This window comes from Cervus canadensis, chromosome 20, assembly GCF_019320065.1.
Source record: "Cervus canadensis isolate Bull #8, Minnesota chromosome 20, ASM1932006v1, whole genome shotgun sequence".
Taxonomy (NCBI): Eukaryota; Metazoa; Chordata; class Mammalia; order Artiodactyla; family Cervidae; genus Cervus; species Cervus canadensis.
This window is the reverse complement of record NC_057405.1, coordinates 13,631,167-13,703,255: the sequence shown is the minus strand read 5'-3', so window position 1 is coordinate 13,703,255 and position 72,089 is coordinate 13,631,167. Positions and strand designations below refer to the sequence as shown.

General features: G+C 38.6%; 1 protein-coding gene across 1 annotated transcript; it reads left to right on the top strand.

The window, feature by feature from the left end:
- Positions 1-37,518: 37,518 nt before the first annotated feature.
- On the top strand, positions 37,519-71,856 carry LOC122422743 (activating signal cointegrator 1 complex subunit 3-like). Its single transcript, XM_043439370.1, has 6 exons — positions 37,519-37,767; positions 59,211-59,362; positions 61,468-61,615; positions 65,094-65,303; positions 67,818-67,993; positions 68,324-71,856. The coding sequence occupies exons 1-6, from the start codon at positions 37,531-37,533 to the stop codon at positions 68,466-68,468; spliced, it is 1,068 nt and encodes a 355-aa protein (XP_043295305.1). The 5' UTR covers positions 37,519-37,530; the 3' UTR covers positions 68,469-71,856.
- Positions 71,857-72,089: the final 233 nt, after the last annotated feature.

Here is a 72,089-nt window from a genome sequence, read left to right as displayed (position 1 = left end):
GGATGTCTGAATCCCCTGTGGAGACCACAGACAACGACCTAATTCCCCTTCTCATCATGACCGGAGGCCTCACATCATTTGAAAACTTGAGCGGTATACGGAGATCAATGCTTCCAAAAGAGACGATACCTGACCCTCTTGAAAATTGATAGGAGTCCCAGTATCCCTGTGGCACCTGGAAAGGGATCCTGTGTCTCCCGCCTCACCTGGAAAGGCGTCCCATTTGCCCTGCCAAGCCTCGAGGAGAATCCCGAGGTGTCCATCGCAATTAGGCAGGAGTCCTGAAGTCGCTCAACAATCACGTGTGTGGAAGGGCCATCCCCGTCGTAACTCGAGAATATATCCAGGTTCCCGCTGCAACTCGAGAAAAATTATGAGACCTCCCCCTCGCCGCGAGATGAGGCCTGATTCCCCTGCATTGCGTGCAGAGTAATTCCTTGTTCCACATCAAACACGAAAGGAGCCTTGATTTCCTTGATGGCACTTCAGAGAAACCCAAAGAACACTGTCTCAAGGCTAGAGCGATCCTGAGGTTACTGCAGCAACACGAAAGAGCTTCATGTACCCGAAATCATCTTGAGATGAGAGCTGATTTCCTGGCTTCAAATCAAGAGGAATACCAACTTTCCACAAGCACCACAAGAAGAGGCTTCTCTCAGCTATACGTATGTGAGAGGGACCCTGAATTTGAGGCCTCAAATGGAATGGACACAGAGATGTCCTGCCTCAAAATAAGGCTGGAATTCCCTGCAGTGACTTGAATGCAAGCTGGTTTTCATCTCACTGTGAGCCTGTCATGGCTAATGCCATGGGAGGCAGCCTAGTTTAAGAGTAGGCCTGGTTTCCCAGGGTCACATAATTATCAGGCCTCCTGGGGCCAGCCAATCAACATATGCCTAGCCAGAAAAAAGGGAACCTATCAGGGGAAAGCTGAAATCCCCACGCTGGGACAACAAAAACTACCTTGCAACTGTGTAACCAACCCACTTACGCCAACTACCCACTGTGTAACCAATCCGCTTGCGCCAACGAACTGCTGCTTGTTTTGACCTAATAAATACCTGAGAGAACTGGGGCTCGGGGCCTTTTGTCCTCACATACCTGGTGAGGGCGGGAGGCCCTGGCTCGAGTCAGTAATAAATTCCGCTATTGCAAGTTGCATTGTTTCGAGGAGTCTTCTTTCCCGACCAGGGACTCAGACTATGGGCAGAACATTTGGGGGCTCGTCCGGGATCCCTTGACGGGGGAAGAACGCTCTTTGGAACAAAGGGGAGAAAAAGATAGGTAATAGCACCGGTGCTCAGGCAGGTTTAGAAAAGACCAGAGTAAAGCCGAAGCCCTGCTGTGAAGCGGGAAGGTTCTGGCATTAGGGAAAGCTTTCCATGAGGGAACAGACTGGCCGTTCCGGCTGGCGTGAGGCCGAGGCCAGTGAGCGTGCTGGGAGGCAGCCAGCTCTGCGGGAAGGAGACCTCCTCTCCTAAGCCCGAATCTGGGGAACGGTGGACTCCATATGGTAAGGTGACCCTTGTTCCAGAGGATCTGTGTCCTTGGCCGATGTATGTCTGTCTGTGTGTTTTTCTGTGTAACTGCCGGCATTGTCTCCTGTCTCGTTGTTCTCTGGTGTGTCATTGTCTACTTCTTCCTATAAGGCCTTGGAGCCTCATTTCTGTTTCTGGGAGTTTCAGTGAACGGGCAGTTGTCAGGGCAACTGACGAGTCCCAGCCAGGGCTACTCCCTGGCAGATTCTGAAGGCCTCCCAACAAGTCAGCCCCAGTAACGGGAGCCCGAGAGGGTGAAACTGCTTTCTTTTTTCTCGTATTCTAAACCGAGAATCTGGCCAAATAAAAACCCGTCTGTGTGGGCACGGGACAGGCACTTAAGAGCCGACAGGGCGCCTGCCACTGGAAGACTCCCGTGAAAGGATAAGGGGGTCATGGAACAGGCTAGAAACCCTTAGGGTGCCCGCCCCCAGCAAGAAAACTTCTGTGCAACGACTAAGGCACTCAAATAGTTCCACGAAGCATACCACAAGCCCAACCTCCTGGCTGCCACCACTCCCGATAGGATTTATTGGTGGAAATTCTCGGTGACTTTCTTCTGACTCTCGCTATGGGGCAAGGAAAATCCACCCCGCTCTCTCTCATGACTGATCATTTCTCAGATGTCAGGGCTAGAGCGTATGATCTGTCGCTGCTAGTTACAAAGAGTAAATTAATAACCTTTTGCTCTGCAGAGTGGCCCACCTTCCAAGTTGGATGGCCTCCAGAGGGAACTTTTCAACCTTCTATTATTTGAGCGGTGAAAGAAAAAGTTATGGCTCCTGATCCCTGGGGCCACCCGAGCCAAGCCCATATGTTATAGTCTGGCAAGATCTAGTAGAAGATCCGCCCAAATGGTTAAAAGCTTTTGTTCACAAACTCCCTGATTCTCCTAATGTACAGGCCCTGGTTATGGAAACTCCCACTCCCCCAGAGGAAGCCAAAAAGAATAAGGGCCCAAAACCGGTCTTGCAGGAATCCTCGGACCAGAACCTGATTGACTTGGAGACGAAAATTAGGCCCCCGCCATATGCCCCTCCTCCGTTGCAGGTGCCCCCGGGGGGAAGAGCCCCCCCCCCCCCGATAAATCAAAAGGGACAAGGGAATCCCAACCCCAGAGAAAAAATAAAAGAAATAGGGGTGAGCAAGATTGTGGGGACCCAGAGTTACCTTCATCTACTGTACAGGCACTCCCCGTCCGGGTGGGACCAGCTAACCTGGACGGAAAGCAAACCTATCAGTACTGGCCCTTTTCCCATTTTGTTCACTCATAACCCCACCTGGGATGATTGCCAGCAGCTGTTGCAGGTGCTCTTCAACACGGAAGAACGGGAGCGAATCCTGGCAGAGGCGTGGAAACGGGTCCCGGGGGTTGATGGGAGACCAACTGCCCAGCCTCATCTCGTGGACGAGGGGTTTCCTCTGTTGCAGCCTAACTGGGATTTTGAGCGAGTGGAAGGTAGGGAGCATCTCCGGGTGTACCGCCAGACTCTAATGGCTGGCCTGCGGGCCGCAGCTAAAAAGCCAACAAATTTGGCAAAGGTAAATTTAGTAAGGCAAGAGCCCACTGAGAGCCCATCAGCCTTCCTAGAGAGGCTAATGGAAGCCTTTAGGCAATATACACCCATGGACCCCCAGGCTGAGGAATCATGCGCTGCAGTTCTACTAGTGTTTGTGAATCAAGCAGCCCCAGATATTAGGAGGACATTACAAAAGATAGAGGGGTTAGGAGAACAGACAATATAAGACTTACTGAAAGCAGCTAAAAAGGTATTTAATAATAGGAAGACCCCCCAAAAAAGGGAGGAATGACTTCGTCGGGAGGAAAGAGAACTAGCTGAAAAGATCAAGAAAGAAGATAGGGAACATAGGGCGAAGAAAAACCAGAAGAACCAGAGAGAGCTAGCCAAGATTCTTTTTGTGGGGATGAAGGCCGGAACAGAATTGAGGGAGCCTCGAGGCCCCCAGATGGGAGAAACAGAGAGACCAAAAAGGCAGGCCCTAAAGAAAGATCAGTGCACTTACTGCAAAGAATGGGGGCACTGGAAAAATGAGTGCCCTAAGAGGGACCTGAAGAAAAGAACAACCCAGAGAGAGAATTTCCCCTGGAACTTGAGTTCTATACGCGGAGGAAGACAGTGACTAGGGGAGTCAAGACTAGACAACCCTCCCCGAGGCCTGGGTAACCATACATGTGGAGGGGAAACCCGCTGGCTTCATGGTGAACACTGGCGCCCAACACTCTGTTTTAAATAAAAAACTGGGACCAATGTCTAAAAAAACCAGCCTGGTGCAGGGAGCCACGGGGACAAAAAAAATATTGTTGGACCACAGAACAGAAAGTAAATCTGGGGACCCATCAGGTGTCCCATTCATTTTTGGTGATACCAGAATGTCTAGTCCCTCTACTTAGATGGGACTTGTTGACTAAATTTAATGCTCAGATCCATTTTGACCCTGGGGGAATGTCAGTCGCGGATGGACTTGGACAGCCGATACATGTCTTGTCTCTAGCTTTAAGAGATGAATACAGACTTTTTGTGCCTAAGCCCTCAGAGGTTATAGCATCAGATACACAACCGTGGGTCCACAAATACCCGTTGGCATGGGCAGAAACAGCAGGAATGGGACTGGCTAAACAGAGACATCCAGTCGTCATCGAACTAAAAGCCGAGGCGACTCCTGTGAGGGTAAAGCAATATCCTATGAGCCAGGAGGCTCGGCGGGGAATCACTCCCCACATTCGACGGCTCATAGATGCCGGAATTCTCAAGCGGTGCCAATCCCCTTGGGACACCCCCTTACTACCGGTGGAGAAGCCAGGTAGTATGGATTACAGACCTGTCCAAGGTCTACGAGAAGTCAACAAGCGGGTGAGTGACATACACCCTACTGTCCCCAACCCGTATACCCTCCTGAACAGTCTGCTGCCTGAGTACACTTGGTACACTGTGTTGGACTTGAAAGATGCTTTTTCAGCCTACCCCTGGCGGCCCAGAGCCAGGAAATATTTGCCTTTGAGTAGACTGAGGGGGAAGGCCAACCGGTAGTACAACTAACTTGGACCCGCCTCCCACAAGGGTTCAAAAACTCCCCTACCTTGTTTAACGAGGCTTTGAGTGAAGATCTCTATGAATATTGGACTCGCCACCCAGAGGTCATCCTGCTGCAATATGTGGATGACCTTATGTTGGCTGGAACCACAGAAGAGGCATGCAGCCGTGCCACCGGTGACCTCTTACAGACTCTAGGCACCTTGAGATATCGTGCTAGTGCAAAGAAGGTGCAAATATCCCGGCAAGAGGTCACCTATTTGGGGTATAAGATCAGGCAGGGGCAAAGGTGGCTAACTCAGGCCATGAAAAAAACAATATTGCAGATACCAGAGCCCAAGACCCCCGCCAGGTGAGAGAGTTTTTGCGGACTGTTGGATATTGTAGACTGTGGATCATGGGGTTTGCTGAGAAGGCCCGGCCCTTATATGAGGGAAGTAAAGAGACCCCAAACTGGACTTGGACTGAGCCAATGAAACAGGCTTTCCAGACACTCAGAAGGGCCCTACTAGAAGTGGCCAGCCGGGACTATGCCGCCCCTATATTAGCCTTGGGACTTCCACCTCCTGGTATGGGGACTCTGCCGCCAGTCCCCGACTATTCCCTCCCTGACCTCGTTTGGATCAAAGAGGATACCACCCTGCAGAAGGATGACAAAGATGGATGGTACCGAGATCAAAACAACAACCTGATATTGCCTGCCATCCTGGGTCGTCACCTATGTGAACACCTGCACACAACTACACACTTGAGAAAAAAAAAGACCTTGACAGCTACCGTACAACACAGGGACGTCTACTTGGTATTCCGTGGTAACCTATGTGAGAAAAGAATCTTAAAAAGACTGAATTATATGTGTATGTGTAACTGAATCATTTTGCTATACACCTGAAAGTAACACATTTTAAATTTTCAACAGATTGTTTTTAAAAAGACATATTCAGTTGTTAAGGTTCTAGTGACTACACTGAGACATGAGATTATATATCAAATATCCAATTTGAAAACTTGTGAGATTCTCATTTTTCCACGAAGCCTTGGATATTGACTAAAATTATGGGCTTCATGTGTTAATGTAAAAGTGAACCATTCCAAATTTAGGAAAGCTCCAAAGTGATAAAATTTTGATATATTAATAAATTTCCAGGTTCAACAGTTCTCTGCACTGCTTTCTTTAAAAACATACTGGTTCTTTCTTTGCCCATATAGAGAAGATTTTCAGTATTACAACATCTTTAATGCTTAAATTTTGTTCTCTTTGGGACACAACCACAGATCTTTTGGTTGAAAATTACAAATGTATCTTTCTTAAACATAGACTTGGAAAAATGAACAAGAGTTTTTTTCCTAAGGAAGAAGTTTTAAATGTGATAAATAAAAAGGACAAGCCGTATATGAACACCATTGGTAAGGAACCGCACATGTAAAATTAAAGAGTTCATTAAAGGAAAAATGAAAGGGAGGAAAGGTTAACTGAGTAACAGTGAACATCACCAACCTCATGGCCTTCCATTTCCAAATAACCTCCTGACAATCGCAGGATCCCATCTGCTACTCTTTATCATCCTAGTGGGGAAACCTAATGGGATGTCTTCCAGGGTTTGTGAGGAGAGCTTCCCTAACCCTCGGTCTGGGGAGCTGGTTGGCATCTTTGGGAGAGGCACAGATGGCAGATGTCTTTTAAAAAAAAAAAAGGTATCTTTCTTCTCTTGGTCTCTTTCCCTTGAGACAGTCCCTATTCTCTGTTATTTCCTCAGCTTCTTCCTAGCTTTCCACACTTACAAGGTTTTCTCAGCTCAGAAAAAACTGAAGTAAAGTTTTCCTGGTGCAAACTTTTCATTTCTGAGATAGACCTGTTGTGACATAATAGATTCCTCTTAACAATTTTAAGCTAATGATGTTCTGATGAGCCTGAAATGTATTTGTAATATTACCTGAAATTTGACCTGTTTTAAATTTTTGATACTTTTTTTTTTAAGTTACTCTTTGGCTTTCAGTTATTCTCTCCCACATAATAACAACTAACAATTACTGGAATTCCAAATGTTGGTGATTAAATAGGGTTGTTAACTAAGAAGTGAGTGTAGATACCAAAGTATGAATAGCTTTAATATTCGTCTCATTATCACCTAGTTTAACTTTCTCATGTTTTCAAAAATCAGAGACCCAGTTTTGCTCAAGATGACAGAAATCTGTATGGAAAAAAATAATACAAAAACTGCTCCCAAAGGGCAGAACTGAAATTAGAATTCTTATCCCCCAACAACCTTTTAAATGCCCTTCTCTTTTTTTCCCCTTTGCTGGGTTTTGTATTGAGCACTTTCTTTTTCATCTTCTTGAATCTTATTTTGCCCTTTTATTTAAATGTACAAAGCAAGGCATATTAAAAAAAAAAAAATTTAGTCACTCAGTCGTGTCCAACTCTTTGTGACCCCATGGACTGTAGCCCTCCAGCCTCCTCTCTCCATTGAATTCTCCAGGCAAGAATACCAGGGTGAGTAGCCATTCCCTTCTCCAGGGGATCTTCCCAACCCAGGGATCGAACCTGGGTCTTCTGCATTGCGGGCAAATTCTTTTACCTTCTGAGCCATGAGGAAAGCCCAAGGCATATAAAAAGGTGGGTGTATATATAAAATTACATGTATACTTATTATTATATATAATATTATAAATATTATAATTATGTATATATATGTAATTTTTTAAGGTATAAAAAAAGGATGTACCATTAACCTTCTCATCCTAAGCTGTCTATAAAAAATACTTCTGGCTTGTCAACAATAATAAAGATTTGCAAAGTGTTCTAGCCAATATTCAGCACTCTTGGGGGAATACCAAGGAAATAGAAGACAGAGCTATGTCTTTTAAGGATATTTGAAGTTGAGCCCAGAGAACCTAATAAAAACAAAGGAATAGGCTTGTGCCAAGTATGTCTGTCTCTGCTGCTGGGGCTGCCCCACATAGTTTTGTCTCTGCACAGAAAGTGTTCAGTCCTGCCTACGGCTTTCATGGCAGAAGAGTTGCTGACATTGTCCTCAAAAGTCCAGGTTACTAGCCTGGCCTAAGGACGAGATTGGATCACCGAGCTCCTGGGGGTCATGTTCAAAGCATTTGTAAAAGGAGATTCCACTTAGACATTTTTTAATTACAAATAAAATCTTGAGTGGTTTCATGTAAATTAAGTCATATTTATAAAACTTCAGGGTAGTCTGCTTTTCAGGGAACCCTATCATGAATCACTTGGCAAAGTAAATCATTGTTAAATTGGTTTTGAATATAGTTTTGTTTATCATTGGTAGTAACTCGCTGCTTAATTTAATGATATCATAACTAGAATTGTCAGTACACATGCAATGACATTGGGAAAATAAAAATATAATGAAAATGAGGTTCTTGTCTATCTGAGGATAAAATCTCTTCCCTAAATCCTAACCATTTGTCACTTCATTCTACTTTGAGTAAGTAGAGCATTGTTTAAACTATAAAAATAAGTGAAAAATAAATAGAAACTTTAATAGTGAATAAAACATTTTAAAATATAATTTCCATATGCTAGAAATTGGTTTCAGCTCAAAATGTTTCTAACTTCATCCCAGTAAAATGTAAGTACTCTGAAATTATGATTAGGGTTTCGTTGGTCCAGCAGGTGGAGCAGTTCAAAAACCCATGCTAGCTCCATCCTCAATTAATTTAGTGTTGATTAGGTTCATGGTTCCTGTCCTAAATATCTTCCCAATAGAAATAATGCTGAAGTATTGCCTTTTATTTTCACAAAGCAGCCAAGTAGGTAAATAAGTGTAATCATTCCCAATACTTAAAGCCAACTAAATATACTTTATTTAGTATTAGCATACTTATTATGTATACAATATATACAGTATCATTTTCTGCATAATAGAGCAAAAGAAAAATTAAACATCCTAAAGAAAAATTAAATATACTTCCCAACCCCCTATTAGTATAATTCAGAGTCCTTCAGTTTTACATTGTTTTGGAAACATGCAATTTTTTAAAAATGATCATAGAAATACTCCTTGGTGTAGAGAGAGATATACAGCTCATTATGTTAACTAACATGCCAGACTTTCTCTTTATGTAATGGTGTAGAGACACAATAGAAACACTATGTTCTTTAAAGAACAATTTTAAACTGTATTAACACAGTTTCAGATAAACTTTTTATAAACTCTCTATTTATAAAAATAGTGTGTTAAAGTGTATCCTAATGTGTGATATAAGTTAAGAGCAAGTTATTATAGTAGCCATCTTATTTTATTGAATCTTGTTTTATAGAAAATATTACTTTTGTAAGTTTGAGGGGATTTTTTTAAGGGGCTTCCCTGGTGGCTCAGATGGTAAAGCGTCTGCCTGCAATGCGGGAGACCCGGGTTCGATCCTTGGGTCGGGAAGATCCCCTGGAGAAGGAAATGGCAACCCACTCCAGTATTCTTGCCTGGAAAATCCCATGGATGGAGGAACCTGGGATCACAAAAAGAGTCGTACAGGACTTAGCAACAAAACAAGAGATTTATATATCCTGGTCACTTTCTCAAAAGACAGTTTCTCGTCCATTAATTCTTCTGAATTGTTCCTTTTATAGTCATTTTATTTTAAAGGAAAGAACCTGTATTTCAATTAAAGAGTGATTCCTTAACTGTGACTTTTGTGGTATCACCTCCATAAGTATCTCATGGAATTATTGGGGAGATTAAATTAGTTAATATAGGCAAAGAAAAGAACAGTGCTCATTTGCTCATCTGCAGTGTTTAGTGTTAGCTATTCTTGTATTTAGTCATATTTACTGAGTATACACTACGCTCCAGGCATGGAGTATACTGCAGCACACTAGCTGATGAAGTTCCAGTAGTTATGGAACTTCATGATGAAATTAGCAAACAAGTTAACCAATAAACATATAAATTCAAAAGTGTGTAAATGAGATTTAAAAAAAAATAAGGCAGGAGTCCGAAGATAAATAGAGCAGCCTGTTCTGCATAGAACAGTTGAGGAAAACTTTTCTGAGCACATGATATTTGAACAGCAAACTGATTGACGTGAAAGAAAAGTCATGAGAAAGCCTTGGGGAAAAAATTCTAGGCAGAGGGAATAGCAAATGGAAAGGTCGTGAGCTCCTTGTCAGGGAACAGCAGCAAAGCCTGATTGCTAAGAGTGGGCAGGGCAGGGCTGAGGTGTCTTTGGCCTGGCTGAGGAGTTTGGAGTTTATCTCAAGTGTTAAGAGAAGCCATTGGAGGAATTTTGATCAAAAGAGTGATATGACATTATTATCAGATTGGCCAAAAGGTTCATTTGTTTTTTTCTGTAACATGTTCCTTTTTTTTTTTTTTTCATTAAGGATCATATGGTAACTTCATTTGAAAGATCTTGGCATTCTTGATCACAGTGTCATTTTCTGAGTTTTTACTCCTAGATTGTTCTGCCCCTAGTCCCTTGTTCCCTCTGCCTTTCTCCCCAGGTTAATGTTTTACTTGAGGCCATGGCTCTAGGTTTTAGCGTACCGTGGGGGAATGACAAAGTCTATAAAAGTAATGATTCCCCACTGCCACATTATCCTACCTCCAAATAAAAAAGCACTGAGGTTCTTTAATGAGACATTACCCTGGCTTCCAGACCAATGTCTGTGCTCCCAAGAGCACTCATCTATTCATAGTTGTTAAAAACCACTTAGTAATTAGAAGAAATCATAAAGTAATTATGATTCGTAATAGTGATTATGGCTGGGTGATTACTCCTTCACTAAGATGCTTTGCAAATGGATTAGCACTTCTTTGAATTAGGAGCTTTGGCTTGAAGTCTATGAGGAGGCTATATTAGTAAGAAAAATGTCCTTTCTTTTGGGACGAAGCAGAAAGCTGAAAAACAGCCAGGAAGCCACTGGAATCTGGCTGACAGAAAAATCAAGCAAACCAAATTGGCCATTTTATTAAGCATATATTCATCTGAAAAAATTCTCTTCATTCACTTGCAGTTAAAGCTCTGGTCAATTTAATATATTAATAGTTCATTAGTAATGCCAGCTCTCAATTGGGCTATGATGTATAGTAGTTTCTCTTCCTGAATAATTAGGTAAATATTACATTGCTTAATATGAAGCTTGGGAAATGGGACCATATTAAAGTCTCAGTACATGCTAAATACAGCTTTTCAAAAATTAGCGTTTTTTATACATAGATAAAGCATTGTTTCATTTTAATTTTTGATGAGGAAATAAATGGCCATACCTTTTATTTTTCTGCACTTTTCTAATCTCTTTCTTCCTCTACTTCAGTTTCTTCTTTGCCTTCCTTACTAGTTATACTTTCTCTTGCTTGTCCTTCATTTTCTCTCATCTGGAAGCTTTTCTGTTCTATGCCTGTTACTATCCTACAGATATTCTTAAATACACATTTTCAACAGGCCAGCAAGTATTTATATAGCACCTACTGTGTTAGGTTCAAGAGAACAATGATAATGAAGATGCAGTCCCTGCTTTCAAGAAAGGAAGAGGCCTATGTCTAAGAAGTAATTCTAGTTTGATATTAACTCTTTTAAAAGTGTAAGCTGTACCAGCATGTCTAGAGGATGCTAAAAGTCTAGTTATTAAGAACGTGAGCTTTAGAGTCACACAGACCTGTCTCTGTCATTTTCTAGCTATGTGACCTTGGGTTAGTCACTTAATCTTTCCAAGTTCCATGCTCCTCTGTAAAATGAAGAAGAAGATTAAATAAAAGAATATGTGTAAAGCCTCAGTTAATACATTACATGCCATATGGTAATCATTCATATCTATTATTGCTAGTTTTCATTAATAATAATATTTTAATATTGATAAGTTCTAGTAATTGATTTATTATAATTTATATAAACCATAGCTATATAGAACAAATATCATTGTTCTCTCCTATTCAAAATCACCTTATAAGGGACTTCCCTGGTGGTCCGGTGGCTGAGGATTTGCCTGCCAACGCAGGGGACACATGTTCGCTCCCTGGTCCGGGAAGAATCCACACACCACAGGACAACTAAGCCCTTTTACTGCAACTGCTGAAGCCCATGCACTCTAGGATCCTCACACCTAGAGCCTGTGCTCCACAAGAGAAGCCCCCATGATGAGAAGCCCCGCTTACTGCAGCTAGAGAAAGCCCATGCACGGCAATGAAGACCCAACACAGCCAAAGTGAATGAATACATAAAATGAAACAAAAACCTTATAATAGTCATTCTGATTCCTTCCCACGCCGTGTGAGACTTCAGAGCCTAGCCCAGTACAGACTGGAGTGACAGTAGCCTCCGTCTTCAGCTGCGCCTCCCCTTCCTCCCTTTAGCCTCTCTGTGGAGCTCTTGCTGCTCCATATGCCTAGTATGCCTCCCTCCCCACCTCAGCCAGCATAGTGTTCACTCACACTGGTCAAGACCAACTCACTTAATCTGTGTGACGCACTAACCGAATACGAAGAAAGCACCATAAAATCATTGGTTAAGGGGCAGTTTATTCAACAGATATTGTTGGGTACATTGTATAACATTTTGGAAAAATAGTCATTCGATTCTGACTTCATTGCACATACCGGAATAAAATTGAGATTAAGGATTAAAGCCAAGAATAATGTTTAAATTTCAAAGAGGGAGAGGGGAAGAAGCAAAGGGCATAAAGGAATTGAGGAAATTATAGAAGAAAGTGAATGGGTTTGCCTACATAAACTACAAAATATTTGCATGTCTATATAAAATTTTTAAAGCATTAATATTTGTCATTATTTTTGATTATATTAAGAGTAATATATTTTAATTTTTCAAATAAAAAAAATTGAATAAAGCAACCACTATGACTCCAATTATAAAAATGAAAAGAAGACATTAAATAACAACTTGCAGAAAAATAACAATCTTAACAATTGTTTTTAAAACCCCTCAGACTTCTCAGTGATAAGAAAATATTAATTGAAACAAAAAACAGCAATCTTTTTAGCCTATTAAATTGTTGGAAATTCAAGAAGGATAATACCCTTTGACGGTGAGTGTGCTGAGTTGCAACATTCCCAGACACTGCCAAATAAAGTTTTTATTGACTTAAACTTTCTAGAAAGAAATTTGATAATATCCATCAAACTTAAAAAAAAAAAAAAGGACTCTTAAAAGTTTATTCTCCATGGCATTGTAATTCCATTTCTAGGAATCTATGAAACAAGGAAACAAGTCAAAATATATGTACACAGATGTTCATCACAGCATTACTTATAGTAGGAAAAAAAAACCTGCAGAAGTTTTTTTCAAAGATCAATATCTCTTTAAGAATAATTTATAATCGCTTATGCTGAGTTTTTTAAAGACAAGCAATAGAAAACATGGGTTTTGTTTTGATTTGTTTTCATATATCTCATAGGTGAATTCTTGTATGGAGATATTTATAAAGCTTGCGTTGTCAGACAATAGCGGATAACTTACCAATTAACTGAATAGCTTTGAAAAGCTCTTTCAAGAAAAATATCTAACTGGTGATTAATAATTCTTAGCAAACTATAGTTTTCCCACTGTGAGGACTAAAATGAATACTTTCATGCTGAACCATTATACATATGGCAGAAGCCTAGAGGAATTTCCTCTCCAGAGATACATTAAAAGCTGAATATCTTTTGATTTCTCAACCCAAAGAAATGGATGTGCCCCATTCTTATACGTACATGTATTCTAAAAAATCATTACTACCAAATAAAATGCATCGAGATGGTCTTTATTACAGTAGTAGTATTCATGCCATCTGCATTTTATTTTAACATCACATTCTCCTAGAAAAGAACTTCACTTATTTCACAATGTTTTCCAGCTGACAATCCAATGGCATTTAAGCAGGTCTCAGAGGTTTGATTATGTCAGAAAGTCAGAACTCACTTTGCTTTAAAAACAGAAAACGCAATACAAAAGAACCTGAAAGGCAAGAAAAATGTACAAATGTCAGTCTCCTCAGATACATAAATTCTGCATGTTCGTATGTTCTAGTCATTATTTTGTATGTAATTCAGAAGAATAATGCAGTTTGGCAGAAGCACTATAATCTGTTTTAAGGATTTTAAAGATTTCCATTGGCAACAGAGAATTGTTCGACATATACTTGCTTCAGCCTATTAAAACATAGGTCCTCCATCCAAACTCTGTGGGTATTTTCTGTTATTTATTAAACAGTGTCAGCAAATTTGTAAGACAAATGCCAAACAGGTGTCATCTCCTACTGACAGATGAACAAATAAACTGTCTTGCAGAACCAGTATCTGAGCTGGCAGTGTACTGCCCTGCTGGGCTGAGAGCACAGAACGGGTTAGAACCTTGAACTTCTTTGACTTATTTTTTGTCAGGGAAGGAGGAAGAGAAACGAGAGAGGAAAGAACCAGTGAGACATAGAAATAAACAGTGAATTCCAAGTAAAATCAGGGAAAAAGGAAAAAAAGAGTTAATTGCACTTGAAACCACACTAAAATTGTGTGGCTATAGCTTAAAAGCAGAATGGGCTTTTTTTTCTTTTTTTTCTTTTTATTATAGAATGGAAATATGCTGTGATGATTATTTAAAATATTTTTGTTAATAAAATTTCTAAATATATGTCTTATACAGATTTCAGAATTCAAAGAACTTTAATGCCATAGAATACTCTTAGAACTGTGCTGAAAAAATGTTTCTTTGATCATTCAGAAGACCTGTAAAGATCTTTCAGAGTCTTGAACCTATCTTTATAAACATCAGTCATCATTACATTATGGATGTGTTAAAATGCTAGAGGGCTCATTAAAAAAGTCCTGATAAACTGAATTTGCTATTTGTAGACCAAAAGCAATGGTTCTTTTGGTTTTAGAGCAGGCAGATGTCCACAGATAACCACTACATCAGAGTGTCAGTAAAATAAAGCCAAGTAAAATCAAAGGTTTCTCTGTGTAGCACTTTGTTAGAAACTGATTAAACAGTCTTACTTTTCTTATTGAAGCAAGTACTTGGCTGCTACATCTGAGAATCTGGAAATGTGTATATGCCTGATATACTATCATATTGCACTATAGAAGTTAAATTTCAAGTTAATGAGCCCCATATGCATACCAGACTTAAGAGCTATACTTTATAAACTCTAAGCACTTTGTTTTCCAGCATTTCAAGTGCCAAGGAAATGCAAACTAAGTTGAGGAATTGGGTTCATTTAGCTTACAACATGCGATCGCCTGTGATTGAATAGGTAGGTAGGTACGTAGGTAGGTCAGTATATACAGATATTCCTATAAGATGTTCTGGGGTTTGAATATGACTTTAGCCATAAGAATGCATGTTTGCTTTCTTTTGATTCACACAGAGCAGATGGATGCTTGACTGCCTGCTAATCCACAGCTGGAATGGTTTCAGCGGCTTCCACGTTGCTGGGTTAGAGTGGCTTTTCTAGTGGACTGAGAGGGCAGCAAAAGAGGGATATCATTATTCATCAGTATCCCAGTGGGCGCGCTGCCAGCAGAGATTAATTTTTTCTGTTATGCTTGTAAAACAAGCTCAGGTGGAGTCTCTAATCCTCAGGGCACGGGTGGCAGATCAAGGAAGATGCTACAAAGCTAGTTAATTTTCTGATTCTGGGGGAAACAGAAGCTCTGTTAGATGTATAAATACATGATTGCAAATTTAAGTAGCTCAAATTCAAATGGGATCTTCCCAGACATCTGGTACTGAAAATCTCTATTTTTCTTTGTTGTCTTTAAATATAACTTCTTAAAAATTTGTCCTGGAGCCAAAATACTGGTAACTCTACATATGAGGAAGTAATTAATTTTTTGAGTTAATGACAAAATGCTTAATTTTTACAAACATGAACAAAGGCTTTCTACCTAAAGCAGACTCGAACTTAGATGCCTAAAATACCCACTTAAGTATATTACCAGAAAGTTATGGCCCTAGCTATCTGATTGGCACAGTTGGTTTGGGTTTTTTGTTTTTTCTTAATGTATAGTCAGTCTAATTTTTAATGTTTTTATCTTTATTCTCTCAATATATGATTTCCATGTGATGCCTGTTCCCTATATCTTATTATAATCAGTATGTTCATAGATTTGAGCAATTAATGTAGGCTTCAAAATAAAGTTAGGTGACTTTTTTTAATAAACAGAACTTATCCAGTAGGTATTGTCTTCTTAAGATTATTTATCTTTAAAAGTCCTTTACTACACTTATTACAAAAATTTTTAACTTCTTCCAGGCCCTTGGCACTTTCTGTTGATTATGTTGGGTCCGAGTAGATATTCATTAATGGTTCTTTCTTGTCTGGACATTTGCTTTTGTTTTGAGAAAATGATAGGCAGTTATATGAAGCCTAGGTTCAGAAGACTAAAGTTGATTGATGAAGTCAGAGAATATAATTTGGGTTTGTGAAGTTGATTATGATTACAAGATAATGTGTAGTTCCTAAAGTCTTTCTGACTGAAGTTATAAATTATAAACATTTGAAAGACGTTTCAAAATGTTTTGAATGACAGCATCCTTATTGAAAGGAATTTATAACTTCTCAGAATGTCTATTTTGAATAGCATGACGTGCATGTGTTCTGGGATATTCATTTAAAATCAGTCCCTCCTCTGAATCTAGTCACACTTTGCACACCTTTCTTTTTGTTAACTTTTGGACTTTTGTTAGTAATGAGTCCAAATCTTGTTATTTACTAAGAGCATTTCATAGTCCAAGAGGAGATACACATTTTTAAAAGCACTCAGTGAAATGCAGAAACTACCACTTCATGAAAGAGGCTCCTACCAAAAACACAATGAGGGTCAGGAAGACTTTCTAGTTATGAAGAAATAGCCAGAGGAATATGAGAGTTAAGCAAGTCTCCAAGGGACTAGAGAACTAACTGAGGAGTTAGGATGAAGCCCAGAGTCATTTGTTAATAATTTTTGAAGTAGTAATGACTGCTAATAAATTTAAGTAATTGTTCCCTCAATCTGTGTCAAATAAACCAGTTCTTATTGTTAGTTGTCTATCCCACTTAGAAGAAAATATAGTTTAAATACTGTATGTAGCTTAAACTGTTCCCAACCAAACCTAAAACCCCACAAATCTGTAACTTCTTCATTGATCTTTTCAGATGGTTTAGTCACTAAGACGTGTCCGACTCTTGCAACCCCATGGACTATAGCCCACCAGGCTCCTCTGTCCATGGGATTTTCCAAGGAAGGATACTGGAGTGGGTTGCCATTTTCTTCTCTAGGGGATCTTCTCGACCCAGGGATCATGTGATTAATTCTGTAGCTGGCATTTGACTCTCCACAGTGTCACGGCAATCTGATCGCAGGTTGGGCAAGAATTTCCTGATGCAGAGTTGCAGAAAGGAGTGAGTTTAATAAAAACAAAGAGCAGAGGTAGTGTGGACCCTGCAAGTACAGCGGGCCAACTCCTGACAGGCCAGCGAGAGTGGACAGGATGCTCTTACAACAGTGGGTCAGCGAGTAGCCAGTTTTTATAGCCTCAAGGCAAAAAAATTTCAGCCAGAAGGTTGCCATTAGGTGAATGGTTAGGGCGCTATAGGGTGAGCAGTGGGGTGGACCTGTCTGCCTGATATGGGGTCAGGAAGCATGCTGGTGATGATCAGGGGACTTCCAGCAGTGGTTATAGAGAGGCTCAGTTAGCTTCAGAGGTGACCTTGGTTGTGGGCTCTGCTTCTCTCACCTTTCTGCAAGGCCTTACACCTGTGGCCTTGGGGCAGGACTCCATACATAAGGAACATTGTTTCAAGAAAGAATAGAAATTATTTGTTGAATCAGTCCTTTATTTCGGGGGGCTCCAAAATCACTGCAGATGGTGTTTGCTGCCATGAAATTAAAAGATGCTTACTCCTTGGAAGAAAAGTTATGACCAACCTAGACAGCATATTAAAAAACAGAGGCATTACTTTGCCAACAAAGGTCCATCTAGTCAAAGCTATGGTTTTTCCAGTGGTCATGTATGGATGCGAGAGTTGGACTATAAAGAAAGCTGAGCACAAAATAATTGATGCTTTTGAACTGTGGTTTTGGAGAAGACTCTTAAGAGTCTTGTGGACTGCAAGGAGATCCAGCCAGTTCACCCTAAAGGAAATCAGTCCTGAATATTCATTGGAAGGACTGATGCTGAAGCTGAAACTCCAATACTTTGGCCACCTGATGCGAAGAGCTGACTCATTTGAAAAGACCGTGATGCTGGGAAAGATTGAAGGTGGGAGGAGAAGCGGACGACAAAAGATGAGATGGTTGGCTGGCATCACCGACACAATGGACATGAGTTTGAGTAGGCTCCAGGAGTTGGTGATGGAGAGGGAGGCCTGGCATGCTGCAGTACATGGGGGGACAAAGAGTCGGACACGACTGAGTGACTGAACTGAACTGATCAGAATTTCTTGTAAATTTTAGGGATATCTACATTTTTCTTCCTAATCAGTGCAGATTTTGCTGCTTGATGGAGTAATTCATATGTGAAAGTCACTCAGTTGTGTCCAACTCTCTGCAACCCCATGGACTGTCCATGGAATTCCCCAGGCAAGAATACTGGAGTGGGTAGCCATTCCCTTCTCCAGGGGATCTTCCCAACCCAGAAATCAAACCCCAGTCTCCTGTATTGCAGGCAGATTCTTTACCAACTGAACCTCTAGGGAAGTCTCAATTCCTAAGAACACTAATGTATACAAGCTGCCATTTCAGTTTCCTCTGAGAACCTAGATTTTTGCATTTCAAATAAATCCAAAGTTCCCTTAGACTTTTTAAATAAGTTTTAGGAAAGGAACTTTCCACTTAGTGAATAAAAAGCAATAAAATGTAATACATTTGAAGTAATACCCTAAGCTGTTCTCCATTACTGGTAGGAGCCATTCAGGCAGTATCGCTGACTTTCACTTCAGGTGCTATGGCACAGGTCTTTCTTCTTCTGAACGCTCAACCCTAGTGATGGGTTTGTTGATTAGACATCTAAGAAGAGGTTGGGTGTTTTGTTTGTTTGCTTTTGAAACTTACAAGGGTGTATATGAGCACTGACTCTTTTCAAAAGTTTTACTACTATATTCTGTTAATGTGTTCATTGTAGGTTTTAGTTTCTTGATATTGGTAAACTATCCTGATGAAAAATCATTTATAAAAATTAAATTTTATGTTTGTATTAATAATGATGATACTGTCCAGATAGAATTCTGTGATGCACTTAATATGTTTACTGTATATTCAAATATACATATCTGTATACCCCATTGTAGCTTGAAATTCATGTTCTCCCTCTTGGAAAACTATATTAAGACTTATAGGCCATTGAAACAAAGATTTACCATAATGTTTTAATACAGATATATAGAATTACTCAATTGTGAATTGAGAACTTTGTCCATAATCATTATTATTAAGGCACAGAATTTATACAACATTTAAAATCTAGCTATTTGGAAGCCTTGTTGCACCATTACACTAAGTAAGATTGAAAGAATCAAAGAAGAGGCAGTACTAGAGAACTGAGGATACTAGTCTGTAGAAAAAGCCACTGAAATATATTCTGCTTAAAAGAGACTAATATTTTATAGTACGTGGGGAGAAGGAAAAACAATTTAATGAAGAAAAAATTTTATCTTAATAATGAAACTAAAAGCTGTGGAGAAAAGTTCATTTACTTTTATGTTCAACAGAATTTGAACTTACATCTCAATTTATTCTTATATCTTTGCTAACTCTTAAAAAGACTGAATCAAATTTATTTTGTTTGTGGTGATTTTTTGAAGCACACTGTCTTGACACAACTTTCAAAAGACAATTTTTCTAACATAATCATATGTTAAGATATAATACTTTTCACTTCGTGTTTAACTTTCAGCATACAATCTTAAAGAAAATAATTTCTTCCAAAAATACACTTATGACATCATCATTTTTCCCAATAATCTATTTAAGTACTTTGATTTTGAAATCATTTGCTTCTGAGTACTTATTGTATCATTATTCTTAGATATTTTTCTTCTTCAGATGTTAATCAGACTAACTCTTCCTCATTTTCATTGCCAGTGGATTTGTATGATATTCAGTTTCTCTAGCAAATCTTTCATTGATTTAATTAAAAAATGTATCTTTTCCAAGATGTTTAGTTTTACTTGGTGATCATTTTTCTTATTGTTTTGCATTGTTTTGTTGAATTGATTTTAGACAGTTCAATTCAGTTCAGTTTAGTTGCTCAGTCATGTCTAACTCTTTTCGACCCCACGGACTGCAGCACGCCAGGCCTCCCTGTCCATCACCAACTCCCGGAGTCTACCCAAACCCATGTCTGTTCAGTCGGTAATACCATCCACCCATCTCATCCTCTGTCGTCCCCTTTTCCACCTGCCCTCAATCTTTCCCGGCATCAGGGTCTTTTCAAATGAGTCAGCTCTTCGCATCAGGTGGCCAAAGTATTGGAGCTTCAGCTTCAGCATCAGTCCTTCCAATGGACACCCAGGACTGATCTCCTTTAGGATGGACTGGTTGGATCACCTTGCATTCCAAGGGACCCTGAAGAATCTTCTCCAACACCACAGTTCAAAAGCATCAATTCTTCTGCACTCAGCTTTCTTTTTAGTCCAACTCTCACATCCATACATGACTACTGGAAAAACTATAGCCTTGACTAGATGGAACTTGTTGGCAAAATAACATATCTGCTTTTTAACATACTGTCTAGGTTGGTCATAACTTTCCTTCCAAGGAGTAAGCATCTTTTAATTCATGGCTACAGTCACCATCTGCAGTGATTTTGGACCCCAAAAAAATAAAATCAGCGACTGTTTCCCCATCTATTTGCCATGAAGGGGTGGAACCAGATGCCATAATCTTAGTTTTCTGAATGTTGAGCTTTAAGCCAACTTTTTCACTCTCCTCTTTCACTTTCATCAAGGGCTCTTTAATTCTTCACTTTCTGCCATAAGGGTGGTGGCATCTGCATATCTGAGATTATTGATATTTCTCCCAGCAATCTTGATTCCAGTTTGCGCTTCCTCCAGCCCAGTGTTTCTCATGATGTACTCTGCATATGAGTTAAATAAGCAGGGTGACAATATACATAAGGAGCCTTGACATACTCCTTTTCCTATTTGGAACCAGTCTGTTGTTCCATGTCCAGTTCTAACTGTTGCTTCCTGACCTGCATACAGGTTTCTCATGAGGCTGGTCAGGTGGTCTGGTATTCCCATCTCTTTCAGAATATTCCACCGTTGATTGTGATTCACACAGTCAAAGGCTTTGGCATAGTCAGTAAAGCAGAAATAGACGTTTTTCTGGAACTCTCTTGCTTTTTCAATGATCCAGCGGGTGTTGGCAATTTGATCTCTGGTTCCTCTGCCTTTTCTAAAACCAGCTTGAACATCTGAAAGTTCACAGGTCACGTATTGCTGAAGCCTGGCTTGGAGAATTTTGAACATTACTTTGCTAGTGTATAAGATGAGTTCAATTGAGCATTCTTTGGCATTGCCTTTCTTTGGGATTGGAATAAAAACTGACCTTTTCCAGTCCCGTGGCCACTGCTGAGTTTTCCAAATTTGCTGGCATATTGAGTGCAGCACTTTCACAGCATCATCTTTTAGGATTTGAAATAGCTCAACTGGAATTCCATTACCTCCACTTGCTTTGTTTGTAGTGATGCTTCCTAAGGCCTACTTGACTTCGCATTCCAGGATGTCTGGCTCTACGTGAGTGATCACACCATCATGATTATCTAGGTCATGAAGATCTTTTTTGTATACTTCTTTTGTGTATTCTTGCCACCTCTTCTTAATATCTTCTGCTTCTGTTAGGTCCATACTATTTCTGTCCTTTATTGAGCCCATCTTTGCATGAAATGTTCCCTTGGTATCTCTAATTTTCTTGAAGAGATCTCTAGTCTTTCCTATTCTATTATTTTCCTCTATTTCTTTGCACTGATCATTGAGGAAGGTTTTCTTATCTCTCCTTGTTGTTCTTTGGAACTCTGCATTCAAATGGGTATATCTTTCCTTTTCTCCTTTGCTTTTCACTTCCCTTCTTTTCACAGCTATTTGTAAGGCCTCCTCAGACAGCCGTTTTGCTTTTTTGCATTTGTTTTTCTTGGGGATGGTCTTGCTCCCTGTCTCCTGTACAGTGTCACAAACCTCTGTCCATAGTTCATCAGGCACTCTGTCTATCAGATCTAGTCTCTTAATCTGTTTCTCACTTCCACTGTATAGTCATAAGGGACTTGATTTACGTCATGCCTGAATGGTCTAGTGGTTTTCCCCACTTCCTTCAATTAAAGTCGGAATTTGGCAATAAGGAGTTCATGATCTGAGCCACAGTCAGCTCCAGGCCTTATTTTTGCTGACTGTATAGAGCTTCTCCATCTTTAGACAGAGACTGACAGAATTGTTGACCGATGGCTAGAAATAAATGATAATCTTCAAGTAGGAAGAATGTTTGTGGACATTTTTAATTGGTTGAAACGTTTAAGAATAGTTGCATTATGACTCTTGCTTGTTTGTACAACTTTACAGCAGACTCACGTAACAAAAACCTCTGTGTAAATAAAGAACATAATTTTGGAAATTTATAATTGTTAATGCCTATGTTAAAAAGTACCTCAAATCAGTGACCTCACCTAATTTAAGAAGCTGGGAAAGGAGGAATAAACAGAAGATTAAAGATTTGCATTGAAAGAAATGAAAAAGAGTATATAAAATCAGTAGAGAAAGTTGATCAAACCAAAAGTTAATTCTTTAAAAAAATCAACAAAAATGACAAATCTTTACCCAAACTAATTAAAAGAAAACCAAACCAGAACATTCAAGTCACTTGTAACTGGTAACAAAACAGGGGTAACTTCACAAAAATAAAAAAGATTCTAAGGGTATACTATAAACAACTACATGCAAAAAAATTGTATAATTTAGATAAAATGGAAAAACTTCTAAAAATACAGAAACTACCAAAATTGACTCAAGAAAAATAGAACATCTAAATCTGAGCTTTAACAAGAAAGAGATTGAATTAGTAACTTTACAACTTCCTATGAAGAAAAGCCCAGGCTCGAATGACTTTATTGATGAATTCTACCAAACATTCTAACAGTTAATATCAATTCTATGTAAATATAAATTCTTTAAAAAATATGAGAGAACACCTCCCAACTCATTTTATGAGGCCAATAGTACCTTGACACCAAAGCCAACGAGGATATCATAGGTTAATAGCGTTTGTGAATATAGATGTAAAAATCATCAACAAAATACTAGCAAACTAAATCCAGCAGCAGAGTAGAAAGATTATACACCATGACCAATTGGGATCTATTCCAGGAATTCAAGGTTTATTTAACATCCAAAAGACAATTGATGTAATTCACATTTTAATAGAGTAAGTGGGAGGAAACCACATAATTATGTCGATAGAGGAAAAAACTTTTGTCAAAAATCAAACACCCTTTCAGGATGAAAACACTCAGCACAAAGGAATACAATTGAATTTCCTCAACCTGGCAAAGGACATCTACGAAAAACCTTCAGTTGACGACACGCTGAATGTTGAAAACCTGGATGTTTTCTTCCTAAGATCAGAAGCATGATGGGGATGTCAGTTCTCACCATTTTATTGAACATTGTAATGTAGACTCTAGCTAGAGCCACTAGGGAAGTAAAAGATATTAAAGGCATCCAAATTGGAAAAGAAGACGTGAAACTGTTTCCAATTCCAGAAAACATGATCTTGTATATAGAAAAGCCTTAAGGAATTCACCAAAATATTATTACAGTTAATAAAAATATTTAGCAAGATTTCCAGGATACAAAAACCATATACAAAAATCAATTATATTGCTGCACACTAGAAATGAAAAATGTGAAACAAAATCAAGAAAATGACTTAATTTAGAACAGCATCAAAAAGAGTTAAATATTTAGGAATAAATTTAACCAAGGCAGTGTAAGTCGTGTGCACTGAAAACTATAAAACACTGTTGAAAGTAATAAATGAAGATCTAAATAAATGAAGAGATATCCCATGCTCATGAACCAGAAGACTAATATTGTTAAGATGGCATTACTCTTTATATTCATCTACTGGTTCAACACAATTTCTATCAAAAATCCCGGCTGACTTTTTTTCAACAATTGAGAAGCTGATACTGTAATTCATGTGGAAATGCAAGGCAAACAGCCAAAGCAGTTTTAAAAAAGAACAAAGTTGGAAGACTCACACCTCTTGATTCAAAACTTACTACAAAGCTAGTCTAATCAAAATAATGTGGCAAAAGGAAGGCCTTATAGATCAATGAAATAGAATAGAGTGCAGAAATAAACTCTTATGTTATAATCAATTGATTTTATACCAGGGTGCCAAACCAATAAAATGGAGAAAGAATGGTCTTTCCAACAAATGCTACCGAAGTAATTGGATATATGCATACAAGAGTATAAAACTGGACCCCTCCCTCATACCATACACAAATATTAACTCTAAATTAACCAAGTACTAGCTAAAACTATACTACTCTTAGCAAAAAGAAAAAAGATGTAAGTTTTCCTCACCTTGGGTTGGGTAGTGCCTTTTTAGAGAAAACATCAAAAGTGCAAGTAACGAAAGAAAAAAGTAAGTAGGTAAATTGGATTTCATTAAAAAAAGTTCTTGTGCTGCAAGTGATACTGTCAAGAAAGTGTAAAAATAGCCCACCAAATGGAAGAAAGTATTTGCAAATCATGTAGGTGATAAAAGACTTGCATCCAGAATATATAAAGAATTTTTCATTTCAATAGTAAAAAAATAAATGGCTCAACTTTAAAGGATATGAATAGACATTTCTCCAAAGAAGATATACAAATGACTAATAAGCACATAAAAAGATGCTTAATATCAGTAATTATTAGAAAAATGCAAATTGAAACCACAATGAGATACCACTTCATACTCACTAGGATGATTGTAATCAAAAAGACAAAGTATTGGTGAGGATGTGAAGAAGCTAGAACTCCTCCTCCGTTGCTGGTGAGAATGTAAAATGGTGCCGCCACTTTAGGAAACTGACCGTTCCTCAAAATGTTGAGCAGAATTACCATGTGGTGTTCCAGTTCCACTTCTAAGTATATACCCAAAGAAATCAAAACATGTTCAAACAAAAACTTACAAATGTTTTTTCATAGCAGTTAAAAAGCAGAAACAATCCAAACTATGAATAGATAAAATGCAGTATATTCTTAAAAATAGATAACAATTGATTTTCACTAGCTGGCTCTGGTAGTCCACTGGTTCTCCTCCTCACAACTCTTTTCTTGTACAATTTTCTCAGTAGATCTCTTGATATTGTTTCTTATAAGCTTTAAAATACTTTAAAAACTTTAAAATAATAAAATTTAAATAATAATAAAATAAATAATATGTAATAAATATAAAATAACTTATATATCAGGATGGGGAACACATGTAACTCCATGGCTGATTCATGTCAATGTATGGCAAAAACCACTACAATATTGTAAAGTAATTAGCCTCCAACTAATAAAAATAAATGAAAAAATAATAATAATAAAATAATAAACTTTACAAACTTTTTTAACTTAAAAAAAAAAGGTACCTCTGAACATTTATAGGTCACCCTAAGTCTGAACAAGAAGAAACCTGTTTATTTGGTTTTAACATCCTCGAATTACCATCTTATTTTCTTTCTCCTATTCACTGCCAAAATAAAAAATGAAATCTCAATGTGTTTCCATCTCTTTTCCATCCATTTATTTGTAACTTCCTGCAATCTGGGTTGGTATTACTCAAATTTTTCACAGCTCCCTAGTGCCCTCAGAATCACCCAGTGCTATTGTCTTTTCTTAGTGCTCATTCTCTTTGATCTTTTATAGCATTTGACAGACACAGGTTACTTCTTGATACTCTCTTCATCTTTCAAAATGTTCTTTCACATCTTATCCCATTCTTTTTCTTATTGTTTGACATTGGTTTCTCTTCCTGTGTCTAAACTCTAGTTGTTGTCAATTTTTTTTTTCCTGCTTTCCTGTGTACTCTGCCAGGTCTCACCACAATTCGTTTTTGGTTTTTTTTCCCCACAATTACAGTTTAAAGTGTTGCCTTTAAAAAAAAAAATAATAAAGTGTTGCCTTTAAATGGGTGAACCTCATAGCACAGTCTACTCGTCTTGACCTCTCGTACAAACCATGGTTCCAACTTCTGCGTGCTGACTGGACATTCCCACTTCATTGTCCCTCTGTGACCCAGACTCACCATGTCTCAATCTTCCTTTTCACTATTCCCAAAATTCCTGTCCTCATTTTTGTCTGTTGGTTGTCTTTGCATCCTTGCATACCTCCGAGATGAATTCCTTCGAGTAATGCATGACTCCTACTTTTCTCCTCCCCAATTCCACACATTATACAAACTACCAGGACTATTTCTTCATAATTGTTTTCTCAAGTTTCTCAGACTTTTTAAAGATTGTTCACTCTTCGGCTCCTGTCAGAGTTTTCATCACCCTGTTTCAAAACAATTGTGCTCACCAGTCTCCTAAATGATCTTCCTACTTTAGTTTCTATCTCCTCTAATCTACCAACTCATTTATCTGTTTATTTGTTTTAGAACATCATTTGCATCTTTTCTCCCCTTAGAAATCTAAAATTATGTCAATTTTAAAGCATTATTTCCTTAACCTGGGTATCTACTTCACAGCCGTCCTTTTTAGTCTGAACCTTCTTACTCTCACCTATAAACAGGCTATATGGATGTCAGCTTCACACTTTTGTATAAGTGTGGACAATGTCTAACATTCATCCATAGCATCTTGGCTCAGCTCCCTCTAAAATATTTTCTTATTGAGATGCAGTGGTTGCTACTTTTTCTAAATTCATGACACCAGTGTTTGTTTCACTCATTCATCAATCACGCCTGTATTATCTTGTTATGTTTCTTGTATATTGGCGTGTTTTGATATGTCACTTTTAGATTTATTTTGCTTTTTGTATATATATATCTTAACTCCTGGGAGAAAGATATGCAGTAGCTGTTAAGTAAATTAGAAGTATTCTAATGTTTCCACATTGCATTTTATGTTTTAATTTTTTGCATTTTTTTATTGTCATTATAGTCTATAGAAATGCAAATTATAAATAAAAAAAGTTGCCCTAGTGAAAATGCGAAGTTTTAAAGACAGGATCAAGTTGTAAAAAAAAAAGTTTGTTTATAGCTTCTAAAGATGGACTGCAAAATGTGATATTTAACCATGCATAATTATTATATATTGCTGCTAATCTCAGTTATTCCCTTTTAGGATTCAAACCTGATACCCTCAAGATTTTTATTCTTAAGAGGAAAATATCTAAACATTGTTAAGCTATAAAGCATTTTTATTATATCTTTGAAAACTGAGGAATTTTTTTAAGTTTCATCAAAGAACAATTTTTTAAGGACTTAGCTGTAAATCCTGGGAAATAGAAGTTTTTGATGGAATTCTTACCACTGAAATTATTTTAACTACAACAGACCTACTGATATTCACTATTGTAAGATCCCTTAAAATCCAGCTGTCAACCAGGTGGTCATTCTTACAATGGAAAGAATAAGATATTATTTCTTCTTCATATTTATTTTTGGCAAATGATTCTGTGGTTGCCCTAATTGGTTGAAGGCCAAGCATATGTCCATAAGTTTAAGACATTGATATAAATCAGACACATATTCTCAACATAAGGCCTGACAGGAAACACACATAGATCTATGAGTAATTACAAGTATATCTGTCAGTGTTTACATGTTTGCCGTCTGCATATGATAAAATTATTTTGATACTTTATTCCAGTAAAGCAAATTGTATGCATGTTGGACAAATATTTTATTGCTTAACTAGATCTTAGTTTTACCATTTTCCAATAATGTTTTATAACCAAGGGGCTCTTTTGTTACTTTTTAAGTTCATTCCTGGTATATCTTTCACTGCACTTTGAGGTCATTATAAGTTCCATGTAAGTCTAGTTTTTAGCAGTCTTCTATTTTAGAGATGAACTTTATTATAGTGGTATATAATTTATTCACTTTGAACAGATAATTTGAATAAAAGTATAAGTCTTAAAGTTAAAAACAATATTGCTTAAATATATATTTGATTTAGAAAACAAGTTGTGTCAGTTTTTTCATAGATTAATGGTTGAATATAAGGTAATCTGAAGTAATAAAGATAAAAATAAGAGGCATTTTTTTAATCCCTTAATATATCTAGACCTGGATCAGTAAATGCCAGATTATTTTTCAAATATTATTATAAAATATATAATATACAAATTAATTTAATCCTTCAGAAAGGCACAGAAATTAAACAGGGTTCCTACCTGGGAAATTTACTGAAATGCTTTTTCTACAGCTTCAGTGGCCAACAAACAGCGTTGGAATGTGAGAAACTAATTTTGGTTTGTTTTAACGCCTCAGAATGTTACAGATTAATCGAGTGCTACTTAAAGTCTAGAATTCATTAACTTTGTATGTTTTGCTTTTCCCATGACAGAGACTGTTACAGCATAAAGCATCTTTCGTCGCTCCCCTGGTCAGGGTTACCATCCCCATTGTCCAGCTGCCCTCCTCCCTGCTCTGCACCTGTTCAATGCAGGCGGTGATGTGTCCAGCAGCGTAAAAGCACCAGTTTCCTGTTACGTCAGGCTTACACACAGCCAGGCAGCAACCTGTTCCGGCTGTTGTTACCTCGGTGGTTTGCTTAGGTGAAGCAGACTCTTCCAGTCACTGCAGCTGGAGTAAACACACTCACACATACACAAACAGAACTCATTTGTTTATGCACGTTCACTAAAGAGGAAAAGCAGTGTATATACTACTCCTTGTTAACAAATCCAAAAGGTAAGCTGCATGATCAGCAAATTAAGGACCACAATGACATGTAAGACTTACATATTGAATAAAGGTACCCGAGTCCTAACTAAACCCAAGTGCTCCTAATCTCTGAAAGACATACCTCATCAGTATAGACTGGCCAGATTGTTCTTCCAAGAACAAGCAAAATAAGTCAGTGATACAGCGCTGTGAACGTATCATTATGTAAGAGTGTATATTTTCACTAAACTGAAACCAGTGAGAGGCCTGCCGTGCTGCGGTTCATGGGGTCGCAAAGAGTCAGACATGACTGAGCAACTGAACTGAACTGAACTGAACTGAAAATCAGTGTAAATGTACAAGCAAAATGTAGTCGCATACATACGTATGTTTGTGGGTTGTTGTTTTTTCAGTTTTTTACTTTATGTGGAGTAGTTGAGTTTATGGCATTTGTCGAACAGATTGAGGTTTGTGGTGAAAAGGGAAACAAAATGAAAACTATTGAGTGAACAGCAGGGCCCATTTGATGTGATTATGAAAGATGTTTCTTTATGATTTCTCTTTTGCAATCGAAAAACGGTAGCAGGGGGTTGCAAGCAGAGTTCATCATAGATTGTCAATCACTGTCACTCAACATTTGCAGGGAAGATGTCTTTATTCAAGGACAGCTGGGCAAATCAGAGACATAGATTTGCAGTTAGTAGCCTGTCCAGCCAACAGTAAACAAGGACAGGGCAGACAAACCAGCCTCTCACATGAAAATATAATGGACTCCACTGACCTCACTGCCCTCCATTCAGCTTCAATCCCAGTTGCATAAAAGCTTCATTGCCCACTTTCAATTTCCTTTAATTACCTACATGATGTAGATAAGAAAATGAACCTCACTTACACTCAGTGATCACACACAGGAAATTAACTGGACAAGTTGTTTAGAATTAGAGGAGTAATTTGGAGATAAATAGAGTATCTTACTGTGGAAGAAGAGGCTAGAAAGGGGTTTTGTTTGCCCATTTGTTTTTAAGCAGGGATTTTACTATTTTACTAGCACTCTCTGCAGATCCTGGGTTTGCTGCTTTCCTAATCAATCTAAATTAAAAATCTCCTTTGTAAGTATCCTGAAACACACAGAATAAAATACTTGAAGGAAGTGAGAGCTAAGTAAAGTGGTGAAGCAAACACACCACATTCTAAAGAACTCAGAAAAATTGTGAACTGGAATGCCAGGAGTAAATGATCACGGTTTTCACAGAAAGGTCTGGGGGAACAATTGAGGGTTAAACAGCAGTGTCTTCCACAAGTCTTTATTTTAAGTGAACCATAATCAAACCATGAAAAATTAAATTCAAAATGCTGATACTGTTTTTATATATTCTAATTGATCTAAAAATCAGTATTTTTGTTTCATTATTGTGGGTCACAGCATTTAAGTTTTAATTAGAAAATACTGTAGGATTTCAGAGCGACTGTAACTATCCATAACACTTTTTCTTCAGAAAAGTTGCAGCAGGTGCATAATATAAATGGTTCTTTCTCTTCCCTGTCTCTTCATTGTATTTTGAGTTAGTTCACTGAAGAACACTGAAAAGAGCATCTTTCCTTAACACACACTGATATGCTTTTGTGAACATTTAATTAATGTAAATTTAAAAGAGACCTAGCTGGAGATTGGAGGCTAAAACCTGCAGTATCAAACCTGTAGTTCAAGAGGATATAATTTCTGAATATTTTATCTTTAATTTGACTGTGTCTTGTATTGACAATATTGTCTTTCAAAGAATATTTTCTGTAACACAGTTACATAAAAATTGTATGATTACTTAGATAAAATGAGTGTGCCCCTACTAGTAAAGCATCAGTTAAAAATAATAATAATAACCTATTTCTTTGAAAATTATTTAAGAATCATGATATTTTTAAAGTGAGTTAATTAAATGTCATTTTAGGTAGGGAAGTATTTTTACATAATTGTAAACAAAGGTTTATAACTGAAAACTGTAGAACAAAACTCAAATAATTGAATCTTAAGGCTCAGTTAACTTTCTTTATAGTATCAGATATGAGGATTATTATCATAGTAATAATGCCTGACGTTCATACAGAGTCTTACAGCTTTTAAGTGGTTTCATAAACACTATCGCATTGAATCTTCACACCAAGTCCCAACTTAAGGAATTTGGGACTTAGGGAGGTTCAGTTACTCTCAGAAGGTCACATAGCTTGTAAATGGCAGAGCTGAAAATCCACCTGTTATATCAATTCCCAGACCCAGTGTTCTCTCTACCACCTCACACCATGCATACCACCCTCATGATCTGTAACATTTCTTAGGGGATGAATTACTTGCTACATTCTTTGGATTCCCCTTCAATTCAAACACTGGAAACAGAAAAGGAGGGACCCTCAAAGGAAGTAATAGCTTTTGATGAGACTTCATTTAATTATGAATAATTTCTAATTACAGAAACTATTATCAATTTGATATTTTTAAACATAAATCAAATGTCACCTCTTTGAAGATCTCACAAACACTGCCTTTGTAAAATTTAATAATGAAAAAGACATTACTAGTCAAAGTGAAGTGAAGTGAAAGTCGCTCAGTCATGTCTGCCTCTTTGCGACCCCCTGTCGCCTGCGATGCTCCTCCATCCGTGGGATTCTCCAGGCCAGAATACTGGGGTGCGTAGCATGTTCCTTTCTCCAGGGGATCTTCCCAACCCAGGGATTGAATCCAGATCTCCCCCATTGCAAGCAGATTCTTTACTGTCTGAGCTATCAGGGAAGCCTAAAAATACTGGAGTGGGTAACCTATCCCTTCTCCAGCGGATCTTCCCGACCCAGGAATTGAACCAGCATCTCCTGCAATGCAGGTGGATTCATTACTAGCTGAGCAACCAGGGAAGCCCACAGCCACAATGTCCAACGTTTTTTGCAACCCCGTGGACTGTAGCCCAGCGGGCTTCTTGGACCATGGGATTTCCCAAGCAAGAATACTGGAGTGAGTTGCCGTTTCCTCCTCCAGGGGATCTTCCCGACTCAGGGAACCTGCGTCAAACCTGCATCTCCTGCATTAGCAGGCAGTTTCTTTACCACTGAGCCACTGGGAAGCCCTAGTAATCAAAAGAATAATATTAAATAATAAAATCCATGCAAGTATTCTTAAGTGTTTTCCTGTAGTAAGAGGCTGTGTCCCTCTTTTTGAACTCAAGTTTGAACCTTATCCTATCACTTTTCCCTTTTTTACCTTAAAAAAATTTTCTTTTTACTGTCTTTCAGCTCAGTCATAACCTTCTCAAAGATACCTTCCCTCTGACCCACTGTTATTTGTACCCCTCCCTTCCTTGTCCAGTTGTCATTTTACATTTATTCATGGTCAATTTTGATTAGGGTTTAGCTCCCCCATTTGACTATGAAGTTTAATGAGAGTAGGGGATGGATTGTGTCTTTTTTTTTTTCCACCGTTTGGTACCCAGCAATAATATATGCTAAATAAATAATTGGTAAACAAATGACCAAGACATTGTCCATTGTGTTTATTAAAGTATTTTTCATTTCTATTATTAAAGTGTATAGATTTTGCAAAGAAATTAAGGACCCCTTGGCTTAATTAACAAAGGAACTCTTTGATTGCTTTTATGCACCAAGAAAAGCCATCAGTGAATTAAATTTTTCAGTAAGATTACTGTCTGGGTAATCTACATTAAAGATTTGATTGCCCCCCTAATCAACCTAGAAAGATCTCTCCACTTTTTTTCCAACCTAAAATGTACTCAGCTGTTAGCAGACTCATCTGATATTGATACTGCTGGCAATGAGCAAATTCACAATCCTGGTGAAGCAGGGGATTAAAGCAATAAATCGGGGGTAATTCAAGCAGAATTGGCATGATTTGGAGAACAGTGGAGTCACATCTTACATACACTTTAGATTCTAAAGTAAGCAAATACATTAAGAAGCACTAATGATTAAAGTTACCTGAAAATAACCCTAAAAGTAGAATAAGCATAATTTTGAGTAGTCAGTCTTGTTCAGATATGCCAATTCTCAGTCATTTCAACACCACTGGTTTTCCCTCTAGTATTAGAGCAGATCGCTGTTTCTTTAGCACCAAATAAAGTAGTCGCTTGCATTTGGAAGTCATGCTTTTTGAAAAAATGTGCCTCTTTGGATGCTGGAATCATACATCACACTCTCAGTATTTGCGAACTAAGACTGGGAAATTCCTAGTTTATATTGCTGCCTGCTAATCAATCAATCGATATCTAATCTATCTGTTTCTCTCCCTCTATTTGTCTCTCTCACACACACACACAGAGTGTGGGAAAGAGGGGTGTGTAATGTATATAATAAAATGTGAACAGCATTGTGCAGAAGGAAGTGGATTACTTAGACAATACTATTAATTAGTGCTTTTAGCCAAATCCTTTCCATATAATTTGATTTTAATTTAACTTTCCATGTAATTTATAAGTCTAAACCTGTTTCCTACATATCTGAAACCTGGAGGACCATCCAGTTGTCAGTATTAAAGTAGCTATTCAATTTTCTTTTGGTAAAAGATCAGTTGTTGTTCAGCCGCTCAGTCCTGTCCGACTCTTTGTGACCCCAGCACGCCAGGCTTCCCTGTCCTTCACCATCTCCCAGAGCTTGCTTAAACTCATGTCCATTGAGTCTGTGATGCCAGTGGATCAGAGGTGGTTGTGTTTTTTGAACAGTATAAAGAAATCTAAATATAAATAAATTTTAAATTGTGAAACAGATTTAAAGCTGATTTCTTCTCCTTCCACCTCCACCCAGCTATCTGGATTGTAGTCCTTTCTTTAAGTGTATTTTGCACGCTTAACAGAAAGCTCCTGCTCACTGAGTGTTCCCAGCCTCTCTGTTATTAATAGCATCATCATTCTCCTCATCCCTGAGGCTCAAACCTTAGACCCCTCCTTATCTGTTTTTATGGATCTGCTCGTATTATTTTCTGTGCCTGGAATGCAAGGAATCTCTCTCCCTCTCTCCTCTTCTGCAAATTATTCTAAGCCTCGAACGAACACTCTCTCTTTTAGGAAACTTTCCAACACATCCAATTCACTTCAGTCCTCTTCTCTGAAAAGCAGTATTTTATTCTGCACTTAAAATAAGTATTTATGTAAGTTGTTTTCACTGATATCACTTTATTTTTTTTTAATAAAAGGTCATGTTTTAGATTTCTGAACCATCTTCTTCCTTATCTGCTATTGCATTTTCCTTAAGCTATTTGGCAAGGCTGAGATGGACAGGCATTGATGGGGATTTGAATGGAGCCCAGATACTAGGTTGAGATATGTCAGTCATCAAGTGACAATTTATCAGCCCTGAAATTCACCTGAAATCAAAAATAATAGCCCTGCCATGTATAACTGGTCCTTCTTTGGCAGATGACTTGAGAGAGAGCAGGAAAGAGTTGAAATGACATATAAAAAGAAATCCAAGATGACTCATAGAGGCAAAACATTATTAACTGCTAACATGTCAGTATACACTTCTCACATAAAGCAGCACAATCTGGTGAAGACAATGTTCAAAATAGTGTAAAACAGCTGTGATATTTTTGACTTACAAAACAAAGTAAGACAAGAGACATAATTCATGAGAAAATGTCATGATTGTTTTAATATTTCTATTAAATGTCCTGGTTCTAGGAACACTATTCACCGTGTCTGTTCATCTAGGTACCATCTGCTTATCTTCGGTATTAGCCTATCTGCCTTTTCCTTCAGGAAACCTTTATGACCGTCCTAACTTGGTCAGATTTCTTTGCTAAATTCTCATACCCTTTTACATATTTTTTTCTTCATGGAATTTATCATCATATCACAGTTGCATTTATGTGGCTGAATAATGTCTGTCCTCTTCATAAGGTGGATATTCAAAAAATATTTGTTACTGTTTTCTATTTATTGCCCTTGTTCTATGTTCCTGTTTTTGTCTTTCTCTGTCTTCTGTTGTCTTATTTGAGCATTTTATATGATTTCATTTTCTGCTCTCTTAGCATATCAGTTATATATATGTGTGTGTGTATATATATATATATATATATAGTGGGGGGTTTTTTTTGGCCTTTTTTAGTGGTTACCCTAGAGTTTACAATGTACGTTTACAAATAATTGAATTCCACTTTCAAGTAGCAGTATACACTAGAGGGTAATGTTAAGTATAATAACAATTATAATAACAATCATAATTCCTTCCATTTCTTGTTTCATTGCTGTTGTTCATGTCACTTATATACAAGTCATATACATAAGCATAAGACATATACATAAGCATACATGATTGAATGCATTGTTATTATTTTGAACTAAGTGTTGTCTGTTAGATCAATTAAAAAGAAAAATGAAAGTTTTTATTTTTGCCGTCACTTATTCCTTCTTCAGTGTTCTTCTTTTCTTTATACAGTGCCAAATTTCAGACCTATGTTATTTTCTTCCTCTGCAGAGAACTTATATTTCTTGCAAGGCCAGTCTACCAGTCTGTTACCAACAAATTAATTCAGTATTTATTTGTCTGAGAAAGTTGTATTTTTCTGTCCCTTTTGAGGGATAATTTCACAGGGTATAGAACTCTAGGTTGGTGGAATTTTTTTCTCAACACTTTAAATACTTCATACCACTCTCCTCTTGCTTGCATGGTTTCTGAGGTGAGTAATTCAGAAGTGACACTTACCTTTGTTTCTGTATAGGTAACATGATTTTTTTCCCTGTGGATTGGTGTCTGACATTAATGGGGAGGGGGCAGGATTTTCAATCATCATTGTTTCAGCTGTTTCTTCTCTTACTTTCTCTCTTCTCCTTCTGGTATTCCCATTATATATATATATATATATTACACCTTTTGCCATTGTTCCACAGTCCTTGGATATCATCTTGGGTGTCCTTCAGTCTTTGTTCTCTTTGCTTTTCAGTTTTCAGAGATGTGATTGTTATATCCTCTGGCTCAAAAATTCTTTCCTCGGCCATGTCCAGTCTACCAACAAATCCACCAAAAGCATTCTTCATTTCTGTTAGTGTTTCCGTCTTTAGCATTTCTTTTTGGCTCTTTTCTAGGATTTCCATCTCTCCACTTCTCTTGTTCGTCTATTCTTGTGTGCTTAGTCACATCCAACTCTTTGCAGCCCCATGGACTGTAGCCTGCCAGGCTCCTCTGTCCATGGGACTTCCCAGGCAAGAATACTGGAGTGGGTTTCCTTCTCCAGGGGATCTTCCTGACCCAGGGATCAAACCTACATGTCCTGCATTGCAGGCAGGTTCTTTACCACTGAGCCACCGGGGAAGCCCTCATCTGTTTTTACATGCTGTCTATCTTATCTGTCAGAGCTCTTAGCATATAAATCATTATAAATCATAGTTGTTTTAAATTCCTGCTCTGATAATTCTAACATCCCTGCCATGTCTGATTCTGATGATGACTCTATTTCTTCAAACTGTGTTTTTAGCCTTTTGGTATACCTTTTTTCTTGATAGCTGGACATGGCATATTGGGTATAAAGAGCTGCAGTAAATAGGCCTTTTGTAATGCAGTGAGGTGGGGCACAGAGGTGTAGGGGGACTATCCTCTGGTCCAGTGGTCAGGCCCCATGTCTATAGTGACTCTAAACTGTGAATTTCACACCTGTTTCTCAGTTTTTTCCTACCCTCCCACCTTTGGTGGGATAAGATGGCTAGCATGGGCTGGAGTGGGATATTTCCATTCTTCCGTGTGCAAAGCTAGAACTGGTTACAGTTGGGTGTTTCCCTTATCCAGGTCAGATAGGTTCTGATAATATCCCAGCGGGTTAGGCTCCAGTTAACTGGTTCTCCTGAGAGCTGGCGTTGCTAAAAGGACAGAGTGCTCTGGCATCTTTCAGAATGGTTCTTTTCCCCTCCCCTTGCCAGAAGTCCAAGGGGATTTTTCTCTGGTATTGACTGTTGGAATCTGATTGGGCTCCTGAAGGTAAATCTCACAGTATTGTGAGGCCCCTCCAACTTAGTCCCCATGGAGCTTTTAGCTCTTGGAGTTGCCCACACTGAATCTCCCACAATTCATCAGTTACAGTTCAGGTTTTCTTGCCTTCACTTATTCCTGTGACATTTTCTGCCTATGAGTCTCTGCTCCTCTTAGCCATGACTCGCTGCATTTTCCAGCCTTGGGGGAAGCAGTTTGTCCTGTGTCCTCCCTTCTCATGTGGATCCAAGACCATATGTTGTTGGTTTTTTCAACCTCTTCTGCTCTTTTTTTTTTAATTGATGTATAACTGATATACAATGTTGTGTTAGTTTCTGCAGTATAGCAAAATGTCAGCCTGTTCAGCTTTTTACTTGTTAGGATGGAGTGGTGGCTTCTATGCTCCTTGCATGTGGAACTGGAAACCCCCAAATGTGAACAATTTTATTTTAATCTAATTTATCATAGTAAGTCTTAAGTTAACGATCCTGGTCTTCACCATTTTCCTACCTCACCAATCCTATCCTCATCCACCTTTCTCCCAGCCCTGCCTACTTCTTCCGCTCATCCTAAGTCCCCAAACTGACTGTCCCTTTAAGACTCTCTACTTACCATATCAGAGCATTCATTTCCACTTGGTAGAACTTGTTTTTTCCTGATGAACTCCCAGTTGCCGATTTACTGCCGTGGGCCCACTGTCAAGCATGGTGTTTGATGCTCACTAGAATCTGTATTACTTTGGTTGACTGTATAAATAAGATCATACATGAGTTTCATATATATTATAAATTACTAGCTTTTGCTTAATAGTGTGTGTATGTTAGTCGCTCAGTCATGTCCAACTCTTTGTGACCCCATGGACTGTACAGCCCGCCGGGCTCCTCTGTCCATGGGATTTTCCAGGCAAGGATACTGGAGTGGGTTGCCATTTCCTTCTCCAGGAGATCTTCCCAACCCAGGGATTGAACCTAGGTCTCCTGCATTGCAGTCAGATGCTCTACTGTCTGAGCTACTAGGGAAGCCTGATATTATTAGTAGTATTGAACAAAGCAGAATTTTAAGGGATATGGTTATCTTAAAGTTTTTCTAAAGATTGTTTCAAATGTTAGTAGTTAAAGCTAAGTACAGTAACTATTATAGTCTTGATCCAGTACATTAATATATGTATCTATGTGAATTTGTATGTTTTTTCAGGATGCAGAAGAATATACTGATTTGCCAGTAAGACACAATGAAGATCATATGAATAGTGAACTGGCAAAATGTCTTCCCTTGGAATCGAATCCTCACTCATTTGACAGCCCTCACACCAAAGCACACCTCCTACTGCAGGCACATCTCAGCCGGACCATGCTGCCCTGCCCGGATTATGATACTGATACCAAGACAGTGTTGGACCAAGCTCTCCGAGTATGCCAGGTATGAAAGTCGTTTCTAATTACCTACATTTTCTCTTGATTCTTTCTGGATTTTTTCTTTTTTTTTTCCCCCTGTTGTAGAAGAAAATATACTTCTTGTAGAAGAAAATATATGTTGTTGAAGAAAATAAAAGTGTTTAAACACTTTTATTGTAGCATCATTGAGAAATACCTAGTGAATCAAACCAAGAATTTTTGAAGGAAAAGAAAATGTAAATGCAATAAGGTGATAGTTTCAGCCATCCAGTCAATCAAAATTTATTGAAGGTAAACTGAGTACCAGGTATTTTTCTAGGTTCTGAGCATACAGCAGTGAACGGGACAGAAGAGACCCTGCTGTGATGGGCTTTCACTGGAGATGTAAAAGACAATTAAAAATATAAGTCAAGTGGCAATCACTGCTGTGTTGAAATAGTAATAAAGTATAATAAAGGAAATTTGGAGAAAGATGGAGGGTGCCATTTTGCCTGTGAAGTCATTTAAGAAACAAAGGGAAGGGGGTGAGCCATGGGTTATCTGTTTAGAATAGATTCTAAACACTCAGAAGAGCTAGTGCCAGAATTCATGTAGGAACTTGCTAAGTACATTAAAGAAAAATGAAGGAGGCCATTGTAAAAAAGTTGAAAAGGAGTGGTTTGAAATGAGATCAGAGAGGATGGGAATGGAGACTATAGAGAAAATGGGGTCAGGTCATGTAGGGAGTTTGTAAACCATGGTAGGGATTTTGGTTTTACTCTGAATGAGAGAGAATCTGTAGAGTAGCTTCCATTAGTGGTTCATTAATGTTTATGGTGGTTATATTGATACCTATGAATATTTGCCATATTAATTAAAACATAAATTCTCAAATATTGCTTCATTTGAAAGTAACAGTTATAAACCCATTATATGTTAGAGATTTTTCATAGGAAATAACTATTTTCGAAAACAATTAATGAGAAGTGTAATAGTGTTTTACATTTTTGCAAATATCTTTCATATCTCACTTACTAGAAGTCAACTCATTTACCATCTTTTACAAGCAGTCTGTTACAATATGATATTTTAATTGAAGTATCTGGAGGAAATCCAGCCTCAGAGAGATACATAGTTTAAAGAAGAAAGAGTATTTGTATAGCCTTTTCAGAAAATTGTAGATATTCTGATACTGTACAAAACCTTGACATGTGATATTCCTTAGCTAGTTGCCATGTGGAATCTGAAATCGTTATCTATGAACTTTATAGCTTGAATAAAATTTATTCAAGCTTTATAGCTTGAACTTTATAGCTTGAATGCTATAAGGCTAGGGAAGAAATGATGGTGGTTGGACCAAGTTGGTCTGGGTAAGACTGGTGAAAAGTAGTTGGATCCTGTATATTTTTTAAGGAGAATCTGTTAATGAGTTGAACAAGGGTTTTTAGGCAAAGCGTGGAGCCAAAGATGATTCCAGAGCTTTTCCCCAGGGCCACTAGGAGACTGGAGTTGCCATTTCCTGAGAGAGAACTGTGAGAGGAGCAGGGCGGGAGAGGCACACTTGAAGGACTGAACTTACAAGAGACTGATTTTCTACTTTATGCCTTTGGGACATTTCTATAGCAAAAACAAATATGGTGTTTTTAGGGCTTCCCTGGTGGCTCAGATGGTAAAGAATCTGCCTGCCTGAAATGTAGAAAAATTGGGTTTGATCCCTGGGTTGGGAAGATCCCCTGCAGAAGGGAAAGGCAACCCACTACAGTATTCTTGGGGCTGTCCTAGCAATTCAGATGGTTAAGAATCTGCCTACAGTGGGGGAGAACTGGGTTCTATCCCTGAGTCTGGAAGATCCCCTGTAGAAGGGAATGGCTACCCACTCCAGTATTCTTGCCTGGAGAATTCCATGGACAGAGAAGCCTGGTGGGCTCCAGTCAGTCCACGAGATTGCAAAGAGTCGGATACAACTGAGCAAGAAACACTTTGACTTTCACATGGTGTTTTTAAAGGTAGAGTAAATGAGTCTGAAGATTTATGTATGAGTGAGTGAGTGAGTGAAGTCGCTCAGTTGTATCTGACTCTCTGCGACCCCATGGACTGTAGCCTACCACGCTCCTCCGTCCATGGAAGTTTCCAGGCAAGAATACTGGAGTGGGTTGCCATTTCCTTCTCCAGAGGATCTTCCCAACCCAGGGATCAAACCCGGGTTTCCCGCATTGTAGGCAGATGCTTTAGCATCTGAGCCATCAGGGAAGTCCTAGATTTATGTATAGTCATTTACAAAATTAAAGACTTAAGAGATAACCTAGGCATCTTTCAGGTTATAGAACACTGCAAAATATTACAGTTCCTCTTATTAATTCTGTATCTGTAGAGGATATCTACATAAATATGTGAATATATATTTCTAATGAGAGAAGATCCAGAATACATCTACCAAAAGATTAACAGTAGCCGTCGCTGTGTCACAGCATTTGGGGTAATTTTTAATTTATTTTCTATGCTCTTCTTAAATGTTTGAATGTTTTCAGATGAGCTTCTAACAATTTTATTATCAGGAGAAAAAAAGCTTAATTTTATTATTTAAAAGAATAGAGCTGTTTCATGTAATATTCACAAACTATCAGGAGTTAGAAGGGAAATAAGGCTATAATACACAAGTAAATGTTTTTAACCCTTTTTTGTAGCTAACATACGGTTTATCTCTCTAGGAAGATGATTTGCCACTCTTTATTAGTCATACTTTATCAATGAAGGTTAAAGTTCCCAAAGTTTTAGCTGTGGCCACAGATACTCATTTGTGTTTCCTGTAGCCATTTTTTCTCCTCCTTGAAGGCTGACCTATTAATGAACTCAGGGTCAGGGAGGGTTGGAGAGACATTACAGGGGAAATTAAATTTTTGTCCTTACAGGTATACTTACAGGTGTACGTATTTACATCATATATAAAAGTTATAATATATATCAACTCATTCATAGCTTCTTTTTCACCACTCAAGTCAATAATGATTCAAAAGCTATAAATAATAGAAATCAGTGACTTTACAAGAAGTCTATTTCTAAATTTACTCTTAGGAAAAGATTAAGTCAGGTACTTTTAGCCTCTACGTAAATATACTTATATACAGTTTCTTGGATATTTATATTTCTTAAAAATTTTTTGCTCCATCTAAACAACATATAAAGAGAAATAGTTCTTAATTATAAAAGTAATACATGTCACTATAGAAAATTTGGAAAAGCAATGTATTAAGCTTAAAGTCATTCATGGTAGTTATATCTTCACCTCTATGAATATAAGTCTCTTTTTTGTTGATGAATTAAAAAATTTTTAATTCAAAAAAATGTTTGTTAATTTTTTTTCATTTTGAAGTAACTTCAGACAAAAAGTTTGTAAAACATAGTACAATAAAATTTCCATGTGTCTTGCACTGGGCTTCCCCTAATGTTAGCATCTTGCCTCAGTGCTGATCCTGTTAACTAATCTACAGACCTCATTCCAGTTCTGTCCATTTGGATTTTATCCTACTAATGCCTTTCTCTGTTCCAGGATCCAGTCCAGGATCCCACAGAGCACTTAGTTGTCACGTCCCCTTCAGTCTCCTTGACGTTCGGGACATTGGCACGTGTGAGGGGCACTGGCCAGGTGTCTTACAGAGCTGTCCCTCAGTTTGGGTTTGCCTGATATTTCCTCATAATCACATTGAAGTTACATACTGCTGGTTAAGAATGCCTTAGAAGTGATGTTTTGTCCTCTCGGTGTATCATATCAGGAGGCTTGTGACATGGATGTGTTATTACCAGAGATGTTGACTTTGTTCACTTGAGGTAGCATCTACCAGGCTTCTCCACTGTGAAGTTACTTTTTTTTTTCCTTTTGTAACTAATATGTTGTGGTAAGAAACTTTGAGATTATGCAGTTATCCTGTTTCGCATCAAATTTTCCTACATTATTTTCATCATTCATTGGAGGCTTTCACCTGAAACAATTATTACTACTGTGATCTTTTTCTGTCATTCCCAGAATTTCCATTCTCCTCCATTTATTTATTTATATAAGTGTAGGCTCACAAGTATTTAGAGAGTGATTTTAGAGATGCTCATTGACTTCATTGCTACCTGGGTGTCATTACCTCTAAGCCCCCTCAGTGGGAAAAGCTAGGAAATATAAGTATGTATACATAGACATCTGTATCTGTTTGTTTATCTACTTGTGTGTGTGTGCGTGTTTGGATATGTAGAAAACATTTGTATTCATAAAACCATGAGTTCATTCCAATATCTCCAATTCTAGTTTAATACCAAGAGTTCATTTTAGTCTTCCCCTTTTTAAAAATTGCAATTCTTTTCTCTACCATGAGAAACTTGGCTCTCACTAATCAAAATTTGTTTACTTAATTCTTCTAGCCTACTCCTGATATAGCTTTAGAATGACTAACCCTACTCCTGCCAAAAAACAAGTTTACTAACTAGAGTAAATAGCTGTGTATAGTTCTTTTTTGTCTTTGGAGGCTCAGAGGCTCTTTTTCTTTGTGCATTTACTCTCTTTCTTCCTTTGCAAATTTTTATCATGTTATTTTCTAACCTTTTTAACTTAATAATTTACAATGTCAAGTATTCTTCTTAAGTATAATTTCTAATGGCCACATTATATTTTTTCATAAGAAGGTCACAGTTTGTTTAATTAATTCCTATCGTCGGGCATTGTGTATGCAATTTTCCATTAGTATAAATTACAAGCATTAGTTATGTTTATGGACTTTCCTTGTGGCTCAGCTGGTAAAGAATCCACCCACAATGTGGCAGACCTGGGTTCGACCCCTGGGTTGGGAAGATCCCCCGGAAAAGGGAAAGGCTATCCACTCCAGTATTCTGGCCTGGAGAATTCCAAGGATTGTATAGTCGATGGGGTCGCAAAGAGTCAGACATGACTCAGCTACTTTCACTTACACTTACTTATGTTTATAAATGTAGATTTGACTTTTTGGAAGCCACCTAAAAAGAAACTTAATTGTAAAGAAATGGCAACCAGCTTCATATCCTAAATCCTCTCATTCCTACAATTTTTTGGTAAGATTATGATAAAAAGTTAACAAGCCAGGAAGAGGAAATATTAGGGTTGCTAATGGAAAATTTGAGGGTAAGTCATGACTTGATAATTTCCCGTGACAGAGTGACAGTTTTCATTATTGTACATTATTGTTCTCATTTGATACATTGATAACCATTGGCCTGGAAAGCATTGGTTCAAGCAGTTTTCTAAACTGAAGCCCTGCTGGCTGATTGAAAATTATACTGCCCTCATGGGACATCGGCATGACCTTGTGTTCTGAGTATGGGACTTGGTACCACCATCTTAATATAAATTCAGCTCTGCTCCTGTTTTGGTATAAAGGCCTTAGGCAAGTCACTGAACCCCTGCTGTCTGAATAAAAAATAAAATCTTACAAGAGTGGGACATTAGTTAATATTTACAAAATGAACAATGATTTGAGGACTCGAGGAGCCAGGTCTGTCTTAGTCTCCTCATTCTTAGCAGTACTTTTACTTCCTTGCTTTTTCATAGTCATTTAACTCTAAATTTTATTATTCCCTTTAATTTATAGAAATATACCTTTTACATGAGCTATCATTTAGGTTATGAAAACTGTAGTCTTGACTACCCGTGTCCTGGGGAATCTTTTACAAAGAAAAACATAGTTGTTGTAGTCATGTTCACTCTGGCTTGAAGTCAGAATGCACAATACAGCCTGCCTTTGCTTCTTGTATGCATTTGAAATTATGTATCAAGGTCATTTGTGGGTTTAAGGTGTTTTTGTCATGGTTCCTTTGAATGTTTTACTGTTAAGAGCATTTCCATTTGCATCCCACCCAACAAAAATGAGTAAAACTTTATGTACATATCTCAATTTTTAAACCTGCTTAAAATATACTAGTTTATAAATTGAGCAATTGTAAAATTATTCTTGCCAGTAGTCTTTGAGATCCTCTCCTTGATTACATTAGCTCTAAAATATATTTATAAAACATAGTAAATGATGTGACATACTTTGTGTGCCACATATACCCGGAAAAACTTAATGTTAGCTTTTATAGGAAAATTAAATATCAAAAATTAAAGTGAGTTGCCTAAATTTTTCAGATTTGATGACCAAGTCAGAACTGTTGAAAAGTTTCAGGTGTCTTGATTAACACCACACTGGTTTTTTTTTTGTTTTTTCTTTTATCAAGGGAAAAAAGAAACTGGTTTTCAAAGAAGTTAAATAATTTAGCTGAAAGGTGATCTGTTGAGGCAGTCCATGCTGAAACCAAATAGAGATACCAGGACTTTAAATCCTGCTCTAATAGCTATGATCTTTTCTAAGAAGTGCCATAAGTCTTTATGTTGAAATCATCTTCATTTCAATGAAAAATAATTGAATACAATACTGAGCCAAATATTATCAGAGTACATGATTTATCTTAGCCACTCCCACTACCTCTTGTATGGTGTTTATAGCAAAACTTACCAGTAATTGGACACTTTCAGATGTTTCAGGGAAAAAGGGAAACGGTGGCTCACGGAGCTGACTAAGTGAGCTGAGGACCAAAGGGCTGTGTGTGATTCATCAGAGTGTAATTGCGCTGTCAGTTTGCTGGGTTCATGTGGAGAAGTTGCTTTCAGATAAAGAGAGGCCAAATTTACCCTTCAGCCAATGCTATCTACCCTGCAGCCTCATAGATCAAAATATCTGTGTGCATTTTAAGATTTATTTTAAAGAACTTTAGCAATAATGGGCTTCCCTGATAGCTCAGTTGGTCAAGAATCCACCTGCAATGCGGGAGACCCCGATTCGATTCCTGGGTCGGGATAGGCTACCCACTCCTGGGTCAGGAAGATCCGCTGGAGAAGGGATAGGCTACCCACTCCAGTATTCTTGGGCTTCCTTTGTGGCTCAGCTGGTAAAGAATCTGCCTGCAATGCAGGAGACCTGGGTTCAAACCCTGGGTTGGGAAGATCCCCTGGAGAAGGGAAAGGCTACCCACTCCAGTATTCTGGCCTGGAGAATTCCATGGACTGGATAGTCCATGGGGTCGCAAAGAGTTGGACATGACTGAGCGACTTTCACTCGCTTAGGCAATGATACTCTTAACCACTGCAAGATACATCTCATGAAAGGAGAACACACACACACACACAAGCAGAAATATGATGGTGTAGACTGGTTAGAAAGATCTCTGGAAACCTATACTTCCACATTGAAACTGGAATTAATGTGTTAAATACTAAATTCAACCAGAATATTTGGAGAACTGCATATCATCCCTGCACCCCCACACCAAAAACTTACTATTTAATGATAGTCCCTAAGGCAGGCTATCATTAATAGTGGTGCTGGTGAATGCTTATTGAGAATTTTCTTTGTAGCAGGCTCTGTTGTACTTTGATTGCATAGATTTATTTGCTGTAATAGTCCAATGAAATAATACAATTATTGTCTTCATTTTACAAATGAAGACTAATAACCTTCCCAAGATCATATTAGAAAAACAGTTTCCAGCATAGGTTATCTATATAGTAAAACTTTATCTTACTGGATTCCCTTTGTCCTGTAAAGATGTATCTAAGAATTGTACTCTTGGTCTAGTCTGGATTTATTTTAGATATGAGAACTTCACAAGAATTTCTACTATTTTTTTTTTAGACCAAGAATTCCCACTAGAACATGAATAATATTTTTTAATTAATCCCTTCTTTTCAGAGTATACTCAAATCTCCTCCCTTTAATTACTCTAGTTCCCTTCAACAGTCTGCCTATAATTACACTAACCAGTTTCTAAGAGGGACTTGTTAATATGACTGATATTTGTAATTGCTTTATTATATTATCTGCAATGTCCAATTGATATGCTGTTTGCCAGTTGATATGTTTTTTGTTTCAACAGCTTATGATCCTTCCCAACGTTTTTATTTTTGCTTGGTTGCTCAATAAATTAGCCATTTGCTTCCTCAGATTCTCCACCAAAAACTATAGTAATTGGAAGCAATGGGGGAAAAATCAGGTTGCTGATACAACCACAGGGAGAAAAGGGAATGCCATAATAAAGATAGTCCTATAATATTAATAAATAGTGATACACACTATTAAATGACTGTGCTTAGATTGATTATTATAACACATATACAAACATTTTATGTTCCTCTTTTATTCTTTAAGGTTTGCTTTCTCTGCTTAGATTAGCTTCTTGGCTTCTTTCAGAGTAACCACCACTCCCCTGGAGGCAGCTTTTGTCCATGCACCTGGTCCTTTTTGAAAAAGTTCAAATGTCTAGGAGCAACAGGCAACCTCAGAGATTCCTTGTCCCAAGGTACAGAACTGCCAATTCCCTTCAGAGGTAACAGACATCTCCTCTTTACTGTTGGAGGAGAGTGTAAAGTTCTGTACTCTGTATAACAAGGCACATGTTTGTATAGATTGAATTCATCATGTTCCATGGCACTAATGGAAGTTGACAAAAAGTAAACCAGGAGACTGGCTTTGAAAATGATTTATTAATAGGTGATTCAGTGCCTGAAAGAAAACAAAACATTTAGGGAGCTGTGTTCTGATGGGTAAGTTTCCATTGTTTTGTAAGTTCTTGCATCTAACTTTAACATAGGAGCTGTCATTTTACATCTTTTTCTTTAATGCCCAAGCTTTTTTGAACAGGTAATAAGTGTCCAGCCTTTCTTCTCTTTCACATGAGATAACATGTAACTCATATACCAAATACTTTAATAAGTTGCATAAACAGAAAAAAGGGGGTAAATGTGTGAATTGGCATGCTTTACTTCATTCAGAAAACCTTAAATTTGTGAAACTGAATCCCTGAAAGTTTATTAGTAGGGTTGTTATTTAGTCCAAACTTCAGAACAGTTAGTTGACCTCTGTAACAATATCTGCTAATGTGTATTACATTTCAAATAACTAGTATCACATTTTTATAACCCACAGCTATTCTGAAAACACCTTGCATCTTCAATCTATTTTAATTGGTAAACTTAAGATATGAATGTATGCGTCATTAGAGTCAGAATAGAAAAAAATAGGATAAGGGAAGCAAAAGAAGATACAATGATATGAATATTTTTATTGACCTGAATATTTTAACTGAGAGATGTTACAACTATAGCTGGGCCCATATTCCCATTAACAAATGATCCCCATTTGTAGTAGATTAAAAAGCTAGACTATTTGATGATACCAGGAGATAAAACTGCCATGAAGCAAGGCTAACGTAACCTTTGAAGAGTATTTACCTATGGATGCACTCAGCACAGGCTCAGTGGGCTGTTAATGTATTGAATGTCTGTGTCAATTAAATGAACAAGTTCTAGAATCAGAGTCAAATATAGTTAGTGGTGAATAGTCCAGTGTTACCGAGCTTAACCAAAGAAGTACTGCATCAAATCATCAATCCAAAACCTGTAAGAAATATTTTGATGTAGCAAATCGTAGGTTAACTTTCCTGTATATTCTTAATAGAATCCTTCCTTTCACATTTTTAAATGCTTATGATTATTATTAGATCAAATGAAAAGCTTATCTTTAAGTGGACAGTACACACAATAGACTTCAGAAAGCTTCTTTAAATCATTTTGAGAAAAAGATGGGTGATGATCAGTAAATTATTTTTAGATTTCCAAAATTGGGTTATACATATTTAATAATATATAAAGAGTTAATTTCTACAACTCAAGTCTTTGAAGTATCCTAAAATGAAAATTACACTATTAAGTTTTAAATGTATCTTTTATACTTTTATGGGTATGTTTCAAGGAATATTAATACTATAAGCATACATTTGGAGGATTTTGTATCATATCCAAAATATGCTGGAACCTTATCAATAACTATTTATAATGTCACTGACTGTTAAGGTGACTTGGGCATAATTCTTGGCACATAACAGATCTCAATATATCGTGGGTGAATGTAATGAATAAATATTTCACTTTTTCCTCTCGAGTTCTTTCTTAGGAGAGGATTGAAAAGGGAGATTTCTTGTGTGCAGATTCTCACAATGTTTTTCAAATTATCTGCCAAGTCTGAATTGTCTACCAACAAATGTCTGTATGTTGTAAACATTTATGTGACCTTATCAAATTCATAGAGATGGGGAAGTCTAATTCAGGCTGCTTTCCTGGCAAGACTGCCAGGAGCTCATATCTTGCCACAGAAGGCCTGATGAGGTTTTATTAGTGGATGTCTATTTCAAAACGAATAATTCTAAATGAATTTAATCCTTAGTGGTTATTCTTTCAAATGCAAAGATCCACAGTGTGATGCAGAATCATCATCCAGCTAGTGCTTATTTTACCCTGTATCAGAGTCACATTCAACAGAACACCCGAAGTGAAAGGGTGAGTCGCTCAATGGTGTCTGACTCTCTGTGACGCCACAGCCTGCCAAGCTCCTCTGTCCATGGAATTCTCCAGGCAAGAACAGTGGGGTGGGTTGCCATTTCCTTCTCCAGGGAATCTGTCTGACCCGGGGATCGAACCTGAGTCTCTCCTGCATTGCAGGCAGATTCTGTACCATCTGAGCCACCAGGGAACCACACCACCTAAAACAAAGCACCATCCCCGCTGCAGATGCAGCATGGAACTGATGCGTTTAGCATTTCCAAAACTAACACAAATGTGTGGATTTTGAGGTGTAAAACACCTTCACTTGCTCTTGTGGATTTACAATCTCCCTTCAAGGACTATAATGTAATTTGGAAGGCTATTTCCCCCTGGGTGACTCTACCTGTAAGCTTCTGTATGACAATTTGGTGCTGGTTTGTTGATGCTAGGATGCTATTATGAAGGATCCTTCTACCCCCAGCTCTTCTCATACCCACATAACAACCCTTTTCCCGGTTGGGGCTGTAGGAAATGAGTAATGCTTAACCCATTTGTGTGATCAATTCACTTAAGCAGCTACTGTGAAATGTTAATCACAACTTTAATTTGTACTGCATTAGCATTTTGATTAACTTGTAGGCTTGCTAGCGCACTTGAAGCGCTTTTACTCATAGTTACAGCTCGGAAATGACTTTTTGATTAATTAAGTTTGTTAGACAGCAGCTGAGCTTCCTGAATGCTAACCTTCTGGGGGTAAAAGTTCAGGAGAAAGTTACTGTGAACAACTGTTGCTATTGAAAAAGATTCTTGTACATGTACTTATAGCATTTTAATTATTGACAAAATATTGTATCATTACTTGCAACTGACCTGAACCTTTAAAGGAGTGTGCCTTTCTGTCTAGAAAGCTTTTTTTCAGGTTTTCCCATCATTGTAAAACTTCTGGGAGCTCTTGAACTGAATAGTGCATTTTCTAGCAGATGTCTAACAACTAATGTTTTAACAGGCTGCCTAACCTGAATTACCGTAGTGGTTTTTGTTTGTTTTTTTTTTTAATAAACTTTGCATTTTAGAATAGTTTTAGACTTGAAGAAAAGTTACAAAGACAATACAGATGTTTCCTGGATACCCCACACTCAGTTTTCCTCTGTAGTTAACACCTTATGTCAACATGGTACATTTGTCACAATTAATATTTGTCACGATGCACCTTTATTGATATATTATTATTAACTAAAGTCCATGCTTATTCAGAATTCATTAGCTTACTTAATGTCCTTTTCTTGTTCTAGGATTCCATTCAGGACACCTCATTATATTTAGTTGTCATGTCTTCTTAGTCTCCTCTTGGCTGTGAGTTTCTCAGACTTTCATTGCTTTTGATGATCTTTCCATAGTAGTTTGCATTTTCTTGATATTCCATTGATAACAACTTGGTTCCTGTAAAACAGTGAAAATGTTATCTTCTCATTCTGGACTGAATAAGTCTTTTTCTTCAACTCTGACCATGTATTATGTTTATGTCATTTAATTTAAACATAGCAACATTTTCTAGCCCTTTGAACCTTTGTCATGACCTTGTTTTCATGTGGTTTTCCCCTACGCTGTTACTAGATACAGAGGAGAGATGTGAGGAAAAGGAGGAAATGTCCTTGAAGAGGAGAAAGGTGAAAGGAAGGAAGGATAGAGGTTGTGGGTCATCAGAATGCCGAGAGGGAGCAGAGCGGCTGACATGTCTCATTGTGCTCCGTATGCACAACCCACGGCCACAGCTGACGCACTGAGGACTGAATTCACACTCTGTAAACTGAAGTTTAGAAAGTTTTTAATGCTGGATCATAGAGCTACATCTTTTTATGCACCATTAACATACCTCTTGGTGTACAGTAAATGATAGTTTTTCCTCTTGGTGAGGTGAGTGATTCTATTTCCTTGCAATGAAATTGACTTAATTCAATTACAGTACTCAGAGTTCCAGTTTTACCCTTGGATTATTTAAATCCAGAATTCAGGCATGTTTCAAAAGATATTTAATGGCTGCATATCCAGTTCCAGAAAAACATCTACTTTTGCTTTATTGACTATGCCAAAGCTTTGACTGTGTGCATCACAACAAACTGAAAAATTCTTAAAGAGATGGGAATACCAGACCACCTGACCGGCCTCCTGAGAAATCTGTATGCAGGCCAAGAAGCAACAGTTAGAACTAGACATGGAACAACAGACTGGTTCCAAATAGGAAAAGAAGTACATCAAGGCTGTATACTGTCACCCTGCTTATTTAACTTATATGCAGAGTATATCATGCAAAATGCTGGGCTGGATGAAGCACAAGCTGGAATCAAGATTGCCAGGAGAAGTATCAATAACCTCAGATATTCAGATGACACCACCCGTATGGCAGAAAGCGAAAAAGAACTAAAGAGCCTCTTGATGAAAGTGAAGGAGGAGAGTGAAAAAGTTGGCTTAAAGCTCAACATTCAGAAAACTAAGAACATGGCATCCAGTCGCATCACTTCATGGCAAATAAATGGGGAAACAATGGAAACAGTGAGAGACTTTATTTTGGGGGGGCTCCAAAATCACTGCAGATGGTGACTACAGGCATGAAATTAAAAGACGCTTGCTCCTTGGAAGAAAAGCTATGACCAACCTAGACAGTATGTTAAAAAGTAGAGACATTACTTTACACCAAAGGTCCATCTAGTCAAAGCTATAGTTTTTCCAGTGGTCATGTATGGATGTGAGAGTTGGACTATAAAGAAATCTGAGCACCAAAGAATTCATGCTTTTGAACTGTGGTTTTGGAGAAAACTCTTGAGAGTCCCTTGGACTGCAACGAGATCCAACCAGTCCATTCTAAAGGAAATCAGTCCTGAATATTCGTTAGAAGGACTGATGTTGAAGCTGAAACTCCAATACTTTGGCCACCTGATTCAAAGAACCGACTCATTGGAAAAGACCCTCATGCCGGGAACGGTCAAAGGTGGGAGGAGAAGGGGATGGCAGAGGGTGAGATGGTTGGATGGCATCACCGATGCAATGGATATGAGTTTGAGTAGGCTCCAGGAGTCGGTAATGGACAGGGAAGCCTGGTGTACTGCAGTCCATGGGGTCACAGAGAGTCGGACATGATTGAGGGACTGAACTGACTGAACTGATAACCAAGTGGTGGATTAAAATTTATTTTTAGATTTTAGGTCTTCAAAACTTCTGTTGACAAATGTTCTAATAATCAGTTAAATGCATAATAATTTGGAGTCTGCATAGTAAAATTTGGAGTCTGCATTTTTCTATTAAGTACAAGAAAAAGATAGATGTAAACCACTTTAAATCCTTCTTGAAATAAGACAGGGTATGTGTAAATCATTCAGAGGTTATGGAAGATAGTGTGATGAGCACAGATATAAAATTAGAAAACCAAGATCAAGTCTTCTCACTTTTCACCAGTGTGGTTACAGTCACTGGACTGATGTGAGCTTCAGGAGACAGTACCAGTGTCTGCCTCATAACTGGTGTTGTGAGCTATTTTTAAAAGTGTTGTATAGCCAACACACTACTGTACAAATATTTTTATCACACTTTATGTGTGTGCTGTCTATACAGTTTGAGTTTATATAACTCATTGCTACTTTTCACAATAATTGAATGAAATGTACTTTATTTGATACAAAACGCAGATCTGTTGTCAACCTTGCATTTTTAAGTATAATCTATAGTAGCAGAAAAAGAAGAAAAATATCTGTAGATTTGGATAAATCCATCCTTTGCAGGAATAGTTTACATCTCTATGAAATGTGGTTGTATTTATTATAAATGCCAAAACCAAGTTTGATATGCTTGAGGAATTCTTGAAATCGATTCAGAATAAGTGTTGAGGACATGAGGTATATTCAAGTCAGAAAGCATGCCCTTGGCTTCACAATGCTTACAGCCTAAAAAATTTTCTTCCAGAGAGTGTCTATCTTCTAAACTCTAGTTCTTTTTGATGATGGGGATGAGAAGCAGCGTTGTTTTTGGAGGTGGTAGTGGTAGTGGTTTTACCTTTGCACAAAGCCAAGTTCTTGAATGTTCCCTGTGAGTTCTACACGAGGATGAGGTCTGGGATGTCTGTAGTATATGTCCCCGTCTTTGTTTTTACCTCTCCTTCTCCAGCTGTCAGTCAGACACAGGCAGACACATACACCACCTCATTTCTGTGATCTCTCTGAAACTCCTGGGCTGGCTCGTTCTTTGTGCTTCTCCAGTAATCAAAGTCTGCCTCCTCAGATCTCTTCAACCACATCTTTCTTCTCAGATTCCTGCTTCTCTTATCCATGTACGTTTTACTTTCAGTGTCTATAAGACTTCTTTTTCAACTGTGTTCCAAAGTCTGGATCTCTTTTCCCGCCTCCCTCAAACTCCAGTTCACAGCGTGCAGCTCCATTCCAGCTCCTGCAGTCCCCAGAGTGGCTTCAGCAGACGCCCCTTCCGGCACTGTGATCACATTCATCCCGGTCTCCTCTGCTGCAATGCTGCATCCAGACCACCTCTGCCACCACCTCCACGGCGTCACCCTCTGACGCTCCTGACCACAGCTTCTTTACCCGTCAGCATGACCGAGCATTTCTGCTACTCATCAGCCAGGAGTCTCTCCTCGCCTTCCTGACTCTATGGTCCAGTCCTCAGTCTTCTATAATTTCTCAATGTTTCTAATAATTTCTACAATCACTATTTCAAAGTCATGCTGCTGAAACTCACCAATGCTTAGCTTTTATTCACATCAGTAATTCCCCCCAGTACTTATTCCAGATCTTTTCATGCTCCCTTACAGTCCTTTCTCCCAGCAAGAGGTGTCGCCTCCACTCAGAGAGGTGCTGGACACCCTGTGATATGGGTGCTATTAGTTTCCATCCGCTTCTTTCAGAGCTTCCCTCTCTGCCGTGTGTGTGCAGTCTCAGTGAGCTGCTGAAGCCTCTCTTCTCTGTGAGGCTCACATGCCCCAGGCATGGAAACCTCATTTTCTGATCTTAAGAGGGTCTTTTCTCTCTGCATCTTACTCTGTGCCTACTGTAGGCTGCCTCCTTTCTTCACTTACATTTTTCTGCCTCAATTCCAAGGGTACTACAGTCCATCTGAAAGATAGAAAGTGAACTTTATAAAAACAAATAACAATATAGTGTATGTTGGCATTTTATTGGAAGGTCAAGGCTTGCATTTAACTCTTCTGGCTTCAGAATGGCACCTTGGTTCAAATGAGTTCAAAACTGAATTCATTGCCTGCTTTCCTATAAATAAATGAACCACCCCATAGTTTCTGTTGATTATGATAGTTTTAATTGTATAACAGTATAGATAGTATAATTTTATAAATTAATGCAATGCCAGGAGTCATATTTCTAGTCTGTTACAGTCAGAAATGACAGGGAATTCTGAGTCAGCAATCAATTGAAGTTGATTCCAACTTAATAGGAAAAAGTCTCCTGGATGGAGTCAGCCCCCACCTATTTTGCCCCTAAGAATCATCGTAGCTTTGTCTGATAGGGGGCATACCCAGTAGACGATGGACATGAGGTAAAAGGGGGTAGGAGGGGGGTTCATTATTTGCCTCATGTTAATGCTAAGCCAGTAAAGAATGTCCAGTTTTTTCTCCAGAGTGTACTAAAGCAGCTTTTTGTTGTTTGAGTATTAGATCTCTATAAGGGACTTTGAGCTGTCTTGGGGAACTGAACCATGATCTCCAGCTATTACCAAAACCAGCCCCATGCTAAGGAGGAGTATACACTTATTAGTACTTTGTTTTTTAAACACAATTTTTTTTATTTTTTTCTGGCCACACCATGCGGCTTGCCAAATCCTAGCTCCCCAACCAGTGACTGAACCTAGGCCTTGGCAGTGAGAGCACCAAGTCCCAACCACTGAAACACCTGAGAAATCTCTTTAATACATCTTTAAAGGTTATACTTCATTTATAGTTATTACAGAATACTGGCTATATATATTCTCTGTGTTATACAATACATCTTTGTAGCCTGTCTTACACCCAGTAGTTTGGACTTCCCACTCTTACCCCTGTATAGCCCCTAACTAGTAACAAGTTTGTTCTCTGTATCTGCGAGTCTGCTTCTTATCTATTATATTCACTAGTATTGTATTTTTTTAGATTTCACATATATAAGTGATATCATACAGTATTTGTCTCTCTCTGTGTGACTTGTTTAACTTAGCATAATGCCCTCCAAACCCATGCACACTGCTATGAATGGCAAAATTCTGTTCTTTTTTATTGCTGAGTAGTACTCCATTGTGAATATACCACATCTTCTTTATCCATTCATCTGTTGATGGACACTTAGGTTGCTGCTATATTTTGGCAGTTGTAACTAGTGCTTCTGTGAATATTGTGGTGCATGTATCTTTTTGAATTAGCACTTTCATTTTCTTTAGATATTTACCCAGGAGTGGAATTGCTGGATCATATGGTAGTTCTATTTTTACTGTTTCAAAGAACCTCTATGTTGCTTTCCACAGTGGCTATCGATTTACATTCCCACCAACAGTGTATGAGGGTTGCCTTTTGTCCTTCTCCTCGTCAACATTTGCTGTTTGTGTTCTTTTTGATGATAGCTGTTCTGACAGGTGTGAGGTGATACCTCATTGTGGTTTTGATTTGCATTTCCCTCATTATTAGAGTGCTACTCATTCAGTCATGTCCAACTCTTGGTGACCACATGGACTGTAGCCTGCCAGGCTTCTCTCCCCATGGGGTTCTCCAGGCAAGAATATTGGAGTGGGTTGCCGTGCCCTCCTCCAGGGGATCTTCCCAACCCAGGGATCATGATTAGAGATGTTAAGCATCTTTTCATGTACCTGTTGGCCATTTGCATTTCTTCCTTGGCAGAATATTCAGCTTTTCTGACCATTTTTTATTTGGGTTATCTGTTGGATATTGAGTTGTATGAGCTGTTTATATATGTTGGATAGTAATCCCTTATCGACATCATTTGCAAATATCTTCTCCCATGCAGTAGGCTGTCTTTTGGTTTATTGATGGTATCCTTTGCTGTGCAAAAGCTTTTAAGTTTAATTAGCTTCCATATATTTTTGCTTTTATTCCCTTTAGGAGACAGATCCAAAAAAATATTACTGAGATCTGTGTCAAAGAATGTTCACCCTTTGTATGTTTTCCTCTAGGAGTTTTTTAGTATCTGGTCTTCCGTTTAGGTCTTTAATTCATTTTAAGTTTATTTTTGTATGTGGTGTTAGAGACAGTTCTAATTTATTTTACAGGTAGCTGTCCAGTTTTCCCATCACGACTTATTGCAGAGACTGTCTTTTCTCCATTGTGTATTCTTGTCTCATTTGTCGTAAATGCGTTAACCATAAATGCATGGGTCTGTTTCCAGGTTCTCTATCCGATTCCTCTGATCTATGTGTTTCTGTGCTGGTATCATGCCGTCACACTAGTTCTTGTCTACCAGGAAGACTGCTGTAAAGGACAGTGAGATGCAGGGGGTCCATGCTAGGCACAGTCATGCAGGGGTATGTCAGGGTGACCCACCGGCCGTTCAAACCCATTTACCTGGATCAGCCCTCAGCCTCAGCCCCTTTAGGTATGTACCTACATGGTGGCTTAGACTTGTCCATTCAAACTGAGAACCGAGTCCACATGCTCCAGTCCACACGGCCTGCCCTGCAGGGTCTGCCCTCGGTTTTACGTGTCCCCTGACTGTCTTGCAGTTGCACACCTCTCCTGATGAACAGGTCTGCCCATTCGATGCATTTGCTCCCAACCTTCCATACTTTGCTCCTTGAAGCCCTATACTCCTCAGTGCAGAAATCAAGCCCCAAAGGTCCCAAGGAAGTCTCTTAGAAAGTCTCTCCTAGGTTGTTTTACAGTGCTCTTTCCATTTCCTCATAGAGGAACGTTCAGATAAGTACCTGTTTATCGAGATCTATTATTGAGATCTAAAAGATTTATTCTCTTCCAGGCAGTGTAATAGATATCTTACATAGTACATCATTTTATTTTACCCTCATCAGCCCCGGTATAGACATATAACACTTCTATCAATAAGAAATCTATCCTCATAGAGTTAAGTAGTTTCCCCAAATTTATACATAGAAAATGGGACAAAATTAACATTCAAACCTATGTCTGACATCAAAGCTTATAGTTTTTTTTTTCTACCCTGTGCTTCCTTTGGCAGCATATGCCATAAAGATAGAATGTTTGCTATAATTATTGTAATTGGACTTTTACGAATGTCCTTTCATAAAATGAATATTTCTTGAGTGCTCTGTGCTAGGGCTACAGTTACCAAGACTACTTCCAGAATCTTGCCATCAAGGAGCCTATATTTAATGGGCACGTGTGTAAACAAAGACCCACAATATGATAATAAGAGCATGGAGCAGGAGACACATGAAGAAGTACGTCCTGTCCATTAGGGAGCCTTCACAGGAGGAAGTAGCATTTGAGCTTGACTTGAAGGATGTGTAGGAATTTCCCAGGTAGACAAGGAAGAGGGAGCAGGATTTCTAAGAAGAGGACCTGCAGAGAAGTGTTAACTTTTGTCCACTACGAAGCTTGAAGCCGTTGAAGAACCTTAAGCAGACGAATGACATAACCTGTTTTACCTCTGTAAAAATGCACTGAGGTAGCAATACAAAGTATGAAGAAAACTTAGAATGAGGATAAAGTGGTGTTTATTGTAATATTCCAGGGGAGCGTTGATGAGGGTCCACACAGAGGCAGTGGCCGGAGGGGGAAGGGAAAACAGGAACCACTGGGGAGTGAGTCGGCAGTCGCGTGGCAACATTCCCTCAGCACATTCGGGTTGTCGCAGCCTCTCTCATCCCTGACTCTCCCCCTCCTGCCTTTTTTCTAAATTAAAACAAGATCAGTCATAGTTTTCAATTCATGATACAGCTTTTTCATTTACTTCACGTAAGCCATCACTTTGCATGATTTTTTACATCTTCACATCTGGATCATACAAGGAAAGATTGTGGGCAGCTCTCATAAATTTTACGAAATCTTTCAACTTCATCATGAAAACTTCAAAGTTAAAAACATATGGTCCGTCCATCTAGCTCTTCTGGTCTATGAGCTTTTGGTCTGGAATTTATTTCCAGTCAAGTTGTAATATAAAAATCACAAGTAAAATCACCATAGTTACTCTACATTACAACTTCTGACATCATCATGATACTGCATTAGGTATAATTATTCACTTGTCTTCCCTTTCGGAATTCAAGAGTTGTGACTTGTGAACTAATACTTTTATTTTTGTCTGAGGAATGTTCCTTGTGACCAGCTTGTCTCATATTCTTCAAAGGCTAAGCGTTCTAATCAGCTCTGCAGAGAAATAGGAAGAACAGAAGTGGATTTCCCCTGGATTTATAAACACATACATTTGTGCATGTATACACTTTGATATGCACACATACATATAAATATATTATACCAACCATAAAGTTTTATGACGTGCAATTAGTAGGCTCACGGTCACATGAGTGCTAAGTCGCTTCAGTCGTGTCCGACTCTTTGCAACCCCATGGACTGTAGCCCACCAGGCTCCCCTGTCCATGGGATTCTCCAGGCAAGAATACTGGAGTGGGATCCCATTCTCTTCTCCAGGGGCTCTTTCCCACCCAGGGATTGAGCCCACATCTCTTAAGTCTCCTGCATTGGAGGTGGGTTCTTTACCACTATCACCACCTGGCAAGCCCAGGCTCATGGGTACTAAAGGCCAATTTGACCATTCCATCACAGTAAACATCATACCCAGAGATGTGGATCCATTCCCTCTAATATGTATAAAAAGAACACAGATTAATTTAGCCAGTTGTTTTTTAAACTATTTTATATGGTGTAAATTAGAAAACCCAGAATAGGTTTTTTAGTGGAATTCAAAACTTGGAAGAAAAATGTGTCTGACTCAATAAGTACTAAGTAATATGGCAGATTAATTTTACTAACATAATAAAGCTTTAAGAATCATTTCTAAAAAGGTACTTGTAGATTTTGTACATTTTATAAATATTTTACAATCAGTGAGATGGTGAAATATCATTTTAGGCATTTATGAGGTACATCTGATTTCTCTTACCTTCATTTCCCAAAACAAGGGAGTGCACTCCTAAAACTGTATAAACTAGCTGCCTCAGATCATGATATTAACTTATGTGTCTTTAAGTCAGCATTCACTAGAATCTAATTTAATTGAAATAGCTTTGCCTGTGTAAACTTCTCCTTTGTTTAAATAAGATTTCACTGTTTGGTTTGGACTTAAGCAAATGCAGCCGTTTGTTTGTCCATAAAACATTGGATTAAATGTATAGACTAATATGAATAGCTTCTCATCATTCCCCATGTACATGTACACTGGTCTTTGCCCCCTTTACTGTGTGGCATAGTATAGTCACTGAAAACCAGGGCTCTGCTTTTAGCCTGCTCCCTGGGAAAAAATAAATTTTGGGTAAGTAGACCTATCACCTTACCATTGTTGCCTTTAAATTTGGGAAAGACTACTTGAGATTTGAATCAACGGTAAAGAATCCACCTGCAATATACAAGATGTGGGTTCGGTCCCTAGGTCAGGAAGATCCTCTGGACTAGGAAATGGCAACCCACTCCAGTATTCTTGCCTGGGGAAATCCCATGGACAGAGGAGCCTGGTGGGCTACAGTCCATAGGGTCACAAGAGTCAGACACAAACTTCGTGATTAAAACCACCACCACTTGAGATTTACTTTTTAAATGGAGCTGCTAGTGCTCTTGATATAGTGAATTATATATAATTTGCTCTCAAAGTACACTGAGTGTTTCTCTTTGTTTTATTATAGTGCCGATATTATCTGCCTAATCTTTGCCGACCTAAAAAAGCTAAATATTTGGCATTTTGTACAAAGTCATATGCAGTAAATGTTGTAAGAGATGTTTCACTAATGTTTCACTATAGACGTTGCACTGTGTTCCCTCCAGTCCAACTGTAGTTTATTTTCTGGTTTCTTCCTTTAATTAGTAGTAATTTAGAGGTATAACCCTGGGAGCTTTTTGTTAAAGCTCGGCATCAGATCCCCCATGGAGGGGGAAGTTGCCATGGAACTCATCTAACACGTGCGTTCTCGCCGTTCAGGCGATGCTGGACGTGGCTGCCCACCAGGGCTGGCTGGTGACCGTCCTGAACATCACCAACCTGGTGCAAATGGTGATCCAGGGGCGGTGGTTGAAAGACTCCTCCCTCCTAACAATACCACACATAGAAAACCACCATCTGCACATTTTCAGGTAAGTGTTTTAATTCTCGATGTAATTGGATTTTTTATTTCAAAAAAATCATTTCCTTTACCTGTATGGTCTCTCGAATTTCACATTGTGCCTAGGATATTGATTCCTGACAGTGAAAATGCCCCTGTTTCCCAGAGGGGAACATAGACTAGCAACAATGGAATTCTCACTTGAAATTTGATCATTGGCTTCAAGCTGAACTGCAATTCATTTTAACCTTCTATTGTTTTCCATTTGCAACATCAAATGCATTTTCATTTTAGCTATTTCTTTGCTGTGTCAGCCTTCCTTTTTACTTTAAGTGACCTAAAGCAAAAGAAATTACCAATTTCTATCATTGCAGAATAGATTCGAGAGATCAGAAATTTTTTGTCAAAAGTAAGGAGAAGGCAATGGCAATCCACTCCAGTCCTCTTGCCTGGAAGATCCCCGTGGACGGAGGAGCCTGGTAGGCTGCAGTCCATGGGGTTGCTGAGTGACTGCACTTTCACTTTTCACTTTCATGCATTGGAGAAGGCAATGGCAACCCACTCCAGTACTCTTGCCTGGAGAATCCCAGGGATGGCGGAGCCTGGTAGGCTGCCGTCTGTGGGGTCGTACAGAGTCGGACACAACTGAAGCGACTTAGCAGCAGCAGCTCAAGATGTAACTTGTGGCTTATAAGAAGAGTTTATGTTATCATAAAACTATTCAACTCTTAGGTCCTATGTGAAAAGAAAGTGAAAGTGTTAGTCACTGAGTCATGTCTGACTCTTTGCGACCCCATGGACTGTAGCCCGCCAGACTCCCCTGTCCATGAATTTCCCAGGCCAAGAATACTGAAGTGGGTTGCCGTTTCCTTCTCCAGGGGATCTTCCCGACCCAGGGATTGAACCCAGGTCTCCTGCATTAAAGGCAGATTATTTACCATCTGAGCCACCAGGGAAACCTAGGTCTCATGTACAACTATAACTATTTTAGCAAAGGAAAGAATGGTACATACTGCAAGCAAGATTGGCAGTGTTTAAATGAAAATGTTTCTTTTCACACCACTTGAGAGATACTATGCAGCCAAAATATTGTTTCACAGTCATGTAGACGGACAAAGCAGTCTGCCTGTGCTTGCCATCATGCACCCTCTGCCTCTCCTCAGCTGGATGAGGAGTGGCAGTCATTTGATGCATCTAGAGATATTCGTCAACCAGAACCTCAGGCACACATGGGGTCTCCTCGGGGAAGTCCCTCCGTCTGACTGACATACACTGGCTTCCAGGGCGGTTGATCCCATGGTACTCGAGTCCCCGCTCTGATATGTCGCTGAGAACTAAAAGGCATGCTCAGAGAATGGGCCACACCAACAGCGGGTGACCTGGGGCGGGGGAAAGGAGATAGCTCACGTGTCTATGGCTCAGTATCAGGAACTCTTTCAACATGGTACTAGAAGTTATGGAAGCTGGGCTTCAGCAGTAAAGGAGACACACCAGGGTACCAACCCAACATCACATGGGTCTGTTATGGAAGCTGGTTGGGGCCTAGGAGATTTGATCCATTTTATTATTGCTGCCCAGAGAGGTGGCTGTATTTGTCTAATTTCAAGGATATTTTTCATCTTACTATATAAACAGAAAATAGATTTAGGTAGACTCCTTTCCAGGTTGATTCAGCACTATTTATACTGTAAATCTGAAATATTCCCCTCATATACTTTTAACTGTAGGATGTCAGCAACTTACAATGAAAACTTTATTCAACTAAATGTATTAGAGGCATTTGCCTGCATCCATTGCAAACAGGTCAGGGCTCCAGTTCAGTATTTTATCCCCATATTAGTGTGTGTGTCAGCTCATATTAGTAGTGCCTTCCTATAGAAAGACACCACCTGTCTGTCAGTCCTAGTTTTCTACTGAGCTCACACGTGATTCACACATTTTATGTCGTGGTAGCAAAACTGCCTTGGATTGATACCTTAGAGAATCCTTACTGATTTTGAAGCTTCATAATAGTGGTCTTTAAAAAGTTATACAGTAAATTTAATTTTCAAACTCTTCTCTTTATAGAAACCATCGTTGTCAGAAAATCTCATTTGTGCTATGAAAGAGTTATTTGGTGTTGATATTATTTCTTAGGAAATGGAGCCCAGGTGTGAAGTTTCCACGTGCTGGTTACCACGGGTCCATTGAGTGCCTCCCGGAGCTGATCCATGTCTGTGCAGGGAAAGACCATGTATTCAGCTCCATGATAGAAAAAGAGCTACCAGCCCCAAAAATGAAGCAGGTAAGGCCATCAGTTCCATGTCTAGACACTCCCTCACTCTATCTGGGAAGTTACACGAAAGTTTTCTAACTTAGAGTGTTGCTTTCAGAGTCAGACTCTCCTGGGTTTAAATTCCACCTGCCATTTACTATGATTATAAACATGAAAACATTGTATCAGTCTCATGAAATTCTTGGGAAGATTAAGTGGGATGTTATTATATAAACTGCCCTATGCTCTATATCTATCCTGATATAGGATAAGAGCTCAACAGATGGTATTAAAAGTAATGACAGTAACAATAATGAGAATTAGCAGCTGCATTATTAGAAGGTTGTTTCAGTATAATGCTGTTACACCATTTGAGAAATGCCTACTAGGACTTAGTCCTCTAGGCTACATTGCCCAGGAGTCCTTCTACCAAGAATCCCTTCTTCAAGGTGGTTTGTTGGTGTTTTTTACACTTGGATATATTTTCATGCAACTCCCTCAGTCACTCTTTTATGCCCCCCTCATTTTAATCACTTTTTGTTCCTAGATTCTAAAGTATTTCTTCAAACAAACTCCTTGTTTGTATACATTATAGCTCAGAAAAATCTAAATCTATGTTGTGAGACACAACGTAAGTCATTACTCCAAACTATCTTTGGAAAGACCAAAAATATGAATGAACAATGCCAGAAATATTTGGCATATGTAGACTTTTAAATCTTAAGCAGTTTTACCCTAAGCATGTAAATGTTCAGGGTTTACAACATAATTTACATATTGGCTTGCAAAACAGGTAGTAAAATAAAGAAACTTCTAAACCATGTCATTCCTCCCCCTCCCCCCAAGTGGAACTTATTTCAAGCAAGACTTGAAAAAAGTATAACAGGCATTTAAGTCTGATTGTTCAATTTCTGTTGAATCCAGAATTGGCACAAAAATCTATTTAAATATTCATAATAAGTGCCTCCCTTTCTAGCTAAATTATCATCAAAATTATGAATAAAAACAATATATTTAAAACAAGGCTTCTATTAGCAACAACAGATTTCTAACATAACATACAGTGGTTTCAAGCCAAGTTTTAGATGTGATAAAAAATTAGAACATTGTTATAATTAGTTCAGGGAAAACTCAGAAGTAAACTTACTTAATTTATTTGCATAAATTGCCATTCTGTTATCTTTAAAACCAAATGCAAATTGGCTCAGTCTGATATGATGATGGTTATTTGGCTCAAAAGTGCTTCAATTTGCAGAGCAATCTGGTGTCGGCTCTGCAGTGAGGCGATCCCAGGTAACATACAAATCCTGAATTATTCCAGAAATTAGTATGTTTAAAGCATCAATTTAAGTGCTAATTGCAGTAGTAATGAGAAAAAGCAGTACGGCTCTGAGATTTGCATCTTCTACCCCATCAGTATGCCTGGAACGGCTGCTGACTGGCAGAGGATTTGGCTGCTAATTAAATAATTGTATGCATGGCAGTGCTCTTGCCTGATTCAATAGATGAAGATTAATCCACAGATAAATATGTTTGGCTGGTGTTGAAATGTCTTAGCAATTTCTTTAAAAACAGCTCATGTTTTATATACTTATATATGTGCGTATGTGTATATATGTTTGTGTATATATATATATACAAATGTATGCACACACCCGAAAAATATATGTATGTTCATTGTAGATTGCAAACAATAATATTAAGCACTGCAAAAAGATTACAGATATATAAAAGCAAGATCTGACTTTGGCTTTGTAAAATAAAGTTCCAATGAGTTGCTAATAATTATTATATTGCTAACTCATTTAAAGATACAAGAAAAATATGAAGTCTTGCTTCATTTGATAAATGCTACTTGTGTTGTCTCACGAAGTTAAATGCTATACAGAAATGGTATGTTTGTGTCCTTGCTCTGGCTAGTCTAAGAACATCCAGTGGTACAGCTTCTAGACTCAGCTGGTTCTAGCAGGGGATAAGCCATCATTTGTACCTTAAAGCACCGTGTAGACCATTCTGTGGCTTGAGTATTTCAGCATCTATTTCAAACATAATTTCAGATTCACAAGACAAGTTACAGGATTGGTGTTGAACTGAAAATTTGCATTGGATTTACATTTTTTGAATTCCTGAGGGATAGTTTGATTCATCAGGGCTTCTTCATTTCAATTACATGGTATACTCAACAGCAATAAAGTCTTAGCGAATAGGAAATCAAAGCCCATAAGGATACCTATGGAATATTATTAAAGAAATAAAAGGAAAAAATTAAAGTATTCATGAGCTTTTCAAAACTAACTTAGATGGTAACAACAGATAAAACAGCCAATATCGAGAGTTTTCTTGACCAGTGGTGATATTTGCCACATAATTATAAATATTAGAAGATGATAATTATCTAAGGACATTAGGTTATTTTTTTTACATCTTTTCCATAGACTTAGGAATTCATTCATTCATTCAACAATGATAAGCACTTGAAAAGTGAAAGCCATAGTCAGTCATGTCCAACTATTTGCAACCCCATGGACTGTATAATATTCCAGGCCAGAATACTGGCATGAATAGCCTTTCCCTTCTCCAGGGGATCTTCCCAACCCAGGGATCAAACCCAGGTCTTCCGCATTGCAGGCGGATTCTTTACCAGCTGAGCCACAAGGGAAGCCCCATTAATGATAAGCACTTACTATTTGCATTTTGATTTTTCACAAATATTTTTAATTTAAAAAGCAGGAATAAAATTGGTAATATTTTCTACTCCTTTAATATGTGTCATTTAAGTTGGTATTCTCAATATGATAATGCCAAAAAATATATATTTGTTTCTAGAAAGAACCCTAGACCTAGAGATTTCCTTACAATATACGAACATAGAAAATATTTTCCTTTCATAATAATTTGGAATAAAAACAAAAGAACAGTCAATTTTGTACACTAAATGGTCAATGAAAGATGCTGACATCAAAAATTGCATCACAACATTTTTTTCAAGTTGCTTTTATATCCCCAAGTAATGCTTTCCACCTTAGCAGTCACATAAATGCTTATACTTGATGCTTCTCTAAAACTAGCTAGTTCAACAATTATTTTAAAACTTATTTTTTCAGTATAGTCAGTAGCCACTCAATGTCCCAAAGGGATTTACAGTAAAACGGTCACAAGTTTAGGTAATTATTAATACTTTTTTAGTTTTTTTTAAAGGGACTTTAATAATATTAAAGTATAATATTTTTACAAACAAATGAGTACAAGAAAAACTAGGAAATCTGAACAAGAGCTGTAGATTGTGTGACTGTTAATATCCTGGTATAAATACTTGTTCTGTAGTTGTGAAAAGTGCTCACCTTGGGGGAAATTGGGGAATGGTACACAGGGTCTGTCTGCTTTATTTCCTACAACTGCATTGAATCCAGAATTAATCTCAGAACAAAGTGGTTGAGTTTTTAAAAGTTTACTACGTCTTAGTTGATCACTCCATTTCAGTTACCCACTCTTTTCTCTTGTTATTCAGGCATGGAATTTCTTATCTCATTTGCCAGTGATCGATGTTGGCTTGAGTGTTAAAGGCTGGTGGGATGACGCCGCAGAGGGACACGACGAGGTCTCCATCACAACTCTGGCTTCAGACAAGCGCAGCGACAACAGATGGGTCAGGTTGCATGCTGATCAAGAGTATGTGCTTCAAGTCAGCCTGCAGAGAGTCAGCCTCGGGTTCCACAAGGTAGAGTGTTTGGTTTCCATTCTCAAATGCTTCACACCAGATACAAGCACGCGCCAACACACATTGCTGTTATGTGCCTAATGCCTCCGTGCCCTTCACAGATCCCGCTTCCTCAACTGGCCTTAAGCAGCAAGAGTCAGTCTTCTGAAATGAGTCACTTCGCCTCATGTGCCATGTTTCAACCCCAGAATACCCATGGGACATCATAATACAATGCCCAGAGTCCTGTTCTCAGAGCATGGTCTACAGATTCAGCAGAATTTCCTAGAGTAGCTTTAAGAGTACAGATTCTTTGGCCTGATGCCAGGCCCACAGCAGTCTCAGGGCTCTGAGGAAATCTCAAAATCTAGACTTTCACTCCACACCCCAGATGCAGAAGATACTAGTTAAGTTTTTCTGTGCCTCCTTTGCCACATCTACCTGCTTCCTTCGTTAGAATGCATATGAGAGAGCTCTGTCAACATGCAGATAGGCCAGAAATTTATATTTTAAGTTACTGTGCTCTGTTCTGCTGTCTGTGGCTCCACAGTAATTATTGAGCCCTTCAAGAACATTAGTACACAACATGGGGGCAGATTGGTTTTTAGACCTAATAGTCATGTGTTGATTTTTGACTGCACTGGGTCTTGGTTGTTTTGAGCGGGCTTTCTCTAGTTGCAGTGTGGGGAGAGGGGGGCCTCCACTTCCTTGCAGTGGCTTCTTATTGCCGAGCCCCGGCTCTGGGCACGCAGGCTTTAGTCGTTTCCGCTCCCGGCCTCTAGAGCACAGGGCCCGTAGCTGTGGGGCCTGGGCTGAGTTGCTCTGCTGCATGTGGAATCGTGCCTGACCAGGGATGGAACCTGCATCCCCATTTGCAGGCGGATTCTCATCCACTGCACCACCAGCGAAGTCCCATGATCATCAAAATAAGAATTTGCCTTCTCCTTAACCCAGGGAGAAGGGGCTTTCTCCCCTATCTAGAACTCTCCCTCAGGAATGAGGTTGTGGTTCACTAATATTCTCCTCCCTGTATTCACACACAAAATGATCAGTAACTTTCTGTTGTTAAAAGGTCTTTTCAGTACTGTGCCTTTAAGTCTTATCTCATTTGATTTCTAATTCAAAAAGTCAATCAGTGTAAGTATGAACTGATTGGCCTCTGGCATTTCAGAGGCTTTCATATGAGCATTTTTAGATGACTTAAGGTATCCCAACTTACAAAAAAAAAAAAAAAAAGGCTGTCATAATTATAAAGATAAAATCATGAGAAAAAAAAAAAAACAAGAGTTTTCTTTATCGCTGCTATGTAAGAGGATGTGATTTCCCATTTTACAGAATAATGGGACTTGGGGAGTTTGGGAATTTGCCAAGGTCCTAGAGTCAGAAAATATAGCAGCAGGATGGGAACCCAGAGTTCTGATTCCAGTCCCTGCTTGTTGTACCTTCCATGTGCACACACGGACAGAAGCGAGGCCAGTCCCAGAGAGCTGGACAGTGGACCCCCAGCCTCAGGGGGCTCACTCTCAACAGAGATGCTCAAGCAACGTAATACAGTGCCCAGACTAACAGTGTACTGAGGTGTAGCCGAGGTATGTTGCGAGCACTAGTGAGGGAGAACTTTGAGGCCTTTGCAAACATTTCTGAGAATAAGATTCTTTTTACCATAATATTAGTACTTAAACATTAGATTTAATCATGCTAGAAAAACTCTAAATTTTGTTTCTAAGTGCTGTAAAAACACATTGCTCTCTGACCTCTCTTTTAAAATGCCTTCAGTGAAACATCTCCCTCTGGAATATTGAGTGAGGTCTGATTGAGAGCATGTCATTATTAGCATCTTTTACACCATAAACTCATTGTCTTAAGGAATCTCTAGAATCTTTAATTTTCTAAAAATCAATCTAAAATAAAGACTTCAAGTGTTGTCATTATGGAGATATCTAATCTTGGGTGGTGGTGATTAATATATTTCACAGTTTGCTTGGCTGACAATTTCCCATTCCTTAGGGAAAGGACTTTTTAATATTGCCATATTGGAATATGTGCTTTTTCATGTGAGTTTTATTCTTGGGTAGTGGGGGAACATGTTTATATGACAGTGTTTATTATCAAGATTCCAGAGTCCAGCTTCAATTGACTTTTTTCCCCAAGTGTTGGTTTCTTGTATATAAAGCTTTGGAAGATTTGGTTAATATGATTGTACCCCAGCTTGTTCATCTGCAAATAGGGTATTAATTTTCTTTACAAGAATGGTGTCAGAATTTATTTTGATGTCAAGATTTAAAGATTTTCTGTTCTGAGTCAAATAATCCTGGTGGTTATGGCCACAAAAGTAGTAGTGTGGCTATAATGTGCTTTGAAAATCTTAAAAAAAGGTAGATGATGGCATATCAAATACACCAAACCTGAAAATTAAACACATCCCAGATACTCAGATTTATAGCCGCCCAGACAACATAGCCTTTTAACCACAACCAAGTGGTATAGAAAATCTAGCTATGATGATACTTTATCTTTCCTTTTTCTGGTTTACAGGGAAAGCAAGACAGCCATGCAGTTACTCCTCGATTTCCCAAATCGAAGGATGAAGGATGGTTTTTGATATTAGGAGAAGTGGATAAGAGAGAGCTTATCGCTTTGAAAAGAGTGGGCTATGTCCGAAGTCATCATGTGGTTTCCATCTCTTTTTATACCCCTGAAGTACCCGGAAGGTAAGCAGAATCTTTAATCCCAAAGAATTAACCGTGACTGTGATAAGAACACCGCAGACTATGGGCTTCCTGGGTGGTACTAGTGGTAAAGAATCCACCTGCCACTGCAGGAGACACAGGAGATGCAGGTTCGATCCCTGGTTGGGAAGATCCCCTGGAGGAGGGCATGGCAGCCCACTCCAGTATTCTTGCCTGGAGAATCCCGTGGACAGAGGAACCTGGTGGGCTACAGTCCGTAGGGTCACAAAGAGTCAGACACGACTGACGCAACTTCACAAACACGTGACGAACACAGCGGTTTCACGATTTTGTTCCTCTCTCGTATGTTAGGTATATCTACACACTGTATCTCATGAGCGACTGCTACCTGGGCCTGGACCAGCAGTACGACATCCACCTCCACGTCACACCGGCCAGCATCTCCGCACAGGCCGACGAGATCTCTGATGCCCTGACTGACCTCAGAGTGAAGTAACCCAACCCAGACCATCCATTTGAAAGAAGTGGTGGAGGAGCCTGGCTGTTCAGTCATCTGGACAAAGTCGAATTACCTGACGTTTGCCTCGGAGGAACCAACTTCCAACCTCAAGACGCAGCAGAAATTGGCAATGGCTGCAGCTCTGATTCCAGCAACACAAGTCAGCTGCGGGGTGGGAGGGGTGCTTTTCACAAATGTTGCCTTTTTTTAAGTGTTGACTTCATGGATCACCAGATATGTAAAGTGACTACGCCCATAGGAGGATCTTTTAGTTTGTGTATATTGAGATGCTATTTAGGAATTATCAAATTTTACATTTTACAGTGTACTGTTTACAAGAACATCGGCTTCTCTTTTTTTAAGGAAAACTACACAGGGGACTGACAGTGTTCAGATTTGTTAGAAGAGATTTCTAACCAGATTTCTGTACAGTGACACACAGTGCCTGTTGTGTTGCAAAATTTATACTTTGATCACATATAGAAGTAATTTCAAGAATTTCTTATAAATGTTAATAATATATGATGTAAAATTACATTATAGAGCCCAATGATGATTTAAAGGAAAGCAGAATATACTGGTCTTAAAATGTAGATACTGTAACTGGTGGAAATAAAATATTTAGAATGCCACTTCAAGACAGCCTGACTCACCCCCTCTGCCTCCTTCCATCACAGCCCCTCTGACTCTTCATTTCCTTCTCTGTCGAGACGTCACTTCCATTCTCTTTCTGATAGTTTATTTATACAAGGAGAGACATACAGTCTCATTCACACAGACCTCATAGTTCAAGTCTTTGTCTTTATGCTCTTCAGGATGGGCCTGAGGCAAACCTAGAAAATGTTCAACCCCTGTAGGTAGGTTTTCACCTTTGATAAAGGACATTTCTCTCTACCCAAACAATTTCTGTCTTGAAAGATACTATTTCCCAACTAAAAAGTTGTTGGATTAAAATGTCCATATAACATACATTTTCTAGTGAAATGATATTCTACCTTTGCAAAATAATTTCAGTTGTTCCTGGTCCTGCAGTGATTTGGGGGGTTGGCAGGGGGGAGATGACACTGTGTCACATGTGGGATCTTAGTTCCCTGGCCAGGGATTGAACCCACATCCCCTGCATTTGAAGCACAGAGTCTTAACCACTGGACCACCAGGGAAATCCCTGTGATGAATTAATTATTTTAAAATATTTTCAATGTAACCACCGCAAGTACTGGAATTTAAAACTTTTTCTGAAACTGAAAAATGTGTACCTCCCTTTCCATACCGAAAAAAAAAAAAAAGCCGGGGGTGGGGGGTATGTGGCGGTAGAAGCAGGCATTCACTTCCCCACATTAAATCTAAGCAACTGATACGAACATACCAAGTGCTATGGGCATGAGGTGAACAACGGGCTCTAGTCTCAGGAGTTTACTTCATATAAAGAGATCTTTCTACCTTTCGTTTGGCAGTTTATTTCCTACTTGCAATTCATACCTAAGCTCTGTTGAAGTGAAATTAAAAGAAAGTGAAAATTATATAGAGACAGATGATTAGCAGTTCATACAAGAACCTGAAAAGAACTCATTGTCTTCATGTTTATCAGCATCATTCTTTTTTTTCAATGAGAGCTGGCTACTTTGGGGAAGTAGGAAGTCCACTGGATATGTGGCAGAGAACATAGGAGCAATAGGAAAGAATGTCATGTCCATTAAGAGAAAACACATGACTAATTAATTTTAACATTGAAAGTGATGAGTTCACAATAAGCTAAGAAGACACTAGTAAGACAAGGTGTGCTTAGATGGAAAAGTTCATCTTATTCCAATGAGTGACCAATGCTATTTGTCTATAGCTTTATCCTCACTCATTACTCAACCAAAATTTTAGAGTTAAGTGTGCACTATCATATAGGACATGTGCTAACCATTAGATTAATTCCATATTTCATTTTTAATTCCATATTTCATGTTATATTCCCTTGGATTTTATCGACTCCAAATAGTAATGGAAGTGCCAGTCAGATATTCAGTCTAGGTATGACGTTGAGTACTCTGAAATCTACATGAATCAGAAACGTGTCCTCTTAGACAGGTGGCCTGGTGATGAAAAGATAGGTATTATCGATGACTGTAAAAAGGAAGTCACTGCAGTGGTGAAATATTTGGAAAAGCCATGAAGGGACATTTAGGCTGAGTCTTGAAGGAGATTTATGAAGATGGTCAGAGATGACAGAGAAGACCCCTCCAGATAGACCAGCATTAACAAAGGCTCTGAGATAGCCTGGGATGTCCAGTTGGTCTGCATTTTCAGAGACGAGAAAGGGGCTGAGCCTACAAAAATGACAAGGTTGTGAATACTTACCTTGAATTACAGGGTAAGAGTTGCAAAGCTTATATAAGTGAGCGTAATGGAATTCCTTGAGAAGGCACCAGAAAAGATGAGAAGGAATTCTGAGACTAGGACAGAGAACCAGTCGAATTGGAGGGTGTGCCCCCATACCTGTGGATGCATGCCAACAAAATTGAGACTTGCCTCAGATTCTGACGTGACTAGTAGCTTATAAAACTACTCATTCAGTAGCCTTGGAAAACTACACATCACTTCCCAAGCACACTCTTCACAGCTTCCTCCAGTTGCTTACACCAATACCTGGGGGTCAATCCTCGAGTCCCCCTCTTGCTCACTCCCTGCTACTCCGTGAATGTCCTGTGGACCGCGGCTGCTGCTGCTCCCTCAGCCTGGCTCTCTCCCCAGACACCCACAGGCCTAACCGTCACCCACCCGAGCTCACCTAGCCCATCACCCTTTCCTGTTTTTTCTTATCACCACTAATAAAAATTATTTGTTTATTAGTCTCTCCAACTACGTTTCCTGATTAAGCTTCAGGAAGCGTTCTTTATCACTTTCGTTCAGGGCACATTACCAGGACCTACAACATCACCTGGGACATGGTCACTGCCTGATAAATCCTTGCTGAGAGACTTCCATGGTGGTGTAGTGGCTAAGACTCTGGGCTCCCAATGCAGAGGACCGGGGTTCAACCCCTAATCAGGGAACTAGAGCCCAGGTGCCACAGCTAAGACCCAATGCAGTCAAAAAATATAAAAAAATATTCTTGCTGAATGTCTAAATGAATAGAGACAACCATGGATTTTAAAATACCACGCACCTAGTTCACTTCACACCTCCTCTTCTAGAGATGGCAAATACTGTCAGACTCAACCAAGAACACGGACTTGCCTGATCATCCTGTCACCTGCCAACAAAGGAGAAGCGTCCTGAAAACTGATTGATAGCTTTATTATGATGAAGATTCTGGAGTATTTTTATATACCAGTTGATCTTGGGTATTACAAGTATGTGAAAACTTCAAATCATCATAAAACCTTTTTAGCCTGAAGTTTCTCTGTTTTTAAATAGGAGGGTAATTGCTTTACAATGCTGCCTTGGTTTCTGCCATACAACAACTTGAATCAGGTGTAAGTGTGTGTGCACGAGCCTCCCTCCCTCCTGCCCCCACCTACCGTCTCACCCCTCTGGGTATCACAGGGCACCAGGCTGGGCTCCCTGTGTTACACGGCAGCTTCCCCCATCTGTTTCACACGTGGGAGTGGATATATGTCAATGCTTCTC

Excerpts from the sequence above, each read along its gene's own strand:
- LOC122422743 (XM_043439370.1), top strand. The coding sequence starts at position 37,531 with ATGTTTTTTCAGGATGCAGAAGAATATACTGATTTGCCAGTAAGACAC. Across the intron at positions 59,363-61,467 it reads CACCATCTGCACATTTTCAG|GAAATGGAGCCCAGGTGTGA; the intron begins GTAAGTGTTTTA and ends ATTATTTCTTAG. Across the intron at positions 65,304-67,817 it reads TCAGCCTCGGGTTCCACAAG|GGAAAGCAAGACAGCCATGC; the intron begins GTAGAGTGTTTG and ends TCTGGTTTACAG.